Genomic DNA, 72,089 nt, shown 5'->3' with positions numbered 1-72,089 from the left:
GAATATTCAGGTTCATCAAACAGTGTTATGTAAGCTACCATTTTCGAATGATGTTGTTCAAAAAACTGTGTGTTCAAGCTCCATTGGATGAATAGAGCTACCTATCTCAATGTGTGAAAGCCATCTCTGAGTAAGTTGGAACTATGTAATTAGGAGTTATGTAGAAGATACGCTACCATTGAAAAGGGCTACCATTGAGGTAGTGTGACAGCGTCTCCTATGGGTACAATTTATCAGAAAAAGTCTTTTTGACAAATTGGGCAATGTTCCCTGCTTACACTTTCACACACTAATGCTTGACACAGTTTGTGGTAAAATTTGTTTATTCTCGAAAATGGTGTTATAAAGCTATTACATACTGTTTGATGTGCTTTAATATTCTTGGTGATGAAGTCAATTTTTCCTGTGAACCGGTATGACCTCATTCTATTACTTCATTAGTTTGATAAAATAATTTCTGATTATTCTTATGAGTTTGATTTTTTCATCAGGGACAAAGACAAATGGACATTGTGAATTCTAGTTGCAAAAATATCAAGGTTATTTCATTTTTCTGTCTTTTATTCAAAAAATAAAAAAAAATAATAAAAAAAAAAAAGGTTCGTGATCGAGTAGTCAAGTGAGCTTTGTTAAAAATTTTGTTATTTTTTTGTTATGTTTCATTATGTTCTTAGACACAATTTTTGCTCTTAAGTGGTGATTAGTGCTTTTGTGTCTTGGTGTGTTCTCTTGTTCCTTATTTGCAATTTTTTCTTTGGGGGGCATTTTCTGAAAAAATAAAAGAAAAAGGGGGGCATATTTTTTTTTCGAATTCATTTTCGAATCCTTGTAAATATTTTTCCTTTTATTTTTTTTTTCATTTCTTGGAAACATGTTTTAATTGTATTTATTTAGAATGTTTCCTTTATTTGTGGAGATTTGGTCTTTTTGGTGTTTATAGGAAACTTGTACTTAAATAATTAATTTTATTTTTGGTTTCCTTTTTGGTGGCTATTTCGGATTTGGTGGGGTTTTTATTTCTTGGATTTTGTGGGAATATATGGTTTCCTTTTTTTTTATTTAAGGAAACATTGACCACATTTGAAAAACCTTTCTTTGGTTTCCTTTTTTCTTTCCACACGTGGGTCAAAGGTAAGGAAGTTACCTTCCTTTTCAGTTTTTTTTTTTAATTTGGGCATTTAAAATTGAAAGTTATATATTCTCAACTTCCCATAATCCCACGATCACCACTCTCTCTTCTCTTTTTATTTTTTTTCTCTCAAAGGTCTAACATTGTTCAAAGTGTAAGAGGGTTTGTGTTCTAGGGTTTCAAAGAAAAAATGGCCAAAACTAAGAATGCCCAACCATCCAAGAAGCCCACTCGTGGATCTGCGTCTGCTTCACCGGTGTCTCCGCCTGCGCAGCCTCGCTTCCAAGAACCGAGCTTCTGGTTCGTCTTCTGCTCCGACGAAGTCTGCCAAGAAATCGAAGACCCAAGCTCGAAAATCAGTGGCAAAATTCTCATCTCCTCTTGTTGGTGCCTCTCCTATTGCTTCTCCAACACCTGGGTTGGGTGATCATGATGAATCCCATTCATCCGATCACACATTGTCGAAGTCCTCTTCTTCGAATGGTGCTCCTAATGTCGACCAAGCTTTGGTGACTTTGCCCACGGTGAGTTCTCGAACAAGGTCCAAGGTTTCCACTCCTTCTAAGCCTGAAGTGGTTAAACCTAAAATTGCATCCAAAGGGAAAAAGGTGGTTTCTTCATCTTCAAAGGCCAAAAATCTCAAGGAGAATCCCCCTTCGGTCTCTTCCTCGGATTCTGAACCAGAAGAAAGTGAGGAGGATCATGATTCAGAGGGCTTGTCCGATTCAAGTGAAGAATTTGTGCCCAAAGATCTTCCTGTTGTTGATGATTCTGGATCCGAGAGTGAAGAACCGTAAACCGAGCCCGTCACTACGCACCTGCTCCGGTGCCTCCCGCCGTTCCAAAGAAGGACAAAGGAAAAAGGCCCATTGTCTCTAATCCAGTTCTTCCACAGAAAAGAAAGAGGCCCTCTGGTATTTCTCTTGATAACTTCAAGCCTCACTCTCATTATTTTTGTTATAATGATCATGCTAGAGATATGAAATTCTATGAGAATAGGAATTTTACTGTGGAGAAAAATTTTAATGTTATTGCTCATAAGCCTTTTGGAGTGTATAACATGTTGAAAGAAAGACAATGGGTAGATACCTTGATCGGTTTTGATGGGTATGTGGATAGAATTGTGAAGGAATTTTATGCTAACATCACTGATGAGTTTCTCGATGAGGACTCTTTCATGTTTGGCAAAGTTTTTGTCAGAGGACACTGGTATTCCTTCACTGTGAAGGATGTTGCTGAGGCTCTCAATTTGCCTATGGGAATTGAGCCAACTGATGTGGAGTTTGATCGTCAAAAGGTGTTCGGTTATCTCTCTGGTGATAATGAAATTGAACTCTCCGACACCATGCATATGTCTCAACTCACCTATCAACATGCTGCTCTCATGAGGTTTGCCCTATCCAATTGGTTTCCTTGCTCCAATCCGGTAAATGTTTCAAATGAACTTGCTTTCTTTTTGTATAAAGTTTCAATTGGTGCTAAAATTGATTTGGCTGACATGATTTGGGAGCAAATTGTCTCTCTTCGAAAGGGTAAGAAACCTAGGCTCAATCTCATTTTTCCTCACTTAATCTATAAAATTTTATCTGATCAAGAGGAATTGATTCTTGAGAATGAATCAATTGAGATGCCTGCTGTTGGAACCACTTTCAAAATTCCCGAGAAGCCTCCTCAAGGAAAAGTCGCTCAAAGAAAGGCTCACCCGCTTCCCCGGTCTTACAAATGATCCCCCGTCGGATCTGCTTCCACTTCGCTCCTACGAAATGGCGTAATTCAACTTGCGTTTGGGAAGAATGGAGACAAGTCAGCCTTGCTTCTTAGGAAGATGGACGACATCATGAAATACTTCTGACCCAATGATGATGAATAAGTGGTTCAATCTTTTATCTTTTGCTTTTTATTAATGTTTATTTGAACTTATGACTTTGTCCTTGTTTGTTTTTGTTATCTTTGGCTCCTTGATAGACAAAAAGGGGGAGTAGTATTATTTTTGGATTCATTGAACTCTTTGTTACAATTTGGACCCTTGGTTTTAGGGGGAGTTGCTTGTTTGTGGTTTAACACTTTTCCGTTTAAAAAGTTGTTTGTGGTTTAACACTTTTCCATTTAAAAAGTTGTGTTCTTCGGTTTGCAAGATTTTCCGTCCAAAAAAAGTTCTATGTTTTATGTGTTAGAGAGCTTTCATGCAGGGGGAGTATTTTCTATACTCTTGTATCTTTAAAAAGCTATTTGCTTTGGTTTCTAACACTTGATGCAGGTTTTCTCATAATAAAATGTTTTGTCAATCAAAGTGCCAAAGGGGGAGATTGTTAATTCCATTTTTGGCATATTTAATTGACAAAAATATTTTATTATTCTTTGTATATTTCGGCTGGCATATATTGATATGGTTTCCCTATTTGTGTAAATCTAAACTTGGAAGGAAAGTTGACTAGCTTTCCTATTTATGGAAATTGAGGTAAAAATGGTAAGTTTTGATTACACATTGATTCTTTGCTAACCAGCTGTTATTCTGATCTTGTGTTGAGTTTCCCATTTTCTAAGATCAGGTTTCTTGAAGAGAAAACCGGAGCTAGACTTTCCTTTTCTATAAAAGGAAAGTTGTAATTACTGCCCACGATTCTGTAGGTACAGAAACGGAAATTCCTGGACTGATTGAAGAATTATTTTAGGGAAGTTTCTAGTGGGTTGAGGTCTTGTTCAGACCGAATGTAAGCTGTCTATGAGATGTATATTCATTATAAATACATCCCATAGCTGCTAGGTTTTGTATCTCTTTCACACACTTAGAATTATATTCATATCTTAAGGAAAGAGTGTCTTTGTTATGTTAACTCTTTTATTCACTTTCATATCATAAGAAAAGAGTGTCTTTGATTTGTAGAGAAGAGTTGTTCTACTCTTACTCTGTTTATTTGTTGTTTGTATTGTCTTGAGTCTGTATTCAAGTCTACAACGAAGAAGAACATCAGTGCACCTTCGGGAGAAGGTATTTACAAGCTTTCGGTAGATTGCTTTTGAAGTCTTGCATCGGGAGGATACAAGCACACAACCTTTGGGAGATGGTTGTATAGGCTTTCGGGAGATAGCCTTTAAGCCTTGAATCGGGAGGATTCAAGCACTCTTCAAGGTGATCGAAGGGAGTTCGAGCACTTGGAGTTTTATCAAGATTCGGTTAGTAGGTGGAATACATCAAGCTTGCGGCATACAATAAGAGGGAGTCTATTTATGCATAAGTCAATTACTTTGTATTTTTGATACCGATCTAATGAATCTTATCTCTGGGCGTGGCCCCGTGGACTAGTAACAATCTGAAAGGATTGTTGAAACCACGTACAAAAATCTTGTGTGTTTTTACTTTTATGCACTGTTTGTTTTTCTGGGTTTCTCTGGAGTTACAGAGTTGCATTCTGTAACTACAGAAAACTGTTTTCAGTACCAGTTTTATTATTCCGCATTTAATTAATCATTTAATTAAATAATCAAACTGGGAATATTAAAATACGGAATTCCAACTGTACATATTTTAAAAATTATAATAAATTGATAGTAGTAACAATAACATTTAGATATATTTTCTTTTTGTTATTAGTATTGAATTAAAATTTAACGGTTTAATGTTTTTAAAATTGATGGCTATAGTTGATATTTTTAGTACTTCAATATGTTAAATAATTTTTTGAAATTTATTTTTAAAATTATAAGCAACATCGGTGATTCTAAATAAATATTACACCATTATTAAAAAGAAAACTATAAATATCTTTATTTAATACGAAAAATAGGTGAGGAGTCCATCAGTCCAATACTTTTAGAAAGTGTTTACCTAAAAACTAACTCTAGTAACATGAACATCATTGTTTGACACCTGACAAGTATGAAAACATTTGTGGAGTTAAGTGTCCTGAGTCATAGCAGTCAACTAACTTATTTACTTTTGTTTTTACTGCTTCTGACCATATTGGATCTAGAGGTCTCTGCTTCTGTCTGTCTGGATCCGCCTTAGGGTCTATGTTCAATGCATGACAAATAACACGGGGACTTATTCTAGTCATGTCTTCCGGTTACACTCTCCCGGATGATGTTTCTTGCACCTTGGACACTCAGGATAAGAGTAACCCTGGCGTCCCCCTCTGCCTTGGTTCCCACGGAACCGCTTGCTTTGCCCCGAGCCACCAAAAGCTGGAACAACTTTTCTTTTCTGCTCAGTGGTGGAGTCACCACCATCCCTACCATAAACAGGAGTAGGAATAGTGGGGGTTCCACCAACACTCGGAGTCACCCGGGGCTCCTGAAGGAATTTTACCGCACCCTCGGCTCTCAAAGCCTTTTCAACCATCTCCGCATAAGTGGTTGCCTCAGTAGTAGTAATAACCAGATCATGTCTAATTTTTGCACTCAAACCCGCCAAGTACTTTTCCTTTTTACTGAAGTCGGTTGGCACAATTCCCGCTGCCAACTTGGCCAACCGGTCAAACTTTGTCGTATATTCAGTAACCGACATTCCCTCAGTTTGAACCAACTCGGTGAACTCTTTCCGCTTTGCACTGCGGACTGCTTCATTGTAATACTTGGAGTTAAACAACTCCTTGAATTCTTCCTGTGTCATCGGCGTGACGTCTCGAGTGAGGGTTATTAACTCCCACCACACGAGAGCGTCTTCCCGAAACCGGAAAGTGGCACAAAGTTACCGGTCATTTCCAACCACTCCCATAAAATTGAGGATGCGTTCTATTACCGAAAGCCCTTTGCTCGGCCTTCATCACATCAGGGCCTCCCAGAAACACTGGAGGTGCCTGTTTTCGAAATCTTTCGTACAACGGTTCCATACGGTTGCCAACAACAGGTTGTTCTGCTGGCACCGCAGGAACTGCGACGGCCTGAACTTCTTGAGGAGGCACGGCAGGAGGACCCTGCTGCCTCAACCTTTGGATCTCTTCATCTTGCTGGCGGATTCTATCTTGCATCTCCGCAAACCTTTGCTCCCAATCAGGAGGAGCTTGAGGTGGATTTACAGGGCGACCACCCTGAGCTCTGCCACGGCCACGGCCGCGACCACGAGGATTTTGAGGATTCCTCTGACCGCCCCCGGTCTCAACCATGCCACCCTGACTTCTTGTATTTCGCGGGGCGTCCATTTAATAGGACTTAGCCTGCGAATCCATAAGCCAAAGCAGTTAGACAAGCCGATCAAATTTAACACCGCTCTTAATAACTTAAAGGCAACACAGTTTCTTTTTTTTTAAGAAAATATATTTAATTTAAATCTAATATGCTTCCTAACATGCTTTCACATTCACATTTATTTAAGATACTAAACAGGTACAGGCTTACTGAACCGTGAACCGAGCTTTCTCTGATGAAGATTGTACATGTCATAGCAAGCTTCGGTAGACAAACCTGGCGGCTCTGATACCAAAATTGTAACGCCCTAATGCTAAGGCACGCTACAGTGCTTTTTCAATAATTGTGCAATCTTTGCTAATCAAAGAAAAATCTCGAAAAACGTGTCAAATTAAAACTTTTGCATTAAATACTAATCTTTGTAATTTAATAAAATATTTACAAGTGCCGGGATCCCGATTTTTAAAACTTTACAAACTTTACAGTTCAAGCATACAATCCAAAATATACAGATCTACAGGTCGCACAGCGACTTTCAAAATACAACTCTCAGATGTCCCGAGACCGAACACTCCAGGTCGCGCTGCTTGACATGTACAATCTCACCCGAGCTCAGGTTCACTCCTGTTCAGCCTTTGCCTTTCCTTTACCTACACATGGAAGCAGAAACTGTGAGTCAACAGACTCAGTAAGAAATGCATATAACATATCATATAATTTCCGACCTGTAAATAGGCGCCCACACACCTACTTACAGAGCTTAACAGATGAGTATGAACGTTCTAACTGGGACACGACCATGTACCATGTACCACATACACTCATTATACATTCGTATTAGTGTAGGTAAGGTATGACCGCACTTTGAGTACTATCTAGTGTTGTACCGCAGACACCTTGTACCTTCCCGTACAAGTGTTGGTAACACTATGATGTACTTTCAAACATCACACACCTTACCAATGCACTTCGTACCACAACCGTACAAGTGGTGGTAGTGTATGAATCACAACAAATAAGCATGTATACATATTAACACATACATACATTCAGATAATCACATCATACATTATACACAGTTCTTACCTGTTTTCCGAATTCAAGTGTGCTAGCCGACCTGAACGGAATTTCTGTGCTAGATGGATGCCCTAATCACATTTTGAAACCGGGTAAGCCACATGATTAAAACCCTAATCCCGGGAAACCCAAAACCAAAACCCTAGGTTCTGCTATACCCTAAAGGGGTTATTCTAACTCTGGAAATGGGGAAACACCCAATCGAGGCACTGAAATGGACAAAAATTGAGAAAACGAAGTGTTCGGGAATCCTGCCAAAACCGGCAAGCCGGTTTTTGGGGCATTGCAAACCCGGTTTGCACCAGTATTCCCAAAACACCTCCTCCATTGCTCAATTTTCCACCAAATGATACCAAACTTTCCAGAGCTCCTAAACAATGTATACACAATAAATCCCAGCCAGTATTTCACAGAAAACACAATAAATATCAACTTACCATTAAAGCTTAAAGCTTGAACTCAAAGCTTAGAATTGCTCAAAACTAACAACCAAACTCTAAACCAGCTACCAAGAACTAAAATCAAGCTAAACAAATCCTAAAATTCGAGCTAAGCAAACCTTAAACCCTAACAGCCCCTATAACCCAAAATCACTTCTAAAACCAACATACAACCTCATGAACTTGAAAGAGAAATGAGCTAGGGTTACCTTAGTTATTTTTCCTTGAATCCTTGGATAGAAATACAGAAATTATGAAGAAGAATTTGGGTTTTCCTTCTGGTTTGAGAGAGCCGAACCCCAAGAGAGAGAAAGGAGAAATGGTTTCTTGATTTTCTCTAATTTTTAATTTCTTTTTCAAAATAAAATCCCTTTTCACCCAATTATATTAAAATGAAATAGGTGTCATCACCCAAGGCTGCCACATAACCCTCATTTAACCAAATAAGAAAAGACTAAAAAGCCCTTAAGGTTAAAACTTGGTTAATTCTAAAGCTAGGGGTAAAATGGTCAATTCCATAACCCCGCTCAATCCCGATAAAATATTTTCTCTAAAATATTTCCCACTATGAAATAAGGTTCTAAACTTACCCATGTGATCAATCTAGCCATCCATCGCATTTTCCGTTGTCGCCGAACAAAAATTACAAAAATAACATATTACACATATAAGCTAGATAATACCCCTAGAGTTTAATAAAATCTCCGGAATTGAGAAATTATAACTCTAATATTTATTTCTAAATATTGGGGTCCACAATTAAATTAATTCACAATTAATAATAAAATAATTAAAATTAGTGCTAATTGCCTTTTTTTTTAATCCATATTACTAGAGCGGTCATTACAATGAGAGCTGTCCTGGTTGAAATTTTGTAGCAACTTCGTGCACTTCTTTGATCTCCTCTGATTGTCCCAATGATTTTGGTATCACTTGGGAAGTTTAGGCACAAATGGCAGATGGATGTTACTACTCCAAAATCCATCAAAAATGGTCTTCCCAGAATGGTGTTGTAAGCGGTAGGGCAATCACCTACTACGATTGTGCTGTACTTGGATGATGACATTGTATTGCTTCTGGGAACTTCCCCATTTATTGTCATCAGAATGTCTATTTTTCCCATGGTGATCAGCGTGTCTCCACTAAAGCCTCACAGTTGAATCTGACATGGTAACAGGTTGACTTCCACCAGATCAATGGCTTTAAAGGCTCCTTTGAAAATGATATTCATAGAGCTAGATATGATCTAGATATGATTGAATTCTAATTACTCTCTTTCCATATTTAGCTAGATATGATCTTCCATTCGAGATACCTGGGAGTTGATTGCTGATATTGTACGGATTTAGTAATTAATGGAAAACTATACTGGATATCTGGATCCTCATTAATTACTTCTTCTAGAAATACTATTTAATATCTTTTGGATATACACCATGCTGGATGGGTTCCTGCCAAGACGGGTTATTTATTCTTCATCCGGAAGGACTAACTGCTTACGGTTTTGGCCAAGTTATTTCATTTGGGCCCACTTTGGATCTAGAGTATTTAAATTATATTTTTTGTAAGAATTCCATGTGTCCCTATCCGAAAATACGGATAAAAAGGTTTAATTTAACTTTTTTTTACTATATTATTTTTACTAAAATTTCGCCAACATAACAACTATAAAATCCCAAAATTTTTAAAATCTAAAAATAACAAGAAATAATAAAATAATAATAATAAATAAAACAGATGAATTATCATTTAAATCAACACCCATCCAACTGCAATACATATTTAGTCACAGAACCTACTTCTCTATGGTGAATATTTAAGATATTCAAACTCATCTATAACTAGCATAAATATATCAATTAATGACATTTATATAATACTATAATATGTAAATAAAAAAATTAATAAATACTAATCTTCGAACGCAAAATAGAAAAAAAAATATCGACAGACAACGAAAAGAGTGAGAGCGAGCAGCGGTGCCAAATCACAATAGGCGGTGATCTCACCATACTTTAATTAAAAATTACAAATATATAACAATATTATATATACAATCACATGATATATATATACACATATATATTATTACACATACACATATACATTAATACACATACACATACACGTATATATTAATACATATATATATACACATATATACATAACTTTATATATTTTCATAAATATACTTATTTATACACATATATATAAATTTAAAGTAAAAAAATTGTAAAAAGTAAAATAATTAATATAAATATATATATACATATTTAACCACACATATATACAAAAAATTAATTATACCCATATAAAAATATAAACAAGTAAATATTTTAAAAAATAAATTAAAATTAAAAATTACCTTGACTAAGAGAGGGGGAGGCAGCAGTCGAAAAGGCTCGAGCAACAATGGTGGCTGGAGGCAATCTCTTTCAATTGTTTCTTTTATAGAGAGAGAAGATAGGAGAGAGAGTGAGAGAATTAGAGAGAGTGAGAGTTAGAGACAGAGAGAGAAAGAGAGTGAGAATCGAAGAGAGATGGAGAGATAAAAAAATCAGAGAAAATAAGGAAGAATATTCATCATCTTTGTTTTACTCAAAATATTTTAACCGCACAATTCGTTGCGCTGGTAAAAGATCATAAAAGCGTCGGTACAAAATAACAAAACTATCGAAAATGAAATGCATTGTTTCAATTACTCTTTTACCGACGAAATATATGTTGGTAAAAGTTTTCACTCTCATCGAAAAGTCAGACAGGAATTTTTCCACCTACTTTTTAATTTGTTGGCTTTTTCCAGCACATATTTGTGCCAGTCAAAGATTAATTGTCCCAACAAAGAATATTCGCACGTGGGAATTTCTCCACCAAATTATGGGACCTTTACTCGATGGAAATATACGTCGATAAAGGTATACAAATCATTAAAAATTGTTTGTGCCAAAATGCAGTTAGATTTCTCAATTTTACAAGTGCAATACATGAATTGTGGTGATATAGGTTACTTTTACCGAAGCAATTGTGCATCCATAAAAGTGTTACCCAAATAAGTTGGCTCTTCCTGCATTCACCCCTTTTTTTCGAAAACTAATGCCAATACATTTGGCAAAATGCACCTCCAAAAGTCATCTTTCTTGTAGTGAGTATCTGAACTAGGAAAACTCAAAACACTCACCAACTAGAAAAGCTCTGCCTCAACCATTCCTTTCTTGGGTTCACTACAAATGGTTTCTCTAGGAAAACTTTCCCTTTAAATTAGGGGTGTTTATTGAATCAAATTCAATATTTTTTAGTTTATTGAGATTCGATCAAATTAATTTCAGTTATCTGAGCTGATTCATTGGATATAAGATCAATTTTGTTTATTAAATGTATTTCACATATATATATTTATTGAATAGATTCAAATTTATCTAATATTATAGACTCAATCTTTGTTGGATCGATTCCAACTCATGTAGTATTTTAGATCTAGTATATATTGGATTGGATTCATCCAATCTAAAAAATATATATATATATATATATAAGTAAAATTCTAATTTTAATTTTCATTTGTAATATTTTACGTAAAACAACATAAAATTTAATTTTTCATTTAAATTAAATAAAAATACAAATCACATTAATTAGCTAGTTTTGGAGAGCTCATCCAATATCTAAATTGATTTAAATAAATATTCAAAAATTATTTAATTAATCTGATCCAATTATAATTAAATATCTATTATTTAACAGTTAGTTTGTTAGTTTGTTGTGATTAGATTGAATTAATTTATGCATATACCTACAAATATTAATGAATGAAATGATAGTATGGTGTCTCATGCTTGGTCCCCTCCTCCAGAAAATTGGATCAAAATCAACTGTGATGTTAAGGTTGGTAGCGAGTCCATATGCGTGGAGGCGCTGGGTAAGGATCACGCGGGGACAGGTTTATGGGTAGCAGCTGACATGCTCAACTTCACGGATCTACTGATTGGCGAAGCTGCGACATGTCGATTAGCATTAGAATCAATTTTCAATAAAGCACCATTTTGTTTTGATTGAGAGTGATTCAGAGAAAGTTATCAAAGCGCTGAAAGGAATCCAGATCAGTTGGAACATTGATAATTATAATATTTTTAATCAACTCTCTAATTATTTTTTAGGGAAATTTACAAAAATACTGTAATATGGGTTAACTTTTACAAAAATACTGTCACACGGAAAAGTTTTCAAAAATACTGTGTTTTTATAAAACACTAGTAAACACACAAAACATAACAACTCAAAACAGCAGTAGAAGAACTACAAAACACCATTAGAACACCAGTGAAAACTTAACACAGTATACTGCAGTATGAAATTTATAAAAAAAAACACAAGAAAAACGAAAAAAAAAATACCGCCTGACGGTATTTTTGTAAAAAATTAGCAAAAGTTAGTGTACCATGTAAATTTTCCTATTTTTTATCCAATAATTTTTCATTTATTTTCAAATGTTGTAATTTTACGACCCATATGTGATTGAGTGGGCTTTTGCTTAGAATGTTTCGGGTATAGTAGAGCCCTCCTTTATACTTATCTTATTTTTTGTAATGACAGAAAGGTCTAACTCTTCTTTATTTTATAAACGCTTTATTAAAAAAAAAAGTGAAAATATAGGAAAAAATGAAAAAGTTCATTGCATTTTGAAAAAAAAAAAAAAAGAGTAAAATGCTCACCAAGGGTGGTTAATGCGCACGTGTGAGGAGCCAAAAGGGTGAAAGAGTCAACAAGGACAACATACGCGTATGTAAAGTGAAGTTAAAAGTTTTTGTAATACGGTGGGAACCATAATTTGATCCCACGGCTCCCGCTCTTTACACAATCAAATATCCAATCCAAGGGGGACAAACAGCCGCTACCAGCCTGGCCCCCAACCCATCCCACCCTCTCTCTCTGTAACTCTCGCTTTGACCAAAACCAAACTTTGTTAAATTATTAAATATAAAATTAAGTTGTTAAAAACACCAACCTTTCTATCTTATTTTTCTCATTCGTTCATTTCTTTACCAACCTGTAACACAGAAACATACCGATAATTCCAATAAATAAAGATTTGATATCATTTACAAGCTTTAAAAAACTTGAGATAAATCAAGTGACATGCTTTAAATTTATTTTGGAGAATTATTTTAATACAAAGAAAGATTGTGGGAAATTCTCATGTGTTTTTTTGGAATTCTATGAATAAGCTTAGCCTGCAACAAAAGTGACGTTCACAAATTATTTTAAGATTTGATATATGTTTTTTAATTTCGAGTATATGTATATGTAGTGTAAAATAAAAGATGAATGAAATCGAATGGGCTAGATGATATCCCCACATTCGTATTAATGTTAATAATAAACATCAAAACAAGAAAGAAAGAAAAATATTTATCGAGTGTCCTTTTATTGAAGTGACTTTGTGCCACATAAGAGGTCCACGTCTCACATTTCCTAAGCTTCCAATACTAATATTATTTTGGTCCCCCCTTCTAATTAATCTCTCAATATATATATATGTAAGTCATATATAATAATAAAAATAATATTAATAATAATTGTACCTTTTTAGTTTTTGGGGGTATACGCCTCTTTCTAACTATATGTCTCTTATATATAATATCACCGCTAAGACCCCTGACCATGCCCAATATTGCCTCTCTCTCTCTCTCAAAAATAGAACACCAAACTCAAATAATTCTCTTCTCTTATTAATTTTGTACTTATACATTTATATATTATATATATATAGCAATAAGAAATGGGTGTTCCACCAGTTGTGATGAGGTCGACGAAAAAGACGAAGGCCGTTGGGATTCCGACGGTTGATCTGTCGAAGCAGGGTGACAGGTCATCAACATTAATGGTTTCGGAAGCCATAGTGAGAGCATGTGAGGAATATGGTTTCTTCAAGGTGGTGAACCACGGCGTCTCCAAACATGTCATTTCTAGATTGGAAGAAGAAGGGAATGGCTTCTTTGCCAAAACCTCAGCCGAGAAAAGAAGAGCCGGCCCAGCTGCTCCTTTCGGCTATGGCTCCAAAACCATTGGCCCAAATGGCGACATCGGCGACCTCGAATATCTTCTCCTTCATACTAATCCTCTCTCCATTTCTCACACAATCAAATCCATCTCCAATGACCCAACCTCATTCAGGTAAAACTATACACAATAAATTTATATTTTACATGTATTTGGCGTGTTCATGCGTAGTTTGAGGCGTGTTTGGTTCGTTTTTATATATATATATATATATTTGAATTATTGTTTAATATATTTTGCTCAATATAGTTAGACATGGACGTGTTGTATAATGTAATGTAGAGAGTATTATCGACACAGAGAGTTTGGGGCGGAGATCAGGAGTAAATTTTTATATTTTCTTCTATAAATCGGTGGGAAAAAGATTGTTCAGCATTAATTATGCAAAAACATTTATATATATATATATATTCTGATATTTAATGCTGATTGGTATCCTAGAAAAGGACAACTTTCCTTAATATGGAATAAAATAAAGAAAGAAAGTATAATTTAATAAAACTGCTTCACATTATTCTAAAGTTCTTCTATGTGGTCTACCTTATTATGTCGATCATCATCGTTATTCATTTAATAAAAAACATATATTTATATTATTATTATATAGGACATGGTCTACGTGATTTATATTAATATAAATATATATATATTATTAGTTGCACGGCAGTCTTTCATGACCTGTTCATGGGCTCCATCTTGTTTTGACCTTCATGCAGACACTTTCTATTTCGAGGTTTTCATCACCTTATCTAGCCCTTTAGATCACTGACTGTCACTCAAATTTTACGGGAAAAAAAAAACAAATAAAGATAAGGTGGAAAAAAAAAATATACATGTCTGTCATATAGGTTTCTAATTTAGGGTTCCAAATAGTGACTAGTTCAGCAACAATAGTAGATGAGCTGAGATAGCCAGCTAGCCCTGGACTGGATATGGCCTCATCTGCCAAGTGTTTTCTTTTGCTTAAAATTTGAGTAAAGTCTATTAGGAAAAAAAAAAAAAAAAGTTGTGCTACACACCACTGTCATAATTTTTATAATATTTATTAGTTTTTTTTATGGATAATAGTTATTAAATTAAAATTAAAGTTATTAATGTATATTTTGTACAGCCGGCAGAAGATTGGATATTTAATAATGGGAATGGAAGATCAGATAAAAAGAGTAGAAATATTAAGATGAATTCTATATATTAGTACTATACTTCATTATTAATTGCCCTCTTTTACTGTCAGCCACTAACACAGATGTAACATGCATGTCATCTTTCCTTTCAATAATTTGAGAGGCATATCTCTTTAGGTTTTAGGGCTTAGACTCTACTCAAAATTAATTTCACTTATTTTTTTTTTAAAAATTTTTTCCTTTTATCTTTTTTTTCGTCTTTATTCGTCTATCAAATCATGAGCTTTTAATGTTCTGACTAAAATGGAATTCAAATATTTATTGCATGCATGGGCCGGGGTCCTATGTATAAAAGAGGGTGAAACATTGTATTTATAAGCTTAGTAATTCTATTATATGTGATGCGAAGTCGAACAATATTGTCGACAAGACGGATGGGATTTTGATCTTTTTTGTAAGAGTTGACATAGTCAAAACTCCATATAAAACACAAACATATTAATTATCTACAGCTATGGCTAGCTAGGTATAACATTTGGACCCCAAATTTTGAACGACTATGACCCCCATTTAGATCCGTACACAAAAAGATAAATCATTAGCCGGTAGTAATAACTGATTCCCACGCCATGTCAACGATGTCATTATGTGCTTCTAGAAACACTTATTAATGTTAATATTTCATAAGCAATGACGACATGGAAAATCTTAGTTACTTTTACAAAATTTATAAGATACTCTATGTTATGTTATTGAGTGATTAATTAATAATTGTTTTTTTTTTTTTGAAATGCATTATTAGTTATGCGGTGATTGATTATACGGAAGCAGTAAGGGAGTTGGCTTGTGATATTCTTGATCTAGTGGGTGAGGGCCTATGGATATCCGACAAGTTCAGCTTTAGCAGGCTAATCAGAGACGTTGAGAGTGACTCACTGCTTAGGCTCAATCACTATCCACCTGTGACTGTAAAGGATCGGGACCCATCTTCCTTCAACCAATACCCACCCGGTAATGCTACTACTAACCCTATTGGATTTGGAGAGCATTCTGACCCTCAGATCTTGACCATCTTGAGATCCAACGACGTGGAAGGCCTCCAGATCTCCTTGCATGATGATCATGGTGATGGCTTCTGGCTCTCTGTTCCTCCTGACCCCAATAACTTCTATGTCTTCGTTGGTGATGCCTTACAGGTACATTATTACTTCATAATAACCTTCTCTCATATTAAAAAAAATAATAAAATGTCATTTTCCTATGATTATGTAATATTAAAAGAGATGAAATTTTTGCCTAAATTTACTGATGGGTATTTTTTTTTCTTCATATATGTGGGAAAAATGAAGGCTTTGACGAATGGGAGACTAAAGAGCGTAAGACATAGGGCACTAGTGAACACAGCAAAACCAAGAATGTCGATGATGTACTTTGGGGCACCACCTATGAATGCATGGATCTCACCACTACCTGAGTTGGTCTCTTCAGAAAAGCCCAGTCTATATAAGCCCTTTACTTGGGCCCAATACAAGAAAGCTGCGTACTCTCTACGATTAGGGGATTCTCGTCTTGACCTGTTCAAGAATAATCATTCAGATATGTTACCTTCATCCCCAGGAAGACTATTACTCCCATAATGAGAAGAGTATTAATTAGTCATTGAACTAATTATTATTGTTATATATGTAGAAGTTGTAAGTAGGGAGGAGCAATGAGTTGTCATTGTATATATGCCACATGTTAAAAAGGCCCTTTCATTGCCTCTCGATCGAGCAGTGAGAGGATATTTTATTCCCTTCATTATTGTATTTTAATATATAAATAGGGTTATCTCGTTGGTTGGTAAAAATGAAAGGTATAGTAGAGAGTTTTAAGTTAGGAAGAAGAATAAGAAGTTATTTATATTAATATGAAGAATTAGTTGTTGTGCTTGTATTATTAGGTATGTATGTAAGAGAAATGTCTTGTGAATTGTGGTGTTAAAGTACTAGAAATTTCAATGAAAATTCTTTTTGGTCAATGTGATCTGTAGCTGGACAGCAATTTATTAATCTTCATATAAATATATATCTTTATATATTAAAAGTGTCTATCTAACGGCAATTCTTGGTTTAACAGAATATACTTAAAAATAAAAAATATTCTGTTAAATTTAACGATTAGGTTTGATCTCCCGTTAACAAATAAACCCAATAATTAAACCCAAAAAATTAAACAATCTTTTAAAAAAATCATCGTAGCCACATATCTCTCTAACAAACTTATCTTGGGAGAATATTAATATTTTTTTTTATTTATTTTTTAAAAAAGAAAAATCTTCCGTTAACAAATAAACCCAATAATTAAACCCAAAAAATTAAACAATCTTTTAAATATTAATAATCTCTTTTTAAATTAAAAAAATCATCTTAACCTCACGTTATCTAATGTTTTCTCTGGATAAGCATAGGAAGCAGAAATACCACTTCTATCTTTGTGTGATTGCAGATATACCACTTCTGTCATTGACCCACTTTTTAGCTTTATAAATGGAGATGTTCATATAATATTAACACTTTACAGAATATTTATAGATATAAACTTACATTACAATGCTATGCTAAAAAAAGAACTAAATAGAATAATCTATTACTCCAATAATAAATTTACTTACAATTTTATATTATTAAATAATATTTCAAATATAAATATTTAATTTTTTCAAACAAAAAATTTGTAATCTTTAAAAATAAAATACATTCAAAATCTTAAAAAGACCAAAATCTTAAATAAACTAGCAATACGTGGCTCGGCACGTACATTCACCTAGTATATATATATATATGGGTATGCTCTTAATGGGTATTACCCATGTATGGGTATTTTATTTTTGACCATTGGATCAAATATCTAATGGTTGATATTTATAATCATAAATTAAATATTAAAAAATTAATATTTCCTATTTTGTTATTCTCTATATTCCTAAAATAGATAAAACTATTAATAGAAATAAAAAATTTATAAATGGAATTGTTATTTAAAAAATAAAACACAACTAAAAAACTTAACAAACTATTTTTTTTTTTTAATAAAAATCATTTTAAAGATTAAAAAGAAAAAAAGTGTATATTTATCTTTTTATAAAATTTCTTCATACTAGAATTTTAAATTGCATTACTGAAAATAAAAAAATAATAATTTTAAGCTTTAAACTGTAATACACATAAAATGTATAAGATTTTTTTTTTAAACCTAAAATCTTTAATTTTATAATAATTAACAATTATTTATATGTTTTTTTTTTTTTTAAATATTTGAGCTTACCAAATCTATAAGAACAAAACCAATGAAGAAAATTTTAACAAAAAAAAAAAATGAAGGAAGAAAAAAGTGTCATAAACATTATTGAATAATGGCAATTGCCAACACAAGAATTTTAGCACAAAAAATTATATTTGACCCCTAGATAAGATTATCATCTTCCAATCCTAAAAATATAAATAATGAACAACACCTCATTAGTTATTCTAGGAGAATGATTCATGGTAATATCAAAAAAATCATTGGATGGTAATAATATTTTTCTAACAATGATCGCCTAAGTAAGAACTAAGAAGTATTGTAGCGTTTTATTTTTAAGAATATGAATAATATTAAGACAATTAGATTCCACAATCAAGCTCCTATTCTTCTAATAAAAAAAATACATTAATATACATGTAAATGATTTTTAGTTTTACAATAATAAATTATTAATAAACTCATAATTTCATAAAATAATAAAGTAGTAATTTTAATTAATTTTTAAAAATAATTTATAATTTTTTTTTCAAATTATTAGTTGTAATTATTATTTCCAATTTTATAAAAAAATAAATATAATTTATTTAAAAAAAAAAAAATTTAGAAACTTTCCATAAAAAGGTTATTGGATTATTACCTTATTAATTTTTTTTAGTTCCCATCAATTGGTATTACCCATTAAGAAGTGTTCATATATTTGCATTACTAGAAAAATACTTATTTCCTTCGGTTCCCAAATCGATTTTTTTAAGGACCGTTGTTAATAAAGTTACGTGACTATTTAGAACCGTCAGAAATACTCCAACCAGTTTTAAACAACCATTTAGAATTCCTAGCTGTGCAAAACAGTCACAGTTTTAAAATTCATAGATGAGTTAAAACGGTATATCCCTGATGGTTTAAAATTATTGTGTATACTATGGCCGATAGTTTAAAATTGCCAGCCATAGTATACTCGATGATGAATCAGTCTTTGACCGATTAGGTACCGTGCATGATCTCAGGGATGACTTAAATTGTAATGCCCTAATTAGGCACGCTACAATGCTCTTTTGATTACTGTGTACTTCTTTGCTAATCAAAGAGTTTTTTCAAAAATCGTAGTAAATTTAAACTTTTTCGAATAATAATAACATTTAATAACCATAACTTTATAACCAAAGAAATATGTCAGGATCCCGCTTTTAAAACTTGTTTACATCTACAAAATAAACTTTATAACTATGACACATACAAAATAAGCCTATCTTGTCCCGAGATCGAACTCTCCAGGTCACACCGTCTTGACAAGTACAATCACCTTCAAGCACCAAACACTACTAATGTGTAATTTGCGTCGGTCAATGCGTCTCCCTAAAATGGTTGACCGAAGCAAAAAATAGGAAGAGACTCATTGTTGCTCAGCCTTAGTCTTTTCTATACCTATACATGAAAGTAATAACTGTGAGTCGACAGACTCAGTAAGATAAGCACATAACATATAATATACTATCAACTTGTATCTAGGCGCCAATCCTAAAATATGATACATAACCTTTAAACTTGCAAGAATTTTGTAAGAAATTGGCCGGATCCAGTTGAAAGGATCAACTCGGAGGTAATTACAAAATTCTTTGAAATAATCTCTCAAGGGAAGAACCGCTCCAGCCTTGATATGTTCGAGGCTCCAAGCGCCTATTCCCGACGAGTTACTAGTGCTGGCTCCACTACACTCCTCGCGAATTACCATCTCAAGAGGGAAACAACTGAATTCCCCAGGAGCAACATACCTACTGCGACATCCACACCTTTGTTCAATACCACAGGATTTTAATATGCCTCCAACATATGCTCCAATGGATCTGATCTTGGATTACATAAGTTCAATTTCGAATGTGACATTGGGATCCTGTAGGGTCTTTGACTTACAAGGCCTAGTAGACATAATGTTAAATTCAAGGTCACCTGGTGAAAAAGTAACAGTGACTTTGGTTAAAAATATTTGTCTCACGAGTGGAATAGAAGATAAATATGGAGGTTCAGGCCAGGCTGCGTCTTTCAAGAAACGACGTTTAACCTCAAATATCTCTTGCGGAAATCGCTTATAGCGACTAGCAACTTTGTTGTGATTGGTTTTTATTAAATGGTCCCTAATCTTTGCATCATTTACTTCAAGTAAGGATTGGGGTTTCTGGATTGGGTTTAAATGGAATTGTTAATTCCTTAGGGCACTCTGTTTCTAAGAATCCCGAAAAATAAATTTCAGAACCAGATTGAGACATTTTTTTTTATAAAAGAGCAATTCTAATTCCTGGAAGAAATTTATTAAAATCGAAAACTTATAAATACGATAAACCTAAAATTTTTACTCTATCTAAACCCTTAAAATTACCCAAAAAATTAAATCAAAACTACCAAAACCAAGCAAAGAAGAACGATGATGCAATTAGTTATAAAAAATATATATACACTAGGAAGGAAGAGGATGAACAACTTACTAGTCAGAGATGGATGTTTGCGTAGGGAGGAATCCTGTAACTGGGTTTGAGATGAACGACTAAATCCCTGGGAACTTTTGAGATTGGAGATTAAGTGTGAAGAAATTTGTAGGAAATAAGTCACGGACATAAATGGCATATTAGAAAAAGGGTTTTTCTCAAAAAAAAAAAAAAAAAAAGCTTGAAGTTGGTTGAATGTAAAAATAGTGGAATTATGGTTTCATTTAAATTTTTATACCTTGAGATCGGTCACCGTTAGATTAAAAAAAAATAGAGATCTAACAGACAAGAACAAGAGAGAATTGGAAAAGATTGGTCATTAAATGCTAATGATGTGCATCGAAACCATGAACTACCAAATTCAAAAGCATGTGATTTTTCAAATTGGGTCAAGAAAAATTTAAATTACCCTTTGTAATAACTTAAAAAGTACTTTTTAAGGGGTAATTGTTATACCCGAAATTCAGTTGTACTTCAGAGAGTGACACATGTCAATCAAGTGGAATATGAACCACCAGATATAATAACGATTATATCATTTAGTGCAAAATAGAATAACTCATCAAATATAGAATTAATAGAGTATATTCATAAATCGCTCACTGTATAGTCTTAGGCGAGACAAGAATACACAAACCTAATTCTTGTATTGATGAGACACCATCTTACATTGGAAGACACAGTCTCGAGATTTCGTTTTTAAATAGAAATATTCAAATTAACTACATGCAATATATAGCGAGACATCCGCTTTGCGACACATAAGGAAATATTGACGAGACGAATCAACTCTCGAAACACAACGTATATTCCACATTATAATAACTAAGTGTAACAACTTGGAAACATGTAGGACATGATTGTCCAGTCTGCGTTGCCTTATGGTCAAAGAGCAGTTCTTAAGTTTGCTCAGTACATTAGGCTCATGCCATTGCAGGAAGGCATATGATTAAACCAAGTTATTATTGGTCATCTATATACAAAATGAGATACCACTATCTCACGTCACCGATAACCGCCTTGAAGATAAAAATGATAAGCGATTGTGCGGTTATCAATATTTGTTATCTACACGTGTTTAAATGAAACATGATCAAAGCCCTCATTTCATGAAACAGTTATGTAACTCAAATTCAAATGTAAATAAATGCCGGCCTATATTTCTATAAATAGGGGCAACTTCTACAAAAAAAAAGGGGACGGAAGATCTTTGAGAGAAAAAAAGATCACTAATTGTAATATTGTATTATATACTCAGAAATATCTTGAATAAGATAGACTCGTGGAATATGCAGATTTAACTGCAAAACCACGTAAAATATCTAGTGTTATTATTATATTTAATAAACTTCATTAATATTTATAATACCTATGTTAAGTTTATTACGAAAAAGGCTCATAATTCGTTAACGAAAATCTGCATTAATACACACTTCTCTTAAAAAAGAGGAGGTCTCAAGTAAGAATCCTCCCTCCCTTAATGTCAAAAAAAAAAATTATAAAAAGAATGTACTAATAAATATAATTAATTATCGACAATATAAATAAGACAAAAACAAAAAGGGAAATTACCCCATATGTTATTTTTTTTAACTATTTTTTTTTTGAATTTACGGTTGCAGCGCTAGTTACAATATGGATTTCTATACGATTTTTTGTTGCAGTTTAGGTTGCAGCGCTAGTTGCAATAGAAGTTTCTATGTAGAATTCTGTAAAAATGCAAAAAAAAAAAAAAAAAAAAAAAAAAAACGACTGTTTTGAAGTGTAAAAATGAAAAAGCCCCAAACAGAAAAGAACTAAAAATATTAAACTTACAAAATTATGTATAATTAAATAAAAAAAATTAAAATTCTAATTAAAGTTAACAAAGACCTGTACATATTAATAAGTTTAATATTGAAGGAGGTGTCAAGCACCAAAAGATATGTGGCATACCGTAATTAGTGCATTTCAATATCGGATCTTAAAAATTTTGTTTTAATAAAAAATAAGTGGGAGGCCGCTATTTATATAAATATAAATAGTACTACTAATAACCATTAACTATATATAGATCATTTCAAAAAAAAAAAAAAAAACTATATATAGAAAATATAAATAAGACAAAAATTGCTAAAAGAATTTATGAAGTTATGTATAATTAAACCAAAGTTAAATTTTTAATTAAAATGGATGAAGATATATACTTAATAAAGAAAATGCTACCATATCTATTTTTGATGATATTGAAAAGAATAAAAAGATCATTTATAAAATTAAAAAGAAAAAAATTACTGATAAAAAAACAAAAAATATTTTACGAGCAAAAAAAAAAAAAATATAGTACAAAAGATCAATTAAAAAATAATAAAGAAAAAAAATCATTCATAAAAAATTTAAAAAAAAAAGAAAAGAAATAAAAAAAAAAAAGATTATTGTTATTGATGACCCAATTAAGGGACTGAGATATAAGACTTCTATGACACATGGTCTCTAAAATTGCCAAAAATGATCGAAAGTGTAAGAAAAAAAGAACCTGCACTATCTGATTTCCTTAGTTGGACCTAAAACATAAAAAAAAAAAACAAAAAATTAAAAAATTAAATAAAAAATAACAAATAAATATAATATAAAAAATATTAATTACATAAAAATTACAATTAAAAAATATCATAAAAGTTAAAAAAATAATAAATAAATAAATAAAATACATAAAAATTATATATATAAAAAAAATGATAAAGAAAGAGAAAAAGAAAGAAAGCACAAAAGATAAAAACAAGTCTTCTTTTTTGTTTTGTTTGTTTGTGAACATCAATTCTTCTATTCATGTTATAGATATACTACACTGTAAATGAGTAAACATGTTATTCATCTTATGATCTTAACATAAAAATTCATACTATATAAGTAATTCACACTACACAAATTTTGTCCAAACAATAATAAAGGAATAAATATTATATAAAAACTGAGGAAACATTTTTGTTTCCGACATAATAGTGTTACCGTACATTTCCCCAAATTCTAGTTTGAGGTAGTAATGAATAGTCAAGACATTATTTATGAGATTAATCAGCGGTATAAATATGATAATTAAGATATATATATAAATATAAATATAAATAAAAAAAAAAATGAAGGCAAGGCAATTAAGATGGAATAAGCCAATTGTCCCCTTGGACGTAGTAGGTCCCAATGAAAGGTTTAGCCTCTTCATCTGTCAGCATTCGAGCCCATCGAACTCTACCGGCCAAGTTGGCTCCTGGTCCACTGCACTTGTATTCACCGTAATACACTTTTCTGTATTTATATACACATGCATATTTTGATCAGCGTGAAATATTTAATTTAATTAACCATATGTGAAATTGAACATAGCATGTTAATCAATATTTAGTTACAACACATAAGCACTAAATCATTTGTTCAAATCATTTTATTCATCTAAAGTGAAAATATTTATTGTTTTGAATAAAAATAATATACTCCTTAAATATACTTAAAGTAAGTACCTGGATTACTTTTAAATTAATTTTCGTTCATATTTTTTTGTTCCATTTTAGGCTAATTTAAGTTGTTTATAGTGTAGGGCACGGTTAAAAATCGTTCCTTATACCTTGTTATAGGCGACGGTTTTAAACCGTTACGAATGTAAAAAAAACATAAAAAAAAAATACAGAGTTTTCTACCATTAATAGCAGAAAAATCTGTATTCTCTCCAATTTTTCTGCATTAGTTTTATAATTTTATCTAAATTAAAAGAAACAACTTTTTAATTTTATTACAGTAACAACTAACCTTAAAACACGTTAATTTATACAATAACAAAATATATATAATAAATAAAAAAAGTATATAAATAAATATATTTATACCGAGCTCGGAGAGAGAAAGAGAGAGAGGGAGACGGAGGGGAGGTGGTGGTGGTTCGACGTATGAGACGGAGATGAGAGGGACACTGACAGGAGGTGGTGGTAGTCCGACGTATGCGACAGAGAGTAGACGGAGACCGATTGGAGGAGGGGTGGGTGGAGATCGATGGGTGAGAGAGACGAGAAGAAAGGGAGATCGAGAGAGGGAGGAAGCCGGCGAGAGAGGACTGCGATGGTGCAAAGGCGTGGGTGGGGTTTTGGAGAGTTAAGATTTTCATTTTAGGGTATGGGAAATGGAGAAGAAATAGGTGAGAAGAAATAGGTGGGCATGTGGGAAATAGAAAAAAAGTAAGTGGGCACGTGGGAAATGTGGCGAGAAGTAGGTGACGATTTTTTAATGGACCTTTATAGGCGACGGTTTAAAATCGTCACCTATACTATAGGAAACAGTTTTAAACCGTCGCCTATACTATACCCGACAGTTTTAAACCGTCGGGTATAAGGGTCCATTAAAAAATCGCATTTTATTAAAAAAAACATCGCCTATTTTGTTTACTATGATTTTAAACCGTCGAGAATACTAAATTTTTCCTGACGATTTTAAATAGTTACTTAATTTTTTAGCGACGGTCCCCGAAAAAAATTATTTTTAGAAACGTCGCGAATTCTGATATTTGTAGTAGTTGCTCAACAATGGCAGTTTTCTAATTTTTACATATTCTGAGGTTTTGTTGCATGGTATTGGCCTATTATGATGTTATTATGTCATTTGGAGCTTAGTATGATGTTTGGGGTTGATTTGGAGACTCTTTATTTTTCTACAATGAAAAATGGTAGATCGCTTTTGCAGAAACGATTTACTCCTTTTAATGGTGCAAAACTAGAAAAATAGCTCACCGTTTTTCAAGCAATTTTCCCGTAGTGTCATTTTTCTTCTGTTTCCTCGATATTTAGGGTATTGCGTTGTTATTTATCGATAGGAAAACTTCTATTTTTGAGTTTAGATCCCCGAAAAGCTTTAGCAAGTTGTTTACCCGAGTTATGTGATTGTGACATAAGGCCTCCATCTAGCACGTGGTTTTCCATTCAACTCAACCGGTACACTTAACTTTAGAAACAAGGTAAGACTAGCATAGAATATATATATATATGTGTGTGTGTGTGTATCTGTATTATATGCATGTTGTTTATTTAATTTATATGCTACCAACACTAGTACAGTAGCAATACTAACTGTATCAGTACAACATATGATATTTCAAAAGGTACGATTTGGCGTTACCAACACTAAGTGCGTAGTGCATATGGTACAATACTCAATAGTACTTGGGTACGGTTCAGCCCTACGAACACTAGTACGGGATAAGTAATAAGTGCATGTGGTATAGATATCGTACTTTTATTAAGAATGTTCTTGATTATCTGTTAAGCCTTATGGATAGTTGTATGGGTGCTTAAATACAAGTCGGTAATATATTATGTCTTTTATATTTTTTTTTACTGAGTTTGTGGACTCACATATATTGCTTGCATATGTAGGTAAAGGAAAGGCTAAGCCTGAGCAACTGTGAGTTCAGAGCTCATGGATGATTGTACATGTCCACGTGATTCGACCTGAGAGTTTAGTCTTGAGACGACTTGTGCTTTATTTTGTACTTGCGTGCGACATGTTTATAAAATGTATTTTGAACATGAATTTAAATTTTAGAAGCAAGATCTTGGCTTTTTGTATAGATATATGTATATAGTTATAAAAGTTTAAAGTTTAATTAAAAAGTTTTAATTAGACACGATTTTCTAAAAAAAAAAAATTATTAGTAAAGACGTGCACAGTAATTAAAAAGTCACTGTAGCGTGCCTTAGTGATAGGGCGTTACAATCTTGCTACCAAAAAAAGTTGGTTAATGTACCAACTTGAAATTATAAGTTAGCCTTTTTAAATGGGGAATTAAAAGAAGAGATGTACGTAGAGAAACCTCAAGAATATGTTGTCAAAGGAGAAGAAGAAAAGGGTGTGCAAGTTAAAGAAGACTTTATATGGACTCAAACAAACTCCTACAACTTGGTATAGTCAAATTGATGGATACTTTCCTCTGAAAGAATTTTGTAAAAGCAAAAGTGAGCAAACCTTATATGTGAAGAATCAAAGGTGTCGTTTAGTAACACTTTTTTAATCAGTTTTCTGTTTTTAAAATTGAAAAAGTAAAAATATTTTTCAAAAGCATGTTCTATAAAACTGTTTTTACTTTTCAATTTTTTAATTGATAATCAAAATTTTTTTTAAAAAAAAAATCACTTTTAATATTTTTTTAAACAATTTTTTTTCTTAATCAATATCTTGGACTTCGATCATGACCCGGACCCAAATCCCTCCACGGTCCTGGCGCTGAACCCGGCCTCTGACTTGAACCCAAATCCGACCCCAGACCTAGACCCAACGTAAATAAAATAAAAAAATGAAAATGAAAATGAACTTTACAGAACATACTTTTGTTTTCTGTTTTTAAAATTGAAAAATAAAAGTGGTTACAGAACGCATTTTTATTTTTCAAAAGCAAAATTTTTGTTTTTACTTTGTAATTATAAAATTAGAAAACAAAAGTGTTACCAAACGAGTTTATATGCGGATTATATGGTGTTTATTGTTAACAATAGTCATATGATTGAAGAATTTAAAAAGGAGATGATGAAGAAGTATGGAATGAGTGATATGGGGCTGCTTAATCCTTTTTTTGGCATGGAGATTTATCTGGATGAAGCTGGTGTATTTGTATCTTGGAAAAAATATGCAGACAAAATCTTAAAAGAATTTAGAATGTTTGAGTGCAAAACAGTGCCAACTCGTCTAGTTTGTAATGGAAAATTGGTGAAAGAAGATGGAAAATAAAGTAAATGAGAGACTCTTTATTATGTTGCTGCAAGTTTGTTCTCACGATTCATGAATAGTCCCAAGTGAAAAGCATTTTGGTGTTGAAAAAATAGTGAAGATACATATAGGGAGTAATAAGTCACGGAACAGATTTGAGAGAAGTTCTGAAGTGAAATTAGATGGCTATTGTGATAGTGATTGGAGTGTTAAGATTCAAGAGACAATGAAAAGAATGAAATCTCTGTTATTGAATTGAATTGAGTAATGTACAGTATTTATACAAGAGCTCTACAGAGCAATGACAGCTAACAACATAACAGAAACTAACCAACTTAACTAACTGAAAATAACTGTCTAACTGTACAACTAACAGACATAACAAACTCATTCTTTAACAGCCCCCCTCAAACTCAGATTTGAAGAGCTTTCAACTCTGAGTTTGTCTCGCAAAGTAGGGAATCTAGAACTCGAAATGGCCTTAGTGAGACAATCAGCTATTTGGTCAATAGCAGGCACATGACGCACATCGATTTCTTTGTTAAGCACCTTTTCACGAACAAAGTAGAGATCGAGTTCAATGTGTTTGGTTCGAGCGTGTAAAACTGGATTAGCTGTTAGAAGAATGGTGCTGAGATTATCACACCAGATCACAGGTCGAGATGGCAGAGTGATTTGCAGCTCAGAGAGAAGTGATTTTATCCATGTAATTTCAGCTGTAATGGTTGCCAAGCTCCTGAATTCAGCCTCTGTTGATGAACGTGAGACAGTCTGCTGCTTTTTGGATTGCCAAGCCACTAAATTTGAACCAAAATAAATGCAGAACCCACTTGTTGATCTCCTGTCATCAGGATCAGCACCCCAATCTGCATCACAAAATCCCACTAAATCGAGTTGAGTTGGCTTTGTTAAATGCAAACCATGATCGAGAGTTCCTGACAAATACTTGAGAATTCTCTTAACTGCAGACCAATGAGATTGAAGGGGATTGTGCATGAATTGACAAACTTTATTAACACAGTAAGAAATTTCAGGTCTTGTAACAGTGATGTATTGTAATCCACCAACTATTGACCTGTAGAACTGTGCATTTTCTACTGGATCACTTCCATATGCAGATAACCTTAAACCAGAAGTCATAGGAGTGGCATTTGGTTTAGCAAACTGCATTTTTGCTCGAGCAAGTAAATCCTTGATATACTTGGTTTGGGACAAGTGAAGGCCATTTGTTGTGTGAGTCACTTCTATACCAAGGAAGTACTTGATTTCCCCTAGGTTTTTGAGAGCAAAAATCTTGTTTAATTCTGCAATAAGAGCCGAGATATAAGTGGAAGAGCTGCCTGTGATTAAAATATCATCCACATATACTAGAATAAATGTGGTGTGCCCTCCATTGTGTTTGTAAAACAGTGATTGATCTGCCTTTGAGAAAAGAAAACCAAGAGAGAGAAGGACAGCAGTAAGCTTATCAAACCAAGCTCTTGGAGCTTGTTTTAGGCCATAAATGGCTTTGTTGAGCTTGCACACAGCATTAGGTTGAGAGGGATCTTCAAACCCTGGTGGTTGTGTCATGTACACCTCCTCTTGTAATTCTCCATTGAGGAAAGCGTTGTTAACATCTAATTGATGAACAGCCCATTGTCGAGAAAGAGCAATAGTGAGAACTATGCGAATAGTGTGGGGTTTTACAACTGGACTAAACGTCTCAGAAAAATCAAAACCTGGAAGTTGATGGTATCCTTTTGCCACAAGCCGTGCTTTGTATCTCTCTGTGGAACCATCAGGATTTTCCTTTATCCTATAGACCCATTTACACCCAACAGGTGTTCTGCCAGCTGGGAGAGGGACTAATATGTATGTCTTATTTTTAACAAGGGCACGAATCTCTTCATTCATGGCTGCATTCCATTTTGGATCCTTTAAAGCTTCATAAATGCTGGATGGGATAAGGACTGTGATGTAAACTTTGGGTTTGTGGATCCCATTTTTGGATCTGGTGCACATAGGATGCTGATTATTTGATGTTGATGTGGCTGTAGCTGGAACAGTAGGACCACAAGGTGCTGGAGCAGAGACAGCTGGAGTTGGTGCTGATGGTACTGAAACTGCAGGATCAGAAGTAGCAGGGACAAAACTTGGACCAGCAGCTGTACCTGTATCATTAAAACCTGTACTGAAACATGGGTTAGCTGGTGTAACATTGGCAGAGGAAGAAGTGGTGTCTATCATAGCACCAAATTGGTCATTTGAAATGGTAGTGGGTGAGGGATAGTGTGGGGAAACTGAAGTGGTTATTTTGGGTGGTGTGGCAGAGACAGGATTGGGAAAGAGAGTAGATGAAGAGCTTGCTGCAGTGTTGGAAAAAAAAGGAAAATAATGTTCATTAAATGTAACATCTCGAGAGAGATATATTCTCCCTTCAGAACTGAGACATTTATACCCCTTTTGATTTAAACTATAACCAACAAATGTGCATTGAGTAGATCGAAATTGCAGCTTGTTTTTGTTGTATGGCCTTAAATTTGGATAACATGCACAACCAAAGACTCTAAGAGATGTGTAGTTAGGCTCTTTGTGATATAAAAGCTGAAATGGAGATTGATTGTGTAATTTTGGGGAAGGAAGCCTATTAATAAGATAGACAGCAGTTCGAAATGCTTCATCCCAATATTGGAGAGGCATGTGAGCATGTGCAAGAAGAGAGAGACCACTCTCAACTATGTGTCTATGTTTTCTCTCAACAACCCCATTTTGTTCATGGGTGTGTGGACAAGATTGTGTGTGTACAATGCCACATTGATCAAAAAATTTGTCAAATGGCTTAAACTCACCCCCACAGTCACTTTGAAGAGCTTTAATGGGAAGATTAAATTGAAGTTCAACTTGTTTCTTGAATATCTGAAAGGTGGGAAAAGCTTCAGATTTTTGTTTAAGCAAATAAAGCCATGTATATCTAGTGCAAGCATCTACAAAACTTATGTAATAAGTATATCCATTTGATGATTTTTGAGGTGAGGGACCCCAAAGATCTGTGTAAATCATTTGTAGGGGTTGAGTGTACACTGTGAGAGAGTTGGAAAAAGGTAATTTATGAGATTTCCCCAAACAACAAGCATGACAAAAATCAAAGACACTTTTATTGAATGAAGAGATATTACAATTGGACATTATTTTTTGTACAGTTTTTGCAAAGTGGGATGTCCCAACTCGTCGTGCCACAATTGAAAAAGGGAAGGAGCTTGATTTAGAGACAAGAAGGCGGTGGCTTGAGAGGTGGTGAAATAGGCCGGTTTGCAAGATTGCAGGCCATTGATTTGTGTACTGTCAAACACATATAAGCCTCGATCAAGTTTGCCAACAAGAAGAGTCTTCTTGGTTGCCTGGTCTTTGACAAAACAAAGATTAGGGTGAAATTCAAAAAACACAGAGTTATCATTAGCAAATTGAGAGACACTAAGCAAGTTTTTGGTTATAGTAGGTACATGGAGTAAATTTTTAAGGATAAGAGTTTTGGAAGATAAAGGAGATTTAAAAGATGAATGACCAATATGATGTATGTTCAAACCTGTGCCATTGCCCACCATGATCTGCTCTTGTCCATTGTATTCAGTACTGGTCATAAGATTTTCAGCATCTGGTGTTAGGTGATTTGTTGCACCGGAATCAGGATACCAATTCGAGTCTCCTACAGTATCTGGTGTGGCTATCATCGCGTGCATGTTGGAGTTGGATTGAGGAGGAGCTGTGCCAGGTCCTTGAAAGGTTTTATCAAAGCGATAAAAGCATTGGAGAGCCATGTGACCTGGTTTTTGGCATAGTTGACAGATGGGTTTAGGTGGCCATTGTGAATTTGACCATCTTCCCCTTCCTTGATTTCCACGGCCAGATCCACGATTTGCAAACCCATTGCTGTCATCTCTGGTGTGAAAACCGTAGCTTGTTGTTGTGTCCCCCTCTTTGTGATGGAAAGTATCCTCGATTGGTACCAGTTGGTCTATAGTTGGCTAGATTGGCTTCACCATTTGAGATATCTAATTCTTTGACAGATTTCTCAATTCTTGATTCTTGAGCCATTAGTAAAGCTTCAAGCTCCGTGACAGTGAATTTGTCTTTGTGAATGGAGTAGGAGGTGTAGAAGACATCATATTCAGTCCTGTGCCATTAAAAATGGCCTCAATATGATCACAACGTAAAATTTATGACCTATACCGATAACGGATCAACTATGGATTTAATTTTAAGCAAGTAATCACTAATCGACAGATTGTTCTTTTTAGTGTTACGAAGTTGGGTTTTGAATTGACTTATCTTGGAGGATGTCTGAGCAGTGAAGAATTCTTGGAGAGCTGCCCATGCATCGGCTGAGGTTTCACATCCGATCATCCTGGTGTTCATCTGATCATTCATGGAGGAAAGCATCCAGGAGAGAAGAAGTTGATCTTGAGCTTCCCAGTCAAGATATTCATCAGACACGTTTTCGGAGGTGCGATCTGCTTCAGAGGCGTATTTTTGAGGAGCAGAATTTTGAACAAAGAAATGTTGAAGACGATGGCCTTTTACAGCTGTGAAGATTTGATGTTTCCATGACAGGAAATTGTTTTCATCAAGTTTGGACGACAAGGAATGCTTGAACGCTACAGGTTCTTTCAACGAGGTTAGGCTAGCAGAGCTTCTTGAGTTGCCAGCCATGGGGAAGAAGAAAAGAATTGACGAAGAACAGAGATGAGGAAGACGATACCCTCTGGATCAAAGAACTAGCTCTGATACCATGTTAAGATTCAAGAGACAATGAAAAGAATGAAATCTCTGTTATTGAATTGAATTGAGTAATGTACAGTATTTATACAAGAGCTCTACAGAGCAATGACAGCTAACAACATAACAGAAACTAACCAACTTAACTAACTGAAAATAATTGTCTAACTGTACAACTAACAGACATAACAAACTCATTCTTTAACATGGAGAGGCTGGGTTGATGATATAAAAAGCACTTCAGGTTATATTTTCTCTCTTGGCTCTGGTGTATTTTCTTGGTTGTCCAAAAAGCAACAATGAGTTGCTCAATCCTCAAATGTATAAGAATATATTTCAGCTTCAATTGCAACTTCTCAAGTTATTTGGCTTAAAAGGATTTTGGAAGACATAGCGAAAAAACAAGAAAAAGCTACTGAGCTATTTTGTGACAAGAAGTCAGTATTGCAATGGCCAAAATTCCTTGCTTTCATTAGAAAACAAGGCATATTGCAATTAAGTACCACTTTATTAGAGAAGCAATTGAAAATAGAGAAGTGCAAATCAAATATTGTAGCTATGAAGAATAAGTGGCAGACATTTTGACAAAGGCACTTCCACTAGCAAAGTTTCAGTTACTAATATCAGCCCTTGGAGTTAAAGACAGCAAAATTAATGGGGAGCATATTAGTTAATGTGTTGTTATGTTATTAATTTTACTTATATTTTGTATTTTTTGGAAAACCCGATTAAGGACTTATATTTAAACAAGAGTAGGGCTGAGATTTGAAGTAAAAAAAGAAAGTGTTGGAGAAGCTTATTTCTTTTGTATCAAAAAACATCAATAGAACACACATATTTTGCCCATTTTTCCTCTGTTTTTCCTCTGCATTTTCGTTTCATTTTGCTTGTGAAAGTATTGAACTAGGTAGGAATTTCTTCTCCTGTTTCATTGCTGAAACAACAGCCAACATAAACTACAACAAAACATGGACAGAAGATATTTTTGCTGCTAAGAAAATAAGTACTACTAATGTATTAACTTGGATATTTTGGGCTCAAATATCTCTGTTAAAAATAGTGAAGAGTATAAGTGGTTAATATTTTTTATAAAATATATATATTATATATTATGACTTACTGATCTCTCTTTTGGTCACCCCAGTCACTCCATCCTTGAGGAATAACAATGTTATCCATAAAAGTGTAAGAGAAGACAACCCTGGAATAGTCACCCCAAGCTCTTCCAAGGTACAAGTGCCCACTCCCAGTGACCACACTGTCTTTAAAGGAAAACCCACTTTCTAAGGATGTAATGCTCCTCTTCTGGGCTGTCGCCCAGGCCACTTTCTTGGCGGTTGAGTTGAGATAACAGCCGTCGTATAAGGATCTGCCGTACCCAAAAATGAAGTCGACGGAGCCTTGGATGAAGCAGTTGTGGAAGTAGTGAAGGCCCTTGTGATCGTACAGAGTGTCTTGGCTTCCATAAAAGCTGCAGTTGTAAAATGCAGCCTTCGTTCCTGATATCCTCATCGCCACCGCTTGTCCTTTCCGCGACCCAACCTCATGTGGAGCCGTGTTCTGATAAATCATATTATAAATTATTAATTCTATCCAATTTTTTTCTTTCAGTTAACTATAGTTACAATTTTAATGTTAACTAGTTATAATTACACGATCTCTTCTACTGCTCTACATTATCTTGTCATGGCTAATTGGTAGATTTTTCTTATTAATTTCTTCACTAGTTGCTAGCTTGGAGGTTGGTTGCCTCGTGGCAATATATATAATATATATATTAAATACCATAAACTCGCAAATAATAATTACTAATAGAGCTCTTGCTGACTTGTTTTGGCAGAGGCCAAAACGGTTATTTTCATCAACAAAAGGTCACATACTTTTCCCACGCATTATAAAGTCGGGAAAGTCAGCTAAGGTACAATAGTAAGTAACTTTTGCGGTGGCATTTCGTTTAGTACGGACGAAAGTATTCTTTCTGGGCCACTGATAATGCCTATGGCCACTAAAAACTTCTTCAAGCAATTATATCGTGGTACTACTTTTGTTTGAGATAAAATGCACTAACTACTTACGTGTTTAGCAGACAGGACTCTCACAAAACGCTTTCGTAAAGTTTCCCTCACTCCCAAAAAAAAAACCTTGGCACCAGAGCGAAACCTTTAGCCGACACTCTTTGGTGATACTTGCCCCTAAGGGGGCGTTTGGTACGAGGTGTTCAAAATAATTTGATTATAGGGAATATTATGAAGGAGAATATGATTATAGGGAAATGTGTAAACTGTGTTTGGTTGTGTAGGGTAATATGTAATCATATTCCTATTAATCAAATTAAAGTGTTTGGTTGAGTACAGGAATCTTATATATTATTTTAAAAAATTAAAATAAAAATATTTTTTTATATATATTTATTTAATGTTAATTATATATAAAAATAAAATAATTATTTATTAAAGAAATTTATTTATTAATTAGTAAATATTAAATTGGAGAATTATCTCATATACTGTTTTTTTAATTTTTTTTTTTTCAAATTTACGGTTTGGGTTTCTAGAGTGGTTGCAGCGCTAGTTGCAATATGGGTTTTATACGATTTTTTATTGCAATTTAGGTTGCATCGTTAGTTGCAATAGAAGTTTCTATGTAGAATTTCGTAAAAATTAAAAAAATTAAAAAAAAAAGAAAAACTGTTTTGAAATGTAAAAATGAAAAAGCCCCTATTAAATTTTATTGTATTTTTTATTAATTAAAATGAATATTTTAATATATTTTATCACTATATTATTTATTTTTGTTTGCTATGTCATTTATGTGTACACTATCCGCATAAAATTTATGTATAATGAATATACATATATTATTGCTAATAATATAAAAATAACTCAGTTAAAAAAAACCGATCTCACAAACTTAATATATACTGTAATATTTTATTTATAATAAATGATAATATTATTGGTATTTAAATTTATTAATTAATTCAAAAATTCTATTCAAATTAATATAATAGAAGGTAATGATTCAATCCTACCCTTTTTTAAAGTATCAACATTACCCCCCTCAATGGTAGTTATAATACTAAGGGAATAACATTCCAAGGCTAAAGACTCAAAACAAACAAGGTAATATTTCACATTACCTTTCCCTTGTTAGCATTAACCCATTCCAAACACCCCCTAAATGTTTATTCGTCGTAAGCTTTGAAAAAACCTCGGCAAAAGCCACATTTTTTATGGAGAGGTCTCAACACATAATTTAATATTTGGTGATCTCACATATTTAATTTTATAACTAATATAAAACTCCACGTTTTTTATTATTTTAAAAGCATTCAAAAAATTGAGATAAAAAATGAAATAATAAATTAAGTAAGTGTCGAATTAAATGTTTAGAGAGATAACACTTCTTATTTTTAAATTTTTAAGATTACAAAAGTGAAATCATAACATCAAAATGTGTTTATTAAATACATTAATTTTTTAATATTTAAAACAAAAAAATAAAAATATGTTTCATAACAAAAAATATTTTTAATTTAAAAATAGGCTAATTAGCAATTTTTTCCCCGAACTTTGACATATACCAAATCATGCCTTGAACTTTTTTGGCCGTTAAAAAATCCCCCTAAATTATTAAGATTGTTAGATTTAAGGACTTTTGTTTAATTTCATTCAATTTTATTTTTTCAGTGATTGTTTATGTACTAAACCATGCTCCCCAGACTTTGATATCTACCAAATCATGCCCCTCAAACTTTGATATGTACTAAATCATGCCTCCTGAACTTTCATCCATGTTAGATTTTTTTTACTAAAATTAGATAATTAAAAGTCCTTATTATATCTAACAATCTTAATAGTTCAGGAAGAATTTTTAACGGCCAAAAAAGTTCAGGGGGCATGATTTAGTACATGTCAAAGTTCGGAGGAAAAAATTGCTAATTAGCCTTAAAAATATAAGTGTTTTATAACTATATTTTCTTTATAAAAAATAAAACTTTAAAACACAAATAAAAAATAGATCTATATCAGGGTCAAGGTCCATATCTGTGGGCTGGGTGCAAATCTGGGTCTAGGTCTGAGGGTCGATTCAGCTGAGGATGGGGTTCGTGTCTAGTTAGATGGTGGTCCTCAGGCAGTAAGGGGTCCAGATCGGGCACTTGGTCCAAAATAGTAATAAAAGGAAGTACAAATATATCTTAATTAAGAAAAAGATAATAAATCTGTTTATTAAATAAAGGAAAATTTTCAAAATACTATTTTTATATATGTTTTATTTACAATTTTACGGCTTAAAATTTTTAGTCACAAAAATATGTTTGTAAAATTTTAAAATGATAAAAATACATTTTGTTCAGCAAAAAATAAAGAAAAAACTAAAAAATAACCTGAAATGAACCTCACGACAACTCTAAATCAACCATACATAAATTATAAAACCAAAAATAACATGAAAAATAAGTTCATAACAACTATAATTTAAATATAAATATACTAAAAAAATACAATTTATTATGTTTCCTGCACAAATATTTTTGTAAATAAAAAAATACATATCATAAATTTTTTTTTTTTTGTTCATGTATTTTTTTAATTTTTATCAAAATTTTATTAGTCTCATGTAAATTTTTGTTAAATAAATTTAGAAAGTGATACAAAAATTAAAAAGCACAAACGCTTTGTAGAATATGTATGTTGAAAATACTTTTACTAATCTAATTAAAAATTAAAAAAGTGTAACGAAAGCACTGTAGATATATGTAAGTAATTATATAGTTATTCCAAGATTATATGTGAAATTAAACTCACAACAATACTATATGTTATAAACTATAAGCCTTAACACACCTCAACTTTGAGGTTGATGGCGATGAAGTAGTTAGCTTCGACGGCAACCGTTGCACTCTGAAACGTCCTCAAAGGTTTCCCATCTTTTCCAGTGACAGATGCGGTGTCGTTTCCAGTAATCAGTGGGGGCTCATCACCGTCGCCCAACAGTGTAATAAACGGCAAACTTTTTGGAATCGTTATTTTTTCCCTACACACAGCATTCGCAAATAATATAAATACAATTTTAGCATAATTAGATTTTTGCTCTCTAAACTTTAACATGTACTAAATTATGTTTTCTAAATTTTTTTGGCTGTTAAAAATTTCTCCTAACTATTGAGATGGTTAGATTTAAGGATTTTAGTCTAATTTCATTCAATTTTACTATTTTAGTGATTGGTCTAATTTCATTCAATTTTATTATTTTAGTAACTGTTTATGTACTAAATCATGCTCTCAGACTTTGATATTTACCAAATCATGTTCCTCAAACTTTTACATGTACTAAATCATGTCCCGTGAACTTTTATCATATTAGATTTTTTTTACTAAAATTTAACAAAAGTCCTTAAATCCAACAATGTCAATAGTTCAGGAAACATTTTTAACGACCTTAAAAGTTTAAAGGCATGGTTTGGTATATGTCAAAATTCTAGAGTAATAATCCTAATTAGCCTATATTTTAACTAGAGAAATAATATTGATAAGTAAGAAATATAGAAATTACACGGTCCTGACGAGCCTTAACAACGTACCTATAAACACCTGGTTTGATAGTCAAAATGACTCTCCTGGTGTTGGGAGGGGGAATGGAGTTGAGGGCTTCGGTGATAGTAGTGAAATCAGCGGTTCCATCTTGGCCCACGCTTATATTCATTTTGTTCATCTCAGCCTTCTTTAAAGCTTCATCTACTACTCCGCTCACTCCCTCCTTGGTTGATTCCCTCGCCCCGCCGGAACCGCCTGATCTATTCCGGCTGCTTCTTAATTCGGAAACCATCGTAGTTTGCGTTCGATAATTTTCTAAGTTCCAAGACAACCACTTGTCGTAGTCTGCTGCTTCTCTTTGCTTTGAGCTCCATTTTGAAGGTGAAGAAGAAGCAGACTGGACTACAGCTACATGAGCGATAAAAGAGACCAAGAACAAAGTGAGTGGTAAATAATAATGGAGTTTGAAAGCCATTAGAGAGAGACCGTACGATCCACCACTATAGTACTACTGCATACATGCACGCATGTATATTATTATTATAATAATACTACTGATCAGTTTGGTGTGTATATTTATATACAGAGGGAGAGAGAGAAAGAGTGGATTATGATCATTTTCCATATATGTTATAGTTACCAAAATAGCTTTCATACATTGTGGGATATAGAATATGTTTTATCTTAATTAATTGGATTAATTCTTTGATGGTTTGGCATGCTGGATTGAATTATGGTGAATATAATTATGTATTTAATTTTAGAATGGGTATACAGAAATAAATTAACACCAATTAAATTTGAAATTTAGTTTAATAATAAACAATTATAAGAAAAAAAATTTAAATCTAAATATTAAAATAATATATTTTTTTTTTTGTAAAAAAATATATATTAATACATCATATATGAATATATATCATAATTGAATTAAATAATGTATATGGTATAGTTCTTCCAAATAAAAAAATCTTCAATAGTTGTTCTTGTTATGGAAAGTTAGATGTCATCCGGAAGAGTGTTCTTGGAAGTCTATCTTGTTCACTTGAGAAGGAGTCTTAAGGAAAACTAGTATTTAGGAAAGCTAGTCTTATTCGGAAAGGAATTCTGGATGGCTAGTTGTTCCCTCCTAGAAGGGAACTCCTGATTGTTGACTTCAGTTGTTTCTATTCCTATCCAGAAAGTAGTCCTTTCAGCGTACGTCTCATCTAGAAATACTTTCACTTAAGCTAACATAGAGATATTGTTACGAGGAGTTATTTGTTAATTCATTGAGGCGTAACTAACTTAATATCTTGGCATTTGCAACCACCAACTTTGAGGATCTATAAATACCACCACTCTTATCATTTGAAAAGGAGGGAATAGACGAGTTTTGAGAGGTGTCTTCGTGGTTGAAGGTTGAGATCAAAGAGAGAGATTGAGAGGTAGAGAGAGAGAGAGAGAAGTACAAAAAAAAAAAAAAAACAGAATGATTGGGTTTGGGATTTATATGAAAAATCTTTTGTAGATGAAGAAGATTTTTGAAAAAGGGTGTAATGACTCAATCAAATCGAGTAAATAATAATAATAATAATAATAATAATAATAATAATAATAATAAGGTAAAGAAAGTGGGTCCCACAACTTTTCTTAATTCATCCAATTTTCCTCCCCGCTCATCGATTCTCTCTCTCTCTCTCTCTCTCTCTCTCTCTCTCTCTCTCTCTCTCTCTCTCTCTCTCTCTCTCTCTCTCTCTCTCTCTCTCTAAAGCTTCAAAGATGCCATAACCACCACCATCACTGGCGACCATACTCTGGCCATCACCTGACCCACAAACTGCACCATTCAAATCCTTGACCGCTAGCGATCTCAACCCTCAAGCGGGGCCTCCTCATTCGCCACCATTAGCAAGAGATCTCGAGTAAAAATTTAAAGGTTCTAACTTTGAACACATTTTTCGATCACCTCTAGTTTCTGTTTGACGATCTGTTTTCACCATTAGAATTAGCTTATTGAGGAGAACAATCTACACTAAGTAATTTCACCCAACTTGATACTTTTTTTTATGACATTTTTGAAGCTATGCTTTTTTCGAGTGAGTTTTTGGTGGTATTGTTTTGATAAATGATTAGCATGGGTGTGATATACTAGTTGACGTGGTTGTTTTGATATATATTGTTTCTATTTTCGGTGATGGTTTTGGTACACAAATTTCTACCACCACCGATAGTTAGTGTGACTGCTTAGGTGAGGTTTCAGAATTCTAAACTTTAAATATAGTCGTGTTATATGTTGTTGGCCTAGATTTTGAATGTAGATTACAATGATGATAATTATTTATCCATTTGATGGTATATGTGATATTGATATCTAAGATTAAACTAAAAAAGTTAGAGCTCAAAACTTGAGAGCTTCGGATTGTCTTTATCATATATTGTGCATATTGTTATTTCACGACCTAGTCTCTTTGTAATTATAGGTAGATCAGGTGTGCACTCACCTGTAGGTGTAAGATCTAGAATCTATATGCAGGAAGTGAGTTGAATTTCAGCCCCAGTATTTTGGTTATTTGCGACCACTCAGTTTAGGATGTCATTTTGTATGATTGGTATCAAGAGTTATGTGTCTAGTGCACGGTGTGATATGCATTTGAAGCTTGATTTTGTGATTATTTGTGGTCTCTATTTTGTTTGTAAATTTTGATAATGGTGATGAGATATTTTATTATTAAAGGCTAACCATGCAGGAATATTTATTAAACTAAGGGTCGTTTGATATCAGTTATTTTTCTACTAGGCTTTATAACCTCACCCCTTATTCTCCCATTCCAGGAACTCAATTTGATGCTAGTGGATTAGTATGGTACCGTTGGGGAAGAAAGTTGTTATTAGTTTAGTCTTATTCTATTTATCAAAGTTTCTATTGAAAACTGATTTTGTATTTAAGCTTGAATGGATGGTTTAGATGACTTAATAAATTAGCTATGTACTATTTAAAAACGAGAAATGATGGATGCTCGATATTATTTTGATATTTTATTAACTTATTAAATTTATCTATGCGTTGACAACATAATTGTCAGAATATTATTGTTCGTTTATATTGTTGAGTGGTCTTAATTTTGTTATTAATATTTTCTTTACAAATATAAGAGCTATTCAATTATTTTTAAATAAGTATTTTGTAATATAAATTAAAGGATCATAATATTAATTATCTTCATGCAAGCGTCAAAGTATGACTTTTGACCACCCAAGTTATGGATTTTATATATCTATCACGGCCTACGACTCGGATTGTGATAGAAAAATGGTATTAGTGCACCAGGTATAATTACCTCGGAATGTGTCACCAAATAGTTTAAATTTATTTTAAATCATAATAGTAATAAGTATCTTGATATTTATATATAAGGCATATTTATCTTAGTAGCATCCAATCATCACTAACTAATTAAATTTTGGTTCTCAAACCTAAGAAAATGCCTCTAAAAGGAAGGAAGACAAAGAGAATTGTTTGAGAAGACCTCACTCAAGCTAATATCCAACCTGCACAAGCAGAATTCCCTATAAAAGCTCTTCTCGAAGCCTTAAGAGTGGTTCCCGCTCAATAGATGGACCTTGCCGCTCGATAGAGTTATCATTTTTTAGATCTTTCATAAGTTCGAGGGTGGACAAGATCCCATTGTAGCTGAAAGGTTGTTGAGGCATATATAGAAAAACTTCAACACAATAGGAACACGTCAAGAATACTAAGTTACTTTTTTTGTGTCCAAGTTATAAGGTGGTGCTGTAGATTGGTGGGAGACCTTGTCTAGGGTAATGTAAACTGATGTTATGACTTGGTGACATTCTGAGATAGTTTTCAAGGAGTAGTATTTTAGTTCATCTCACAGGAGGACTCTGATTAGAGTATTTGATTCCTTAAGACAATGGGATATGATTTTGAATGAGTTTTACATGAAGTTTGTAGAGTTATCCTCTTATACATATGCTAGTATTGTTGACCAACCCTTGGTGATTGAACAGTTCATGGGTCATTTAAGACCTGGGATACATGGTCCAATAGCCCCTTTGACCTTTAATAACCTAAATGGGTGTGTGACACATCTTTCAAAATTGAGGCTCATGTAGAACGAAACGAGAGGAAGAATACAAGCAGAGGAAAAGTAAATGATCGAAAGATAACTAAGAAGAATCAAAGTCAATGGTCCCAGAAAAAACAAATCAATGGGGGTACCACTAGTATTGGTTCTTTTGGAAATACCCATAGTGGACCATATGGGTGTTTCAGTTGTGGTCAACTAGGTCATAAGAAGAAAGATTGCCCAAAATGACAAAAAATATTTTAAGCATCTCATGGAGGACCCATAAGGAGCTATGTAGAGTCTTCTCTTTTTCATGGATAGCCTAGGACTAACCAATCTCAGTCTTCCTCTTAAAATTTCACACCTCAATTAGGCCAACAGTTTCAGTATCAACATCAATTCAAGCCACAAGGTTCATGTGTCAACATAGAGTACTCACAAGGTTTCCAAACTCCTAATTCTAGTGAGAGTTAAAGAGGGTACAATCAAGGTAGAGGGTCTGGTGCAGGTACAAGCCCTCCTAGTCAAGGAAAGGGGAAAAAAAGTCATCCGCCTAAGCCTATGCTCTTGAGGTTGATGATATACAGAGCAGTGTAGACTAGGGAGTTGTTGATGATATGGTTCTTATCTCACAATCTTGGCTCATGTGTTGTTTGATACTGGTGCATTGTATTCTTTTATATCATTGATGTTTGCTAGTGTGCTGGGTTTGTCTTTGGAAAATTTTAGCCCTGTGTTGCATTTAAGTGTACATATGGGAGGACACGGTGAAGTATCCACCATTTGTAGGTCAGTTTGTATTATGTTCGAGAGACACAAGTTGTCTGGAAACTTATTAGTGTTGCCTATGGGGCAATTTGATGTGATTTTGGTATGGATTTCTTGTCTAAATACCAAGCTATTTTAGATTGTTCACGCAAAAGAAAGATTCTTTTGATGTCTAGTGGTGATTTCATTGTTTATCAAGCCAACATGAGTGTAGTGAGACAAAATTCCATCTTAAGGGCATGCTTAAGTGGGAAGATAAACTTAGAGTGCTATGGGAATCTGTTTGTGACGAAAATGGGTCTAGGGATATACACCGGTTCCCTTGGATATTAATGGTTAGTGGTTTTTTGAATGTGTTTCCAAAAGATTTATCAGTGTTACCACTTGACAGGGAGATCATGTTTTGTATTAATTTGATGCCTTGAGCTCAACCAATTTCTGTTGCCCCATATTGCATGGCACTAGCAAAGTTGGCTAAATTGAAAAAATAATAAGGGGAGTTGATGGATAAGGGTTACATTAGACATAGTACTTCCCCATGGGGAGCTCCAGTCTTGTTTGCCAAGAAAGTTGATGGAACTTTGCGATTTTGTGTCAATTATAGACAGTTGAATCAAATGACAATAAAAAAATAAGTATGCTCTGTCGAGGATTGGTGAATTATTTAACCAACTCGGTGGATCAAAGTTCTTTTCAAAGATTGACTTGAGGTTAGACTATCATCAATTGAGCATTAGGAAAGAAGATATCCCTAAGACTACTTTCAGGACATGTTATGGACACTTTGTATTTTTGGTGATGTCATTTGGGTTAATGAATGCACATGCGTCATTTATGAATCTTATGAATAGAGTCTTTAGACTGTTCTTGGATAAGTATGTGGCGGTATTCATTGATGATATATTGGTGTATTTAAGACGCGTGAGGATCATGTCAAACACTTGGCAATAGTATTACAGACCTTGAGGGATCATCGATCATATGCTAAGATAGAGAAGTGTGACTTCTAGATGACTGAATTTAAATTTTTGGGCCATGTAATTTCATAAGATGGTATCACTGTTGATCTTGCGAAGATAGACTCTATCCTACTGTGGAAATGTAATATCCCACAAAATATAATAATATTTAATTAGATAATTTTATTTATTATGTGATTATATGGACTTTAGAGTATAATTATAATCTTACTTGTGTTAATTAATGAAATATTGAGTAAATGAATAAATAAAGTGTAATTTATTAACTACGGAGATTTTATTGAATTATGTGGGTACCATTCTTGAAATAAAATATTTTTGGATTCAGCGACCGTGGAAACTCGACGGAGTGATCAAAAATATCACGACAATAAAAGATGAGTTGTATTGGACGTTTTATACCAGATTAGTTAGAATTTGTTTGGATGGCGGTTTATTCAGGATAGTTAGAGAATGGCCAAATTACTCCTAGGTCATTAAAAAACGTAAGTACTTTAAGAAGGGTAAAATAGTCAGTTGTTAAGAATCTAGCTTTTGTTTTTATTCGCAAAAACGTAGAGTTTACTAGGCTGAAATCAACTTTTGTCTTAGTGAGTTATTATAAACTAAATTTGAAAATTAAGGAAAAAAAAATAAATAAATCAAAAATCAAAGTAAAACCCTGTTTCTCTTCCCGTTATTTCGACAGTCCTAGAAACCAGCAAAATAAGGGAAATTTCTTCATCAAATCTACCGATTCTTAGCTAAATTAGCAAGGCTTAGGGTTGTTCAAGCCATAAGGTAAGCTTTTCATCCTTTCTCTTTCTATTTCTAAGGTTCTAGGATAGTTTTGTTGGGGATTTTGTGTCGACTCCGGTCTGTGGTGTTGGTGGAGTTCAAGTTTGATTCTAGGTTTTAATTCAGTGTTGTGTAAGTGTTTTTGGATGATTTCTTGGATGTTAAGATCTGAATGTGGAGAATTTAGTTTAAGAACTCAATTTTCAATCTTTAATGGTGAATTTGTGTTTTTGAGGAATTATTGAGTTTTTATTGTTTGATCACGTTGTTTTTATGTTGTGGAACTATTCTGGAAGGTTTGAACAGGTTTGAAGAGGTTTTGGTGTGGACTCGATGTGAAAAACTAGAATTTCTTATTTTTGCAAGAATTGAACGATTGGTTCTATATGTCACTAGTGAACCGGTCAACTAGTTGGCTAGCAAGGGTAACTCTAGGTTTTTCTCTCAAATATGGTTTTTCTCAGGGTGTTTTCTAGAACTTAGTTTAGGGTATTTTAGTGATGTTTAAGCTATTTTCTAAGTTGCTAGAGATTAAGGTTTATCTGGTTGTGGAATTAAGGTTTATTCCAGGATTTGATCAAGTTGTTTATCAAGTTTCATGGTCATGATATAGGACCCGGGATCATCGAGCATTGTTCCACTCAGGTCGGCTCGCACACCTGATTATTGGATTGAGGTAAGAAAAGTCAATTGCACTGTGTAGCATGTCTAATAAGATACAATTATTATCGTTAATGACTCGATGATGATTGAGGTAAAGATACCGTAATTACAGTTACTTAGAATGAGTAATTACTCACTTGAAACTGCGAATAGGTGTCTTACTTATCGATTGCTTCATTGGGCAACGGTAGTGACATATGGAGTTCGTTGGTAACGAGCGGTAAGGATGCTCGATGAAGCATCAAAGTCATGTTGTCTTATGAGATAAATAATTGTTCATGTAATGTTTGTTTACATATCGAATAAATGTTTATATTGGATGATGAAATTATTAGTTATGCATTGTTATAATTTCTACCGTTATGCAATATTTGTATTTTACTTGCTTTGTTGAGTCTTTATGACTCACAGATACTTTGTGGTGCATATCATGAGTCAGAGATCTCCCAGCAATGTACATATCAGCCGCCATGTCTTGGCTCTCTATGGACGGGATCCATCTTTTGGTTATATTTTGAAAATGTAGCTTTGTTTTGTAACAGCTGTTTTGCCACACGTTTTGGATGTTTGTAAACAAAAGGGGATCCCTAAAACCAGTGGCATTTTGTAAAGAAAGATTAGTTATGAAATTAAGTTATTATATCAAAAGTTTTAATTAAACTACATTTTTTTTAAAACTGTTAGTTTATTATTATAAACTAATTAATAAAAGCACACATGTGGCGTCCCTACAAATCAGGGCGTTACAACATGGTATCTAAGCGACCAAGGTTTAAACATCCTGAAGACTGGCTTCATATGTACATTGGCTGCAAAGACTCGTTCGACTCATGGTACAGTAAGTGTTAATTATTAGTTGATTATAAGATTACTTTTTAATCTCTTGAATTACCTGCTTATTTGAATGTGCAAGCTGTTAGAGAAGCATGATAGGATTTGATAAAGATTGTAAAATATGTTTATGCATGTGCGGTAATGCTTATTAGCATTAATTTTGGTTTGGGAGATTCTAATCATGGAAAGTTATGGTCGCAGGTGTATTAGAATATGCACCCAAGGTGATCTAATAAGGTCAATCGCGAGCTCTCTGGGCTTGGGGCTGGCGGTGAGGGTGCGAACCCTCCACTACCTCAAAATTGGGAAGAGATGTATGTCACGATGCAAGAGACCATCTGCCAGCTAGGTGAGAAGATTTGAGAGCAGAGGGAGCAACAAGCTCGACCTTCTCCTAATCCCAATCCTAACCCTCCGACACCTCTAGTAGTGCCACATGATGTGGGAAATCATTTGGATCTGTTGTACGAGCAGTTCAGGAAGTATAATCCATTTTTGACTTCATGCGGGTTTAGAGTAATGATTGGGTTAGATGTGCCATCTACATGTTGCGTGAGGATACCCGCATTTGGTGGAAAATTGTATCTCAGGGTCATGAACTGAGTAACATGACCTAGGATGCCTTCTGAACATTATTGTATGAAAAGTACTACAACAAATCTATTCGAGCTACTAAGGCGGTAGAATTCATACGGTTAACTTAGGGTAATATGACGATGACTGAATATGCTACCAAGTTTGAGTGATTGGAAAAATTGCCTCTGATGAAGTGGGCATTGAGGCTGCTAAAAAAACCAAATTCATTCGAGGATTGGAAGAACATATCGCGTTAGATGTGAGTGTAGTTTCCAAACAACTAGGGTTTGTTCGAACCTATGCTCAGGTGTTGAGCTAGCCCATGCTGTTGAGGGTGCGAAGGACCAAATCTTAAAGAGAAACAGTATGAGAAGAGATTCGTGGAAATAATCGCCAAGTGTCAGTTTTGGTAAGGATGCTGACCCTAGTGATTGCAGGAAAAGGCCTAACGACCCAGCAGCTATGGGTCCTAATAAGAGATTCCAAGGTAATCAAGGTTTTCGATGCAGTGGAAATAAAAATTGGCAAACCTATCCAAAGTGCCCGAGGTACAAGAGACGCCATCAGAGAGAATGTTAATCTAGAGCCTGCTTCCAGTGTGGAGTGGTGGGCCATCTGAAAAGAAATTCCCCACAGTTACAACGACCAAAACAGAAGAAAGATGATACTCCAGTTCTTGCTCGGGTGTTTACTTTAACTCAGGCAGAGGCCGATGTTGGTCCTTCTACCGTGACAGGTCAACTTTCTATTGATAGTACCTTGTTGACTATTTTAATTGATTCTGGCCGGGGCAACGCATTCTTATTTGTCGAGTAAAGTGATTGGAAATCTACACAAACCTAGTGATGTTTTACTAAGTGGTTTTGGTGCTTTACTGCCTACTAGAGAATCGGCTATTTCCAGCAGGTGGGTTAGGTCCCTTCTAGTGTATGTGGAGCAGGGCCGGCCATTAACCCGTGCAAGGAGTGCTAATGCACAGGGCCCACAAATTAAAAAGGCCCAATATGACTTTTTAGGAATTTTTTTTAACTCAATCTTCCACTAATTTGTTATTCCAAATAAAAAAAAGGTTTTTCCTTAATTTTTTTTCCTTATTTAATGTCTTTTAATTTTTTTCCCCCATAATATTTGATATTAGCTTGAAGTTGCATTGGAAATAACAACAATTTTAATAAAATTATTTAAATTTTTGGGTGCTTAATTATGTAAAATATATTTTCCTAATATGATAATATTTGAAAATATTATTTACAAATTATAATTTTTTTTGTTAGGGGCCTACTTTTTAAAATTAGAACAGGGCCTCAAAAATATTTGAGACGGCCCTGATGTGGAGGGAAGAGAATTTTCGGTTGATCTGATTAAATTGAACCTAGAGGACTTTGATGTTATATTGGGGATGGACTAGCTAGCGAAGTATAATGCAACCCGGACCCCAGACCCGAGACCCCAGACCCGATCTCGGACTCGGGACTCCGACTCGAACTCCGACCCGGACCCTGGACCTGGACCCGGACCTGAACCCCAGACTCGGACCCAGACCCCAAACCCGGACCTGGACCGTGGACCCGAACCCGAACCCAAACCTAGACCCAGACCCGTGACCCCGACCCGGACCCCGAACCCCGAACCCGGACCTAGACCTGGACCTCAGACCCGAACCCAGACCCGGACCCTAGACCCCGGACCCAAACTCGAACTCGTACCCGAACCTGGTAGCCGGGACCCGGACCCGTAGTTGGTGTTGGGATCGAGTGTATTATATAACTTTATAAAATAAATTAATACAAGTCAATACCAAACATTGTATTGTATTAAATAATACTAATACAACACAATCCAATACAATACAATACATTACAATACAATACGTTGTACCAAACGAGGGCTCGTTTGATACACCGTATAAGGGTCGTATTGTATTAAATAATAAATAACACTATGTTTGGATTAAGCAATGTATTGTATTAATTATTACGACCAAATTTTTTAATACAATGTATGTGGTATTATTTAAGACATAATAAATGCCCCGTATTAGCTTGTATTATAATATTTACAAAGAATTTGGGGTCAACACCAATCTTCGAACCGAACACGGACCCAAACACCGAACCCAAGACCCTGGCCCGGACCTGGACCCCGGACTCGGACCCAGACCCGAACCCCAGCCCCAGACCTGGACTCGGACCCCAGACCCGGACCTGGACCCTAGACTCGGGACCCTGGCCCGGACCTGGACCCGAACCCGGACCCGAACTCGAATGCTGGACCTTAGACCCGTACCCGGGCCCGAACCTGGACCTGGACCCGGACCCAGACCCGGACTTGGACCAAGACTCGGACCCCAGACCCAGACCCCAAACCTGAACCTGGACCGTGGACCCCGAACCTGGGCCCGGACCCAGGACCCCGGCCCGGACCCCGAACCCTGGACTCGGACCCCGGACTCGGACCCAAACATGGTACTCGGGACTCGGACCCGTAGTGGTGTTGGGATCGAGTGTATTATATAACTTTATAAAATCAATTAATACAAGTCAATACCAAACATTGTATTGTATTAAATAATACTAAGGGCTCGTTTGGAACGCCGTATTAGGTCGTATTGTATTGTATTGTATTATATTGAATTGTATTTTATACAATATTTTTATGTAAAACTATATGTGGTATTGACTTTTATGGACACCTAACTATATAATATTTTAGTATAAATTAAAGTTTAACATAGTATTATATAAAAATATGATATATAATCCAATTCAATATAATACAATACAATACAATACGATCTAATACAACGTTCCAAACGAGCCCATACAATACAATACAACACAATGCAACACAATACATTACAATACAGCGTACCAAACAAGCGGTGAGACAATTCCCCACCTCATATAATATAACTAGCTTCGTCGTAAGGTCCAGCGCAAATTAAAGGACTCTCCTACGGAGATTCTCCCCTCCATTATGGCTAACAATTCTCGTTCATAATTAGTTATTAATTTTAGTTTTTTGATAACCGTTCTCACTACTTATTAATTGTGATGATTTTGGTTACGTTGTATTTTGTAAATTTATATATTTCGCTAAACAAGTTGATGTGTAAGTCCACTACACTAGGCCACCTGACATGTTTCCATGACTAATTCACGTGGAGCCATTTCTTTGAAATGAATGGGCATAACACGTTGAGACTTGGGGCCCCCAAACACTCCAAACTACAATATTTAGTTTTCCTGTATCGAATTCAATCTAATATTCTTTTCCCATATTATGTTAGTGGAGAAAACTTAGCTGTACCCCATTTGTTAATTTATTACAATGAGATAATTAATACATATACTTATGTATGATATATTTGTTAGTACTCTAGAGCCTTTATAACCAGTTGTCCAATTAGTTAGCTCCAGGAATAGGGATGTGGGGAGAACATGATCATGTAAATTGATTTATATATCTTCTAAAAGTTGTTGGCCTTTTATTTTGCAAATTTGAACTTATCGATAATATTTTTTAGTTTAATTTGTTTCTGCTACGTCTCCACTTCACTCACAATTAAACGGGGGAAATTTGAAGTTACACTATCAAAATTTAGGCTTCTTTTCTTTAACATTATTTAGCAGAATTTTTATTTTTAATTTGGAAAAGTATATTTTTTCTTGCATTTTAGTACCAAATCTTTATGTTAAATTTTTACTAATTATAACCATATATATATATATTACAGCATCTATGAATATTTATGTTTTGACATGTTCACTCTCAAATAAAAAATATTTCAGCCTCTTTATACATGAAGTATTGATACTTTAGTAAAAAAATAAACATAAATTTATGTAATTCTAACTGAAATTTTCCTATTTATATTTTTAAATAAAAATAAATTTTAAAATTTAACTTTAAATTTATTTATTTAAATAAAATTCACCTACATTAGACAAGAACTTAGGGCCCGTTTGGTTGGTGGTAATGGGCCAGAAAGGAATGGAATGAAATACTAATGGGCCTGATTCTTTTGTTTGGTTGGAAAATAATAATTTTGGAAAAGAATTCCATAGTAATGCTATTCCCCAAACTAACGGAATTGCTTTTCCATTTTTCATTTGGTGGAATTATAATTCCATTCCACTACTTTGGATATCAATAAATTATCTCTTTTCTCCTCCAGCCATAGGCGAAGCCCCACAAACCCTAACCCTAGCAAACTGAAGATTAATCTGCCACCAGCCATTGTTGTGACTGTCTTCTTCGATCATCTCTGCAAGTGACGGGTTCCTTGATTGGTGGTAGCATTGCCAGAGGTTATTCTCTCTCTCTCTCTCTCTCTCTCTCTCTCTCTCTCTCTCTCTCTCTCTCTCTGGTTTGGTGATTCTGAATCTGTTCTTGTTGTTTTGTGTATGAATGTGTGAATCTGTTCTGAATCATTCTCATCCTCTTCGCTCCTTAGAGCTTCTAAGGCTACCGGAGAGTCCTTCGCCTTCCTCTCCGTGTTCTCGAGTTTGCTGTTCTTCTCGAGTTTGAAGGTATCACTATCGCTCACATATACATTTATATAATTTATAGTTCTCGAGTTTGGTTTTTTGTATTTTTTTTTGCTTTGTACAAAACTTCTTTGAACTGGAAATTTGTTCCTGTGCACATTCTAAGGCTGCTGTTTTGTTCAGTTCTTGCTAGTAGTTTTTGCATCCATATGTGTCTATGGCTTATTGCATGGTTCGGCACATCTCTCGTTCTCACTCCCAAATCCCAATTCCAAAGCTATCAACCCCTCACTACACAACCTTCTCACTTCCTCTCTCTCTCACTTTATATATGTATATGACTTTACCACTGCTATGATAACTCCAATACTCGAACCTTCACTTCTCATTCTCCCTAACATTCCAAAACCCCTTTCGTTTTCCACCTTCAAAACTCATCATTTTCTCTCCTAAACAACCCATCATCGACTTTCGCTTAAACTGAATCCATGGCTGCACTACCGTCCACCGTTGATTCTGTAAACTCAAACGGTACGATCTTTTCAATTATTTTCTGTGAAATTTAATTGGGTTGTCTTTAAATTCTTGTTTTTTCCTTTCAGCGATTATTAGTTTCAGGGCTCAGATATGTAGAATTTATGGGTCTATTTCCAATGGAAAATTTATGCTTATACATAAAACTAATTATTCATTCCATGCACATGATTTTGTGGCCATTTCATAGACCCAAAAAAACGAAAGAAAGAAAGATGATCTTGTTGGAATGTTTTTGTGTTTGTCTTTTACCTTTCTTTTGAGTGTTTGATTTTCTGTTGGGTAGTTCTGAATAATGATTGCTGCTGTTTTACCTTATATGAGTAATGCTTTCTTTCTAATATGGTATTGTTGTGGAAATAGAGGCTTAAATGTATGGCCATAACCAGAGAGGCTCGCAGTTTCTACTAGAATTGTTGCTTGTTTTGGTCAAGATTTTTTTTCCGCATAATTTTCCTGTACGATTACATACTGTTCTGTACTTGATTTGGCAAACTCAAGATGTATGAAGGGGAGAGGTGGTATTCGTGCCAAAAATGCCAGCATAGGTATGTCTTTGGTTCAGGCTTAAGGACGAGTTTGCCAAATTGACAGCCTTAGAACTTAAAATAAGCAAAATGGCATTCTTTCATTTTAAAATTTGTGCATTAAATCATGGGTTTGTCGACACAGAAAAATGTTGGGAAATACATAATTACATATGGGGCTATGTTATTAGTATCACAATTGATATACTTGATAGCACATTCTTTCAAGAGCTTTGATTCTTTGGTTTATGTTGTAGACTTGTAATGCCTGTTTTCACAATGTCATAGTCACTTTCACTTAGCAGTTGCATACACTTTTTGTATTCTTGTATAATTTACCAATACACATTCTGGGAATGAAGGATGTGTCAGGTACAGTGCGTATAAATTTCAAAGTTGGCATGTGTAATTAGTTAGAATAATCAAATGTCTAGTCTTTTAGAATTTAAAAAGTGACTTGTTTAGAAACAACAATTTCTGCTTGTGTATGGCCTTGAAAGATGGTTAAACACCTTATTTATTAGTTTGACAAAGATAATATAAAATATTTCATCATGCAGCTGATGGTTGAATTTGAAATATATTCTGACAAACTATCTGCATGTTGCGTAGTGTGAATTATTCATTCATCTCCAGGGTTTATGTCTCTTGCTTTCTTTGTATTAAAATTAGTTTCCGTTTGATGCTTAGCTATGTTTAAGCATTGTAGTGATGATTTCCATTCCTATAGATTGAAACAATATTGGGCTTCATTTGATAGGCAATTGCAGTTGGTCTACTCAACTCAGAGCACAATTTTATCTTTAATTCTTTGATTTGATGATATGTGTTGGTTTTAGTGCTTTTTTTGTTTTCTTTAAAAAAGAATGCTTTAATGGATTGTATTAGGTATATATAGGTAGATCACTTTTGAAGGATTGTTTCTCAAGTGAAAGTTTTGGTATTGTTACATGCACAATATTAAAAATGTTTTACTAATCACTATCTATATACATGCAAAAATTTGTTATGAACGATTGAGTCTAAAATGGAATAAGACTAATTCGAGATATTGTCCTTGTTTAGGTCTAGTGCACAAAACATTACATACTTAACAGCTATGGTTTTAGTGCCATTTGTTAAGTGTCATTATAATTGTTAGGATATTATATAAGTTTATTGGAAATATTAATTATTTAGAATGCTGAAATTTGAATTTAAATAGTTTGTTGTATGTGATATGATGAAGAATTATTCAGTGGATTATGTAAGATAATGTTCTGGTTTCTTACTTTTTCAGTGTCCCAGATGATGAGAAGGATGAATGGGCGAGACTTCTGATTGATGACTCTCTTTAGTACACAGCTCGGGAAAGAGTTAGAAAGATCATGTTTATTCACTTTGATCTAAAATAATTTGCAGAACAATGTATATTGCCTTTGACATTCAGTAGTATACAAATTATAATCTTTTGGATCTGGTGTAATGTGTTATGCTCATAATTTTGCAAACAATTGTTTTGAGCATAAATATAGGTATTAGACATGAATACTTATATTTTTTGTAGTGATATTTTATGTATGGACAATGCTTGATCTTATTAATTAAAAAATTATAATGTCTGGTTTTTTTTTTTTAAAAAAAAATTATGATTATATAGTTTTTTTAAAATTAAAATTTTCATGTGATTATATAGTTTTTTTTAAAAAAAATATATGTCAGGTTTTTTTTCAAGAGGTTATATTTTATAATAAATTCAATAAATATAAATTTATATATAACAGATTTTTTAAATAAATATTAATTTTTTTTAAAAAGATATCAGTTTTTTTTTTAAATATATATCAATTTTTTTTTTAAAAAAATATATATAAGTTGAATATATTTAATTAATTTTTTCATCATGTTTTAAAAATAATGGTATTTTTGTTCAAAATTAATTTATTCCATTCCATTCTATTATATAGTCAACCAAACATAAGAATATGTATTCAATTATTGATTACATAAATCTAACCAAACAACTTAATCCTATTCCTACTCTTATTCCATTCCATTACCATTCTTATTCTTATTCCTATTCCTATTCCATTGTTTTCATTACCTTCAACCAAACGGGCCCTTAATTGCTCAAAAGAATTGCATAGAGTTCAGAAGGGATATCACTTTTCTTAAACATACAATCAACATAACATCAAAAATCACAAGAAAATGCACAACTCAATAACAGGCGGTCAAAAATGAGTTTGTTATCGAACTGTGTGTTGTTGTTTGACACTATCTTTTGTGAAAGTCCATAGCAACAGTTGTTATTCTTCACTACCAAGTCAAGGACTTTCTTTAATATTAAGGTAGCCAAGGGCTCTGCTTCAGCCCATTTGGTGAAGTAATCTATGACCACTATCGCATATTGGACACCGCCTTTTCCTTTAGGCAAGGAGCCTATGAGATTGATTCCTCTGACAGAAAATGGACATGTGACACAATCCATTGAATATTCGATCATTGTTGGTCAAAAGTATCCTTGCCTTAATATCTTTTTTGAGAGGCTTTACCCCTCAGTGTGGTAGCCACAAAAACCCTCATGTACCTCGAGCATGAGTAGTAGTGCTTCTTCTTTCGCGACACACATTAGAAGGGGCATTGAGTAGCTTTTTCTATACATTTGTCAATCCATGATGATAAAGCGATGTACTTTTATTAACAGTTTCTAAGCTTCATTTCGGTTTGTTGGGAGAATACCTTGTTCTAAGTATTGGGCAATCGAGGTCATCCATGATGGACTATTGTTGATTGAGAATAGATTTTGAGTCTTCAGTGATGCTTGGATGAGAGAGATATTCAACAGGAACTACACTTAAAGCGTCAGAGTCCGTTGTACTAGCTAGCGTAGCTAAGGAATCTACATTTGCATTCTGCTGGCGTGCATACTTGTTGGATGGAGTAGTGCTTCAGCTAGGCTAATAGATCTTTAGCTTTTCTCAAGTACGCTATCATCTTCAGCGCTCAAGCTTGGTATTCTCTAAGGATTTGATTGGCAACAAATTGAGAATCACTATATATCTCTAGTGATTCATCTTTGATGGCTAGTGCTAATCTATGTCCCTGTAGGAGTTCCTTATACTTTGCTTCTATATTTGTAGCGGTAAATCCAAAATGAAACGCACAGTGAGCAAGAAATCCTTCAAGAATTACTTGGATGAGACCCACTCCTGAGCCATGCTCATTGGAGGACCCATCTACATAGAGCTTTCAAGTAGGTCTAGAACCCGCTGCAGTCTCAAGCATGTGGTTCTGGTCTTCATAGACCATGGGTCGTGTTCTTCAAGGCGAATGCATTCAAAAATGAAATCAATTAATGTTTGGCCTTTGATTACTGTGCGAGGCTAATAAGAGATTTCAAATTGACCGAGCTCTACTTCCAATTTGTGTAGACGTCATGATGCTTCTGGCTTCATCAGAACTTCCCTGAGTGGTTGGTCAGTCAACACTCTGATTGGATGGGCTTGAAAGTATGTCCTTATCTTCCTAGAGGCCAATACTAGACAGTAAGCCAACTTCTCAATGGGGGGTTACATAGACTTGGCCCTGATGAGTTTCTTACTAACACAATACACTGGATGTTGTGTCCCTTCATCTTCATGCACCAGAACAACACTGGTTGCATGCTCAGTGATACCCAAGTAGATGAATAATTTTTTGCTATCTACTGGTTTTGACAAGATTAGTGGTTTGGACAGATGATTTTTAGAGCTGGGAAGGCTTACTTGCAATCATCAGTCCATTCAAATATTTTGTTACTTCCTCTTAGTAGATTGAAAAAGGGAACACACTTGTCAGTGGACTTGGAGGAAAATTGACTTAGTGCATCGATTCGTCCAGTGAGGCTTTGCACGTCTTTTACTCGCAACGGTGACTTCATGTCTTACAATGCCTTGATCTATTTTGGATTTGCCTCAATTTTTCTTGAATTGACTATGAACCCGAGAAACTTTGTTGATTGACGCTAAAAGCACATTTTAGGGGATTAAGCTTCATCTAATAAGCTTGTTGAAGAATTAATCAAAATAATTAATTTGATTTTAAAATTTCTTCAAATTAACCAACATGTCATCGACATAGACTTCCACACTGTTCCCGATTAGGTCATGGAACATACGGTTGACTAGTATTTGATATGTAGCAAAAACATTTTTGAGTCCGAAGGGCATCACTTTATAGAAATTGAGGCAGATGTTTTTTTTTTGTAAGCTAGGGTGCTCTTCGTCAAGTGGACACATGTTGATTTGGTTGTAGCCAGATTAAGCATGCATGAATGTGAGGAGTTCAAAGTCGAGTGTTTTGTCCACCAGTTGATCAATTCAGGGAAGCTGAAAACAATCCTTACGGATAGCTTTGCTATGGTCAGTGAAGTCGATGCATGTCCACTAATTTCCATTTGATTTGGACACTAGAAAAGGGTTGGATATCCAGATCGGGTAAAAATCTTCTCTAATGAAGTTGTTTTCCTGCAACATTTCAACATCTTCCTTGAGAGCTTATGAATGCTCTTTGTCAAAAAGCTTGCATTTCTGTTGTACAGGCTTGACCTTTTCTTTCTCGATGTTGAGGGCATGACAGATAACCTTGGGGTCGATCCCATTCATTTTCTCATGTGTCCAAATAAAGATGTCTTGATTTCTCTTGAGGCAAGCCATAAGTGTCTCACTTAGGCCTCCCGCTAAGTTTGTTCCAATCTTTTACAACCTTAATTGGGTCCATTGTGTTAACCCAAGATATGTTTCTAAGAGGGGGGTGAATTAGAAATTTAAACTTGTTTCGGTAAATTAAATCTTTTAGCACAAAACTATGTAATTAATCTCTTAATCAAATAAATGCAAGCAATAATGTATAGCAAATAATTAATCTTGTAAAGTAAAGAGTTTAAGGGTAAGAAATTGCAAACTCTCAATTTTTACATCATTGGTCTTCAAAGCTATGGACCTAGCTTCGAGTTCCATTACCGAGCCAAGTTAACTGGTTTGACTAACCCTTACAACTATGAATCTTTCACCAAGGTATTTCCTAACCTCTAACTATAGTTTTGCACATCAAAGGACTATCAACCTCTTTCTTGGATTGTTGTAGTGACAATCTCACTCTAACAGAGTTTTTTATAATATCGGTGCCAACCTCATCTCAATCACAATATAGAAATGTGTTTAAAATTGCAAGCAAATTCACTCTAGAAGTATGATCAAACATTGGAAAACCTAGAGTGAATAACAAGCACACTTTAAAGAAGTAAACACAAATTTTGGCTCAAAGTGTGTGAAAAGTGTTTGTTAGATTTTAGACTTGTGAGCTCATTAATTAAACTCACTTGAATATGTTAGGTGTATGAAATAAATGCTCAGCCAACTTGAATTTTTGAGTAAAAGTTGAGTTTACATAGCTAGTGTTCGGGTAAATGTAGCCATTTATAGCTGTTAGACATAAAAATGAGATTGCCACTAGGCGATCCGGTTCACTGTTTCCCAAATGGTAAACCGATTTCTGGGAGAACTGGTTAAATGTTTAGGAACTTGTGAACCATATTCCTAGAATTTGCAAAAAGCTCATTTTTTTGTACTAAAACAACCATAACTCGCTACTTGATTATTTGATTTTAGAAATTCTAATTTTGTTCTCTAAGTTAAATGATATGTGATTTAAAAAGTCAATTGAACTTTTTTATATCATTTGGTAAGAAAAGTTGTCACACAAGTTAGTGGGCTAAAATTTGTACTTAAACCTTTCTTTGTATAGACTTGAAAATTACTATACAAGACTAGGAAATGTAAATAAACATTTATATAGTCTTGTCTTGAGTTCCTTGAGTCTTGGAATCCACTTCGAGTCACTTTTAAGAATTTTTGTAAAATTACTATTTTTTCCTTAGAGTTAATTTGGCTTAGAAAATTTTATTTTACCTTTAATTGTGGTACAAAATCAACAAATCATTAGTAACGAATAATAATTAAATATTTATTAATTATCAAAATAAGATTACTTAAAAGTTTGAGTTAGCAATATCCCCATTTTTGATGATATTAAATATTTAATTATTTTAAAAAAGAAAAAGGAAAAAATTGAAGCAATATATTAGATTAGGTCCTCTAAATGTGTGCAAGGGTAAAAAAAAAACTTTACCTTTTAGTTTTACCTTACATGATTTTATAAACTCCCACTCAATTTTAAACTTATATTCAAAAGCCTTAGATGTCCAAAAAATTAAGTTTGTTGCCAAAAAAAAAAAAAATAATCACTATAGAATTTTTCTCCCTTTTGATTCATTAAAAAGGATGGCAAAGGAATTCTCAAAATAAAAGACAAATAAAAAGATAGAACAAAGCGTACTATTCACCATAAAAAAATTCAAATACATATTATCCAAAATAATAATAAAAAAAATAATAAACTAACACATAAAAGTCAAAAGGCACTAAGCCTTTGCAATCATACTAAAAAAATAAACATGAGAAAAGATGCTAAAAACAAATAAAAGAGAGCTAATTTGGTGGAGGTCCAAAACGATTCATGTATGCCCTCCATCGTGCCATCTCCTCTTGAGCATCGACAAATACATGCTCCATGTAACTCCTCATAGTGGCAATGTCACCTCTCATGGTGGTCATCTCATTTTGAAGAGTAGAAAAATGAGTGTTCACCTTATTAATATTTGAAGCAATGGAGGTGTGAAGGTGAGCAAAGCCTCTTCGATGTTGAAGTGAGGGGCTTGTGGCATTGGAGGAACTTCTTCTTCGGCTTTCTTTTTGCCTTGAGCTTGGGCTTCTTGGTCTTCCTCTTCACTTTCACATAAGACCAAAGTTGCTTCCTCATGGGCATGTGGACCTTGTTTTGTGGAAATCCACTTCTTTTCAACTTCATTAAACATGTAGCACATAGACTTGAATGTTATCTAACCCAGATTGTCAGAATCCTTCAGTTCATTAATGCCAGTTTCATTTTCAATTGGGATTCCTAAGAGTGGGAATAAGCAACTAAGAAAATAACCATAGGGTAAGGCTCTTTTTAGGTTAGGCTTATACACTTTATTGATTGTTTTAAGGATAAGGTAACCTAGGTTGATTTGGTTGTCTTTCATAGTGATGTTATATAGAATTATTTAATCAAGTGCATTCACTCTATCTTGAGGGCCTTTTCTAGGAATATGGTTGGAGCATATAAAAGCATGGATGATTTAGCCTTGAAGGGTAAGGAAAGTTCGTCTTGGTTTTGCAAGAAAGTTTTTACCTACACAAACATTATTGTTGAAAAGACTATAGTTGAAGGTGTCATCATTCTTAAGATGAAGTATATGGTCAAGCAAGAGGCCATCTTTGGGTTTATTTAGAAGATCATTAAGCTTATCTACCCTATTGAGGATTCCCTTAACACTATTTGGATTCCCCTTTGAGGATTCCCTTAACACTATATGGATCACAATGAGTTTCAATGCAAGTATAAAAAGCTCTAACGAGCCTAGGATAGATATTGGTATGAATTTATAGCAAGATTTCACATCCCATATGTTCAAAAAGTGAATTGAAATCGACATACTCAAGAGCTTTGAGATCACATTGCCTACCATTTAGAACAATATTCCTTTGTGAGAAGTCTTCATTAAACTTTCTTGCATATTTCCATGGGATAAGAGGTCATTCCTTGTCTTGGACCTTTGTTCCCTTTGTTTCATTTAGGATCTTTGCCTCTTTGCTCTTGAAGAAGAAGCAACCATGGTTATGATGATAAAGGGGAATAGGAAAGTTAGGTTTAGAGAGTGGAATTTTGAGAGAAAAGGGTGGAAGGCTTCTAATTAGGGTTATAATATCTGAATTGGAATGAGAAAATGTTTAGGTATGGTTTTATAGGAAAAAAGGCAAGTTTGAAATGACTAAAAGGACATGGGGATCGCTACCTACTACGAACTAGTTAACCAATTTGTCAAGTATGCAGGAACCAGTTAACTATTTCCTGCAGCAGGTTTCCCAAAAAAGCTTCAAAACATGTTTCATCCAACCATTTGACTTTAAATTTTTTCTAACACCTTAAAAATAACAAACAAAAATGCTCAAACAAGAAAACTAGAAAAATGTTGAAACTTAACGATTTACGGTAAACTTTTCAAAAATTCCAAGAAAATTAGAACCTTACAAAAAATGAGTTTTATACAAAAAAAAATTGAAAAAATTTCTTTTCCAGTAGTTTAATGATGTGATATATGAGGTTTACAAACTTAAAAAAATTTGAAAATGAGAAAGTTTGGCCAAAAACACTCTTTTAGGCCTAAAAACCTATAAAATCAACAAGTAGCACACCAAAAATTTGTTCAATTAATGCGTATTTTTTTGCTATTAATGGCAGAAAAATTTGTATTTTCCCCCATTGTTTCCTGCATTAGTTTTATAATTTTACCTAAATTAAAATAAAACAACTAATTAATTTTGTTACAATAACAACTAACTTTCAAATATATTAAATTTATACAATAACAAAATAAATATATATAATAAATAAAAAATTATATAAATAAATAAATATATTTATACAGAGCTCGAAGAGAGAGAAAGAGAGAGGGAGCTGGACGGGAGGTGGTGGTGGTCCGACGTATGGGACGGAGATGAGAGGGACACCGACAGGAGGTAGTGGTGGTCCGACGTATGCGACGAAGAGTAGAGGGAGACCGACGGTAGGAGGGGTGGGTGGAGATCGATGGGCGAGAGAGACGAGAAGAAAAGTAGATCAAGAGAGGGAGGAAGACGGCGAGAGAGGAGGGCGATTGTGTGGAGGCGTACGTGGGGTTTTGGAGAGTTAAGATTTTTGTTTTAGGGTGTGGGAAATAGAAAAGAAATAGGTGAGAAGAAATATGTGGGCATGTGGGAAATAGAAAAAAATTAGGAGGGCACGTGGGAAATGTGGCGAGAAGTAGGTGACGATTTTTAATGGACCCTTATAGGGGCGACGGTTTAAAATCGTCACCTATAGCATAGGCGACGATTTCAAACCGTCGGGTATAAGGGTCCATTGAAAAATTGTATTTTATTAAAAAACGTCGCCTATTTTGTTTACTACGATTTTAAACCATCGGGAATACTAAATTTTTTCTGACGGTTTTAAATAGCTACTTAATTTTTTAGCAGCGGTCCCCAAAAAAATCATTTTAAATACCGTCACGAATTCTAATATTTGTAGTAGTGAAAGCTATTAATAACAACAAAACATAATCCAAAACAATATAAAACAATCACAACAACATTTAGCAATACAAAGATTTTGCACTACTACTACAAACGAAGGCCTTTAATCCCGGTTTTTAAGGCCTTTTATCCCGGTTTTCGCTAAAATGAAAACCGGGATATATGCCAGTGGGATAAAAAGTCCTTGAAAAAACTGGGATAAAAAGGGACATTTTATCCCGGTTCTTATGAGAAAAGCGGGATAAAAAGTACCCTTTTATCCCGGTTTTCTCATAAGAACCGGGATAAAAGGTCATTTTTTATCCCACTTTTTTTTTAAAAAAAACGGGATAAAAGATCTTAAAAGGTGACCTTTTATCCAATGTAGGTGTTTCACATTTTTTTTTCTTTTAAATTTATTGCATTTATATTTTTGCAATAATTATTAAATTTAATTTTTATATTTATAATTATATTGAATATGTATAAAAAATTTAACTAAAAATTTAATGATTAAAATAATTTTTAAAAACAACAGTGATAATTAGTAACTTGAATTAATAAATAATATTTTACATTGTATGCAAATCTCTCTAAAATACTACACATAATAAATTGCTAGTGTATAAAAAAATACAATAAAATACTACTGATCAATATTTATAAATAAGGAAGTAATTGATTTAACCACTATTGTCGAAGCGCTACGAGATGTTCTTCCTCACAACATTGGGATAGGTCGCCAAGCTGTCAAATTAAAAATTTAAAACTTATTAAAAGGAAAGTATTTTTATATGTTTGTATTTATAATAAAGATGAGTATATATTTATTTTTTCTTTTATGACTTCAATAGGATTTAAATGTTGAACATTTAAAAAATTCTAAAATAATTGGGCAAAATTTTTTCTCTTTCTATGACATTTCCCAATTTCATAAGTACACAACAATACAAAAAACAACACAACGAATTGGAAAATAAGATAAAATAATCATAATAGCATTTAACAAGACGAATGTAAGTTAGTACATAGTAATCTAAAGCTCTAAACTTATCATTCCAATATTGATAAATAGGGGTGGCTTCTTAGGCAAAACTCGAAAAGATTTTTCTATTCTTCTTAAAATCGTAGTGTTTCTCTTCTATCATTCATCCACGATTTATCTATTCTAAAAATTAAAAAATAATTTCCTAATAAATAAGTTGCAAGAAACTTAAAAGTTTCAAATACATTCCTAGGCATGCTTATTAATTAAATAATAAAAAATATGTTCATTTATCAAATCCTAAAAAAAATTGGGCAGAGTTTTCCCTCTTTCTATGACATTTCCCAATTTCATAATTACCTAACAATACAACAAAAATAACACAACGAATTGGGAAACAAGACAAAATAATCATAATAGCATTTAACAAGACGAATGTAAGTTAGTACATAGTAATCTAAAGCTCTAAACTTACCCTTCCAATATTGATAATGGGGGTGGCTTCTTTAGGCAAAACTCTAAAAGATTGTTGTATTCTTCTTAAAATCGTGGTGTTTCTCTTCTATCATTCATCCATGATTTATCTATTCTAAAAATTAAAAATGATTTCCGAATAAACAAGTTGTAAGAAACTTAAAAGTTTCAAATACAATCCTAAGCATGCTTTTTAATTAAATAATAAAAAAATATGTTCATTTATCAAATCCTAAAAAAAATTGGGCAGAGTTTTCCTTCTTTTTATGACATTTCCCAATTTCATAAGTACCTAACATACAACAAAAACAATACAACAAATTGGGAAACAAGACATAATAATCATAATACATAGCATGTATATATTAATTCTTCGTTCACCACAGTATAGTATATCTCAGAACCTACTTCACTACAAATGAATATCTAATATGTTCAAACTCCTCTAATATTTTGATAATTAGTAAAAATAAATAAGCAAATAACGTACCTCTAAAAAGTTATTAATGATCACCGAAATTTTACTTTGTTTTCCAATAACGAACCAGAACCTAAAATATTAAATATAATATAAAAAGTTTCAATAAAAGTTGAATTATAATGGTAATAATTAGCTCATACATATATAACTAGTAACTAAATAATTATGTAACTAAGTAAATATAGTATCTAGTAACTACTTACGATAATGCTCTTGATGCTTCTTAGAAATCAAAACCAAAATTACCACAAAGTCACCCAATTCATCTATATTTAAGTTTAAACAAACACAATTAAAAATTATTCACATATAGTTAGTAGATAATAGTTATATAACTAAAAAATTTACAATATCCAATATAATATATCCTTTTGAAAACTATTACCCTTTTAGATAAAAAAATCTCTAAAATCTATTTGAGTTTAGGATAATTGTATATTATTTAATACAATTTCAAATAATTTAAATTTTCTACAGTTCTAGCATACAAAATAAAAAAGTACTACAGATTTTTCCAACTAAGTAAGAATAGTAACTAGTAACTACTTAAAATAATATTCTTGAAGCTCTTAGAAATAAAAAAAATAATCACCACAAAATTATTTAATATATCTACAATTAAGTATAAACAAGCACAAATAAAATTATTTATATAATTAGTAGACTATAGTTACTAAGACTTTCTCACTATCAATATATTAGAGCAATTGAAAACTAATCACTCTTTTAAACAAAAATTATTTTTAAAATATATTTAAGTTTCTAATTTACCTTCACATTACACATTATTTAACTACAACATTCTTTTTTTTTTTTTGAAAAAAATAATATTGTAACATATTCTAATTCTAGGTGTAAAATAAATTTTAATTTCTAGCATAGGTGTACATTATTTGTGGGTAATTATAAAATTCTAATTTAAATAAAATAAATTACTCAAAAAAATACATATATATGATTAGAACTAATAATATTAATTCAACAATAATACTAAATTAAAAATAAATAAAAAGTAACAAAATAAAAAAATAATATTCAATGTATTTTATTAAAAAAAAAATAAACAAACAAATTTTTAATCATACCTATTCACAAACTCACTTAAAATTTTCTTAAATTTTCGAACTCAATCATACCCACTCACAAACTCACATTTTTTCTTCCTAAAAATATGAAACAAATGATTTTTATTGGTATATTTAACATTTCAATGTAAAGATAGAAGCAAAAAAAAAATGTTTTTTGATAAAAAAAGTCATTAAAATGAAAAAAAGAGGAAGTTATTGTACCTGAAATTGTGTTTCTTCTTCCTTTAGTGATGCTGATGGAGATGAGTCTTCTCCTTCCTACTTGAAAAAAAAAAAAAGAGTTATTGTACAGCCAAGGCAAAAAAAAAAAAAAAAAAAAAAAGAAGAAGAAGAAGAAGAAAAATCGCACCTGCGATTGAGAGGAAGCTAGGGTTAAAAATGGTCTGACGGCAGCGTGTTATGGTGTGAGACGACTAAGGGGCAATTTTTATACCTAAAGCTTTTATCCCGGTTTTTAACCAAAAAACCGGGATAAAAGGTCTGTCCAAAGTGAATTAAAGGGTTTTGGGTTAAACCCTTTTATCCCGGTTTTTAGCAAAAAACCGGGATAAAAGGGTTTAACTAAAGCCTGTTTGGCACTTGCTATTGTTTTATCCTACTTTAAGAGAGAAAAATAGATTTTTAACTTACCAACCAAACAAGGCCCTTGATATACATAAGTCATTTGGAGCTTGTTTGGTTGGTAAATAAAAAATTCAATCTTTAACTCATTTTTTACTATGGTTTTTTTTTTTTTTAATGTTCAACCAAACACGGCCCTTGTCTAAAAAAATATTATATATTATTTTTGAGATGCCAAATCTAAAAGTGGGATAAAAAGTTGTAACATATCTTTCATCCCACTTTTTATTTTTGTTAAGGATAAAAAGTGGGATAAAAGGTCTCCTTTCTTGTAGTCATCCGACCACAGTATTGTATTCGTAGAACCTACTTTACTGCGGATGAATATTTAAGATATTCAAACTCATCTAACATGCATATTATTCCACCCATCCGACCACAGTACAATATATTACAGAACCTACTTCACTACGAATGAATATTCAAGATATTACTAGTTATATAATTTATAAGTAACTAGTTAGTAATAAAAATACATGAAGAGCAATAAATATTATTAACTAGTTAAATAGTTGCAACTAACTATTTACTAGCTACTAAAACAATAAACACATGAAAAAAATTGAAAATAAAAATATGTTAAAAAATAGAATTAATTTCTAAACCTTTGTTTCTAAACTAATTTTTTAGAAATTAATTTCTAAACTTTTATTTTATTACTCTCTTATCTCATTCTAATTCAAAATATTTAACAAACCTATCAGTTTAAAATATTCAATATATACAATATATAAAAAATATACAATATAATTACAATATTTTAATACATACAGAGACATTATAATTACAAAATATATACATATTCAATAAAACACAAAATATATACATATATTCCATTAAAGTTTAGATTTTTACCTTATTACTAAAATTCGGCCACTAATACCGACCAAAATTCGACCACCAATACCGACCAAAATCCGGCCGCCACACACCACAAGAGCACAATCTTAAAAATCTAGAAAAACCCTAAAAAAATTTACAAAATCAAAGATAAAGCAATGTAAATTACTAAAATTAGAGATTAGGTTTATATCTTAATGGACATTGAGATTCAACGATTTCTCCACCAAAAGCGGTGCCCGGAGCTAAAACCACCACCTCTAAGCTTGTTTTACCCTGAATAACAAAACAAAAGACGATAAAACTTTAGGGATATGTTTGTGGGTAAGAAAAATGCAAGATTTAAAAAAAATGAGTAAAACTAAATGAAAAATGGAGAAATGGGGGATGTGAGGTGGTAGTTGAGCAAGGGTTTCGTGAAGGGGTTGCTGATTTTTTTATTAGGGAGAAGACGAAGTGAGGAATACAAAGGGCTAAATAGAGTTATATAAATCGAATAGTGTGAGTTATTTTGTCATAATCGACGCCATATGTGGTGTTATTAAAAATTTAACACCATATGATGGTTGTTATTTTGTAATAACTGACACTATAAGGTGTATTTATTAAAATTTTATTTAGCCACACTCTATAGTGTCGCTTGTTTATTATTAATTAAGCTGAGAAAAAACACCTTTAAAAGCTTGATTTGTGGTAGCGTGGACCTATTATCGCCCAAGGAGTGAGCAACTACTATAAAATTTATTGTTGTTATAAATACTATAACATAATATAGAATAGATGAGAAGAAAGAAGAAGATGATGAAGAGAGAAAGAGAAAGTGAATGAGAATTTTAGAGTTGTTTATTCCAATGGGGTGAACCCCTATTTATACAAATACAAGAGTGAAATATTAAGAAACTAAGAAAAAGGGAAACTAAGAAAAAGAGGAATGTTGATTACAATTAATGGTAATAAATAAAAGATTTGGACATCCACATAATTATTAATATTTATAACACTCCCCCTTAGATGTCCATAATAACTGCCTTATTAAAAATCTTGCTGAAAACTTGATCAAAGGAAAAAGAGTATAGTGTGAACTAGGTTCCCCTCATTTAGGCATTCTTGGAAATCTTCTAATCGACGAATTTCAATCTTATCTGTCGTCTTCTCAAATGTTGAAGTTGGTAATAACTTTGTGAATAAGTTTGAAAGATTGACACTTGATTGAATATGTTGAACACCAATATGCATTTTCTTGAAGCGTATAAAGAAAAATTTGGTGAAATGTGTTCTAATTCTATCTCCTTCAATGTACCTCCTTTTAGTTGAGCGATGCAAGCAGTATTATCCATAGAGAATTGCTTGGGTTGATACTTCTTTATTGAGTGCAATCCATATGTTTCCCGAATATGCTATGTCAATGATCTCACTCCAACACATTCTCTACTTACTTCATAAAATGCAAGTATGTTAACATGAGTTGTGGTTGCCTCATTAAAAACCTTGCCAGAAAAATCCAGTTGGACAAAATCTAAGCTAGGGAAAAAGAGTACAATATATATTTCATATTCATAATTATTTGCAAGTTGCCTCGTTAAAAACCTTGCCAGGAAAATCCAGTGGGACAAAACCTGAATTAAGGGAAAAAGAGTGCAACATGAATATGTCTCCCCCTCATGCACATATGATCCATAATTCTTTTGGTGATAATAAATCTCATAAGATTATTGTTATCACTTTTAAAATATCACCATATACAATCTTTGATCATATATTTTCTATAACTCTTCAAGAGTATGTATGGACTTCTAAATTATAGATGAGGGGTTCAAGGAACATTAATCTTTATCCAACTAATTGTATCATTTATGTGTACACAACTTTGTTCATACAAAAATTTAAAATTTCAAGTAGATATATGAACATAACACATTAATGATAATATAAATTTTTATTTGTTAACAATGATGGTACTCCAAGACCATATATTTGTTCCATCTTGTTGTATGATCTTAATTTCCATATCAAATGATCATATATCTATAATTCTTGATACATATGAAGTACTTCAGGACTTCAATACTAACAAACTTTATACATTAATATTTCTCGAAATACAAAAGAAATAAAAGTTTGTTCTTCAATTAATCAAAAACTCTTCAAGAGTCTATCACAACGTATAATTTACGTATTTATACTGCATAGACAACCATGCATATTTTTCAAACAATAATTTACTTACATGTCTTTATTTCATACAAAGATCTTTGTCATATAGTGCGCCCGACTTAGAATTTATATCACTTAAGACATGTATTAAATTCTTCTAGAATTTTTAGATAAGACTTATTTCAAATTCTCACTATATTAGGAACTCCAAATGAATAACTTTTGTTGCAACATTTATGTGACGCTTATAAATCCTCATAAAATATATTCCAGACTATAATCAAATCATAATTATATTTTCTCAATATTTAAGCCTTACTTCAATCAATCTCATGTTATGCAAATTTTGTACAACAATTTATTATGTACAAATACATATATGCAAATTTCTCATTAGAAATATTTATTTGCATACCCTACAGGTCTTACTTCACTTTATGTGAGTAAATTTTCCTGGACTGCGTCATAATATTTTGGCCATAAATAAAATGTATGTCGATAATTCTCGACAAATCTAATACCATGATCCTTGCTATCTCATGTTAGTTTATTGCATATGCACAAATTCAATATTTATTGTCGACAAAAATTTCAATAAATGATAATTTCCTCCCATATTGACATAATTTATAAAGATCTCTTTAAATTACATATTTTTTTAAATATGTTTATCATTTATAGGTACCTATATAGAATCACTTTAGGGATTCAATTATGATCAAATGTGTTATGTCTAACTTCTCTTGGGAATCTCTTCAAGTACCGTTTTCATCACGGTTATCATTTTAATTATCAATACTTTATAACATTAAGGTATCTTTATGAGTACCTCTATATTTAACAATTTCAAGATAAATCAAATGAACATTTATTAATAATTTCTATATTGTTCATTTACGCTTCAGGCGTTTTCAACTCATTCTAACTCAACTTTGAATAATGTTGATTTGCAGTTGGTATATATCATTTTGAACTATATTGTTCTTATATACTTTGTGCAAGGATCATTTTTCAAAAATTATCATAGATCCCAACTGCTTCTCTCTCCCTAATCGAGAGAATTTTTAAAAATTGTAATATCTAATAATATTAATATACCTGTAGGGATTTCAATATATCATAATGAATTAATATTTATTTAAACTCATATATACTATATGACATTGAACTTCAGGTTCAATAAACTTCAGTTTCAAGTTCAATCCTTATGAACTTAATTCATTTCTAAGAATGAGTCATACGTGTATAATTAGAAATACATAAATTTACACATTTTGTAAATGCATGATCATATAATCTTATCACATCGATAAGAAATTATGCAATAAAAATCTAACAATGGCTCAAGATTGTTAAAAAAAAATATAATTTAAATATTTTTTATGTGCAAATACAGACACATTCTTCTTTTGAGCCTTATAAATTAACAATGAGAAGAATCTTCTGGTTCTTCAACAAAATTTAGTCAAATCCTTTGACAATTTATTGCATATATGGTTGATCATGTCAAAATAATTCAATTCATGAACTTCAGGTTCACTATAATTTGTATTTCAATGAAACTTTCATAAGGTAATGTAAAATCACTACAACATAATCATTACAAGTTTTATTTTTATATACACGAATAATATAATTATATTATTCTCCAAAACTTATACACTCTTCAGGAGTCACTATTATGTTTATCAAACTTTATATTTCTTCAGGAATCACTATCATCAATTCAATGATGTGTATAATTTAAAAGATACATGAGAACTTCATCATGTTATTATAACGGTCAAATAGATATAATCATAATATATCATTCATTTTTCCTGGTATCTTTTTAACAAGTCGTCTAATTTATTAATAGACTATTCATCAGTCTAATTATCATGACTTGATATATTATATATTTAAATGTACAACAAGTACATATAATAAGTTATTTATTATCACTTTCATAACTAGATAAAAGTTATACATCTAGGTACATACAAAGATATTTTACCATTCAAAGTAGCAATTGTATGTAAGACTTCTTCAGGAAGCTTTTCAAATAATCATTTTGTGATTCTTTATCACTTTGATTATATTGGATCACTAACAAATATTAGTAAATTATATATCCACTTTTGGGAATATGCAAACTGAATTATATAGTAACTATATATATACATATCCTGTACCAACAATAGTTTGAAACTATTGATTTCAAGAAATAATAAAATATGTGTATATTAATTTGCTTCTGGCATTACCAATATATGTGAACTCTATATTCTTTGAAATAGAATTTCATGTCTATTCATTCTCTTTAGGTAATGATATTTAAATATTCTAAATGTACAATAAGTTTGTACAATTCACATTCTATTAAATAATCAAGTATACTTTTATCTTGATTATAAGTGTGTCCGTACTACAGGTACGGGACCACTATTATTTAATTCCACACATGATATATAGATTTCATGCACTTTGATTGTGTGTGGTATCTCATCTTTTGGTTGTTTCCACTTTTTTCTAGAAATATTTGAGTAGTAAATAATGTCATTGATTATTTAAAATCATTACATTCACTTCGGGGAATGACGTTGAACAAGTAGAACATTATTATAAATTTTTTAAAAATTTATTACTTGTTCATCCATAAAAATATAAGAAATTATTCAACAATTTCTTTTACGATATTTTCAAAGAATATATGAATGAAATTTTTGCATAGTCTCCAAGATGCATGCAAAATTTAATCTTTAATATATGTCAGATTCAATAATTTCCAACACTGCAAGTAATAACAATGTATAATAACATGACTAATACGAGGAATCTTTAAAAGTAATTGACTTCAATTCGTATCATTCTCTACAGGGAATGATGAACAATAAATACATGCCTCATGTATTTAAATAACATTAGTCATGCTCATTGTTATTCTTATACTTTGATGTTTCAATGCAATTTTTTTAACATTCTTTTTGGGTATTCAAAACCCACTATAAAATTACATCAATAATAATCATTTTTAATGATTCTTTAGTTGTATTCACATAAATACAATCATTTTTTTTCTTCGATAAATATAAAACATTTACTTCAGAAAATGTTTGTCAAAATCTATATCGATATTAGATTACTTTTCATTGTCCTCAAAGAATACAAGAACATATATATAAATATGTATTCATCTCTTTCATTATATATCCATCAACTATATAATGAATATTACGTTTGCATAATCTTCACGATATATGCAAGATTTTATTAAGGACGCATAATCTTCAGGATATATGCAATATTTTATCAAGGATGCATAATCTTCAAGATATATACAATATTTTATCGATGGTGCATAATCTTCAGGATATATGCAATATTTTATCGATGAAACATCATCTTCTGGATATATGTATAATTTATACAGATTTTCTCTATCATATCATTGACACACATATATTGTAAATATTATAAATGATATTAAGAACATAATATACATATACGTATATGAAATCAATAATAAACGTATAAAAGCAAATACATACATATATAATATATAGATATATATATATATATAAAAATAAAATAAAAAAAAAAATCTTGAAATTGTTTCAGTCAGATTATAATATATAAATATATATTTAGTGTATCGTGACTTTGAAACAATTCAAGAACTTTAACAAAATACTTACATTGGGTCTTAGGTAGAGACTCATGCTTGAAGTTTGGGCAGAGACTCGTGCTGATAACGTGTTATAAAATAATATAACATAATATAGAATAGATGAGAAGAAAGAAGAAGAAGAGAGAAAGAGAAAGTAAATGAGAATTTCTGAGTTGTTTATTCCAATGGGGTGAACCCCTATTTATACAAATACAAGAGTGAAATATTAAGAAACTAAGAAAAAGGGAAACTAAGAAAAATAGGAATGTTGATTACAATTAATGGTAATAAATAAAAAATTTGGACATCCACATAATTATTAATATTTATAACAATTGTATTAATTAATTATTTTAGGCTAATCAATTTCTTCCCCTGATATATTGATAGCATTGAAATATGATTTCCATTAATATAATTTTTTGTTAGCAAAATGTTTATGTGGCTAATATGTCATTATCATATCCCACAATATATGTTATGGATATAAAGTAAATAAGAAAATTATTTTTAGTTTATTTTTATTTATTAATTGCTAACATTTCAGAAAATAAATTTTATAAATTTAAATTATTTAAGATGTGCCAACAACATGTTAACCATGTCAATATTTTACTAGCCACATGAAATAAAATTTATCATAAGCTCTTGTTTTTCAACAGTACTATTTATAGTTT

The 72,089-nt window shown here is 32.8% G+C and overlaps 2 protein-coding genes and 1 long non-coding RNA gene across 4 annotated transcripts; 2 read left to right on the top strand and 1 right to left on the bottom strand.

The window, feature by feature from the left end:
• Positions 1 to 13,447: 13,447 nt before the first annotated feature.
• LOC115704443 (gibberellin 2-beta-dioxygenase 2) lies at positions 13,448 to 16,971 on the top strand. Its single transcript, XM_030631654.2, has 3 exons — positions 13,448 to 13,941; positions 15,754 to 16,147; positions 16,301 to 16,971. Exons 1-3 carry the CDS (start codon positions 13,547 to 13,549, stop codon positions 16,586 to 16,588), a joined length of 1,077 nt encoding a protein of 358 aa, XP_030487514.2. The 5' UTR covers positions 13,448 to 13,546; the 3' UTR covers positions 16,589 to 16,971.
• A 6,576-nt stretch (positions 16,972 to 23,547) lies between these two features.
• On the bottom strand, positions 23,548 to 38,356 carry LOC115710511 (putative pectinesterase 63). Its single transcript, XM_030638897.2, has 4 exons — positions 37,773 to 38,356; positions 37,036 to 37,225; positions 33,309 to 33,748; positions 23,548 to 23,995 (listed from the first exon to the last, which is right to left on the bottom strand). Exons 1-4 carry the CDS (start codon positions 38,198 to 38,200, stop codon positions 23,845 to 23,847), a joined length of 1,209 nt encoding a protein of 402 aa, XP_030494757.2. The 5' UTR covers positions 38,201 to 38,356; the 3' UTR covers positions 23,548 to 23,844.
• Positions 38,357 to 50,424: 12,068 nt separating this feature from the next.
• Positions 50,425 to 53,401, top strand: LOC133033155 (uncharacterized). Of its 2 annotated transcripts, XR_009685518.1 has the most exons (4): positions 50,425 to 50,703; positions 50,850 to 50,925; positions 51,067 to 51,414; positions 53,224 to 53,401. It is a non-coding gene; the product is annotated as an uncharacterized LOC133033155 (long non-coding RNA). The 2 variants fall into 2 exon arrangements; XR_009685517.1 differs by lacking the exon at positions 51,067 to 51,414 and having other exon boundaries at positions 50,443 to 50,703.
• The last annotated feature ends 18,688 nt before the right edge of the window (positions 53,402 to 72,089 follow it).

The sequence above is a fragment of the Cannabis sativa genome, unplaced genomic scaffold, assembly GCF_029168945.1.
Source record: "Cannabis sativa cultivar Pink pepper isolate KNU-18-1 unplaced genomic scaffold, ASM2916894v1 Contig3, whole genome shotgun sequence".
NCBI classification, from domain to species: domain Eukaryota; kingdom Viridiplantae; phylum Streptophyta; class Magnoliopsida; order Rosales; family Cannabaceae; genus Cannabis; species Cannabis sativa.
The sequence above is the reverse complement of the archived record's forward strand: the minus strand, read 5'-3'. Positions and strand labels throughout refer to the sequence as shown.

Bases quoted from the DNA above. Each gene is read 5' to 3' on its own strand.
- LOC115710511 (XM_030638897.2), bottom strand. From the start codon at position 38,200: ATGGCTTTCAAACTCCATTATTATTTACCACTCACTTTGTTCTTGGTC. The intron at 37,226-37,772 runs GTACGTTGTTAA...TGCTGTGTGTAG, and splicing joins ATCAAACCAGGTGTTTATAG to GGAAAAAATAACGATTCCAA. The intron at 23,996-33,308 runs GTAAGTCATAAT...ATATAAATACAG, and splicing joins GGTGACCAAAAGAGAGATCA to AAAAGTGTATTACGGTGAAT.
- LOC115704443 (XM_030631654.2), top strand. From the start codon at position 13,547: ATGGGTGTTCCACCAGTTGTGATGAGGTCGACGAAAAAGACGAAGGCC. The intron at 13,942-15,753 runs GTAAAACTATAC...ATGCATTATTAG, and splicing joins AATGACCCAACCTCATTCAG to TTATGCGGTGATTGATTATA. The intron at 16,148-16,300 runs GTACATTATTAC...GGAAAAATGAAG, and splicing joins TCGTTGGTGATGCCTTACAG to GCTTTGACGAATGGGAGACT.